At 48.0% G+C, this 72089-nt stretch overlaps 1 long non-coding RNA gene across 1 annotated transcript; it reads right to left on the bottom strand.

Moving 5' to 3' along the window:
* Positions 1-43232: 43232 nt before the first annotated feature.
* On the bottom strand, positions 43233-46781 carry LOC147985496 (uncharacterized). Its single transcript, XR_015616729.1, has 4 exons — positions 46362-46781; positions 46060-46289; positions 44038-44087; positions 43233-43516 (listed from the first exon to the last, which is right to left on the bottom strand). It is a non-coding gene; the product is annotated as an uncharacterized LOC147985496 (long non-coding RNA).
* Positions 46782-72089: the final 25308 nt, after the last annotated feature.

Genomic DNA, 72089 nt, shown 5'->3' with positions numbered 1-72089 from the left:
ATATATCAAGTGGTAGGTATCACAGCATAGCAATAGAGCGAGCAACTAGCAAGCAAAGATAGAAGTGATTTCGAGGGTATGGTCATCTTGCCTGCAAAGTTCTCGGAGTTGACGAAAGCTTGATCCTCGTAAGCGTACACAACGGGTTCCTCGATCATGAACTCGTCTCCCGGCTCTACCCAAGGCAAGAACACAAGCAAAGGAAACCACAATCATCCACGGTGCAATGCGCAAGCAACATGATACAAAACATGACATGATATGCGAGAAGTAATATGCAATGCATATGCGTGCTCCGGAAGGATTGATCAAGGCATCAACTTGGTAAACCAAGTGCGCCGCTGGAAAGATGAGTTGATTTCGGTTGAAATCGATATAAAGATCACTGGAATCAGATGCACGGTTTGGAAATGGCAAGCAAAACAAGAATGGCACAATTCTGCGATTAACAGCACGATGCCATCTAGAATGCAACAAGAAACTAAGCTACTGCACCCCAACATCGCAACAAAGCACATGGAAGTGATCTACTCAAGATGCTTGACAAAACATGAACACTGAGCTATGGCCTAATCACATAATAGAAGGTTCAAACAATCATGGCAAAAGTGCAAAAGATATCAGCATCACAGACTTAGTGAAAATAACAACATATCAGAAATTAACATCAGGAAGCAATGTTTAGAGCAAGATAACAACATGCTACAGGAACATAACATAACAAGAAAAGGCATGGCATGAATCTACTCAAAGCATATAACAAAAGTACCTTACTGACCATAAGCCAAAAAGGATCACAAGATATGATGGTACCCATGTAAACATAGCAAGTTTCGTTAACAGATTCAGACTTACCAGAAAACTGGACATGGCATAATCAGAATTATGAAGGCATGTTTGCGAGCTCGATGCACTCAACACAAGGCATTTCATGAAAAGATAAGCATAGCAATAGCAAGAAGACATGATCAATAAGCTAACCAAGGCAAGAACAAGCTCATAGTATGCATGGATCAACTACAACAACCATGGCAAAATTGATTAACATGTAAACAATCTGCTAGGAACATTTTATAGCAAAAGTAGAGCAAGATTCAGTAATGCTAGGGCACTCCATAAATGAAAATAGGGGCATGGATGGATAGATCACAACCATATGTCCAAATCATCCTTACTGAACATACTCAAAAGAAGCATGGATCTCTTTGTAGCAACATGAACACATGACATAAAAATAACAGCAGAGCAATGACTTGGTGAAATTCTAAGTCTCTGAATTTAGCAATATCACGAGAGCTACTTTGCATGCTCGTGCTAGTCACCACATTGATCACCAAAATACATGCATACACCCGTGTAAATATGGCATGGCATGGACCAAAACACATGCAGAGCTCATGCCCATATGCAGCACACAATAATCACGGCAAAAATGCCAAATGCTCATAAACTGATAAAAATCAGGAACTAAAATTTTATAGCACTCTTGCATCAAAAATTTGGGCATCAATATGGACTCAAACAAGCATGGTGCAATGGAACAAAATGAAGAGCACATCCAGATGAACATTTTCGTATATCATGCGCGTGAAACGGAGCTACGGTCACAGAGTTATGATGCAATGAACAGGGCCAGAAAATGTTACAGGGAAAGGACTTAGACGAAAATTACCCTGTCAGAAACAGATCTAGGGTTGACTTACACGTAGTTCGAGGTTCGTCGGAGAGTCGCCAGACTTGGCTGGAAAGGAGGAAGGAGACCAGAGAGGCAACCATAGGCGTCGGATCCGGCGGGGGAAGGAACTCCGATGGCCGAAGCGGGTGGATCCGGGCGTGGGATCCCCGGATCTGGCGTCAGAGGCGAGGCGGGAGGCCATGGCAGGTGCGGCGGTGAGCTCCTGCGATGAGGATCACGGCCGGCGGCGAGATCTTGCAGGGGCGTCGGGGCTCGGACGCAGCAAGTCGTGGGGCCGGCGAGCGGCGCAGGGCTCCGGTGAGCGGCGGCTGGAAGCATGCGGGCGCGGAGGAGCACGTAGGCAGCGGGGAAGGCGCGCGGCGGCGGCCGACGGCGAGGCGCAAGGCGGCGGCGCAGGGGAGGCCCGGGCGGTGGAGCGCGGGGGCCGATCCGGGCTCTCGCGGGCCTCGGATGGGCCTGCAGGGCCGGCACTGTGGAGGCGCGGTGGAGATGGTGGCGGGGTGACGTGGCGGCACCGGATTGGCTGCAGAGGTGTTAGCGGACATGTCCGGCCATGGGAGAATTTGTCCGACGGCGCGAGGAAGATGGATCTAGGGTTTCATCCGCGAATTTTGAAGGGGGAGGTCTATATATAGGTAGAGGGATCTAGGAGAGTCAAAATGAGGTGCGGTTTTTGGCCATGTGATCGTGATCGAACGACCGAGAGGATGGAGGGGGTTTGGATGGGTTATTGGGCCATTTTAGAGGGGTGTTGGGCTGCAACACACACAAGGCCTTTACGGTTTCCCGGTTAACCATTGGAGTATCAAACGGACTCCAAATGGCACGAAACTTGACAGGCGGTCTACCTGCGGTGTACCAAGGCCGCTTGGCAAATCTCGGTCCATTTCGAGACAGTTTAACACCCGCTCATGAAAAGAGGCAAAAGGGGGCGCCGGAGGACGTAGGAGTGCCAGATTGCAAAATGGACAATGGGGAAGATGCTCGGATGCATGAGACGAACACGTATGCAAAATGCGATGCACATGATGACATGATATGATATGCATGACAAGGACAAAATGCAAACGAAGACAAAACCCAACCACGTAAGAAAAAAATCATATCGCATCTCTGGAAAAGGCAAGAGTCGGAGTTACGAATATGGAAAGTCGTATCGGGGGCGTTACAAAGTCCTTCGTGGGCGACGGCCATGGTGGAATAGACAAGGTTGCTTCTTCGTGGAACCTTCGTGGGTGGAGCCCTCCGTGGACTCGTGCAACCATTACCCTTCGTGGGCTGAAGTCTCCATCAACGTGGATGTACGATAGCACCACCTATTGGAACCATGCCAAAAATCTCCGTGTCTACATTGCGTTTGCTCCCTCCAAACTCCTCCCTTTACCTTCATATGCATTTGTTTTACATTCCGCTGCTATACTCTTAGAATTGCATGTGTAGGTTGATTAGTTGAATTATGTTAAGTTGCTAAAATCTGCCAAGACTTAAAATTGGGAAAAGGCTAGATTTTTATTTGGTCAAGTAGTCTAATCACCCCCCCCCTCTAGACATACTTTCGATCCTACAGTTGTCCTACCACATACCCTATCCATCGCACAAGGTTGCCTCGATAATTAAGATTAAATAATCGGATAAGAGCTTAGGGAGTTTAATGACTACACCTCATGAATCCTCGTGGATTGGATTCGTGTTACCATATTGTACCTTGCTGTGACCGATGTTCTGTATAACACTTCATGTTCTCCTTGCTCATAGCCTTACCGTTGCTCGATCTCCATGATCCTTGGTACCTGCAGGGGTGAAGATCATGGACAAGACAAGATACATCTACGGAACAATTTTATTTCACACATGCGAGATGTTAATTCAAAGCCCTTCCTTTGATCCCCGTAATAAATACAGAGGGTTGCAAGGCTTATGCCTCAATCCATACCTTACCAAACTACTCACACATGGAGATCACATTGCAAGAAGAACCCATCTTGGAGATTGATTGATTGCAAATATGTCTTACAATGGATGCCTTGTGCAATGGACGATTACAAGTATGGATTAGAAGAAGATGAACTATGACGATGGTGGCTATGGAGATGGAAATGGCGGTGGCTAGGGTTTGTAGAGATGGATGAGGATGGTTCTGTTCTGCCTTCATTCGACGCTCCTCTGTTGACATTTCGATGGGTCCCCTTTATAAAAGCTATTCAGGTGGACAATCTGCCTCGAAATCCATGCAATACGAGCGCTCGCGGTCATATGGAATGTCGTCTTTTGTGTTGTTTCTTCTGGCACGCCTCCTGCTAATTGCTTATTACTTCATTCTGATTCCTTTCCATGTTCTTACTTGATTTCTTCCCTTTTTAGCCAATTTCCGATGGAAACACATTAAAGAGAGGATTTGTGGAATTATTTTCATTCATTAGTCACTAGTAGCAATATCAGAGCGAATATCTCTTTTTAAATGAAATATCTGGATTTAAACTAGGGTGAATGAGTGTAAAATATCACTCATCAACTCCCCAAGCTTAAACTTGACCGTCCTCGAGAAACATAGTGAGAAATCTAAATCATAAGGAACTTAGTTGTTTAAACAGAAATAAGGAGAAGGTTTTGGTTCACTTACGATCGGTATGCTTAGATAGCTCTCTGCTTCTTGACCTGAAATTTAGTATAGCTGTAGTGGTGGCATGGTTACTGTGCAAGCATTAGTGAAGCAAAGATAATCGACACAAAGTTCTTGATCTACTAGATAAAACAACTTTGCAACACTCAATTCTATAGCTGTAGACAACACTTGCTTGTCGGGAATGCACCGAAGAGTTTTCTTTTGATAGAGCCATAAGAACATATATTAGGGAGTGAAAGGCATGCAGAAAAACATGATGCTTTGGTGCTCATAAACATGCCCACAATTCTATCATCCTGAAGGCTCTTAAGAACTTCATTTCAATCATTGTTTGTTGAAACTTTGGTTGTCACCTGATGGGATTATGCCAAATAAGTGATCATGCATTTCGTTGTGGCTTAATGTTTGGGAACTATGGACCTTTGATAGTGTCCCTTTCGAGCTCTTTTGATCAGTCCCCTTTATTTAGCACATACACACCCATTAAAGAGAAATCCGAATAATATGTGTTTGTAGTGTTGCGAGTACATACAGTAACAAACTCATAGCCGAAATCGGAGCTATTACTCTTGGTGGATCGTTCATTGGCTAGCAGAGTCCTCTGCATACCATCAAGAAAGGTTACAAAGCCACATTTACACACGTACACATGCATATAGTAGGAGGGCCATGGCACCAGCAAGAAGCTGAAGCACCATGTAAGAGATACAACACAAATTTTTGGCATAATTTGGTTCACCATTCAACTAAGTTCCTCTAGACAATTTAATCCACAAGTGTTATCAAGTCTATTAAAATTAACACTATGGGGTTGAGCATTTGAAACATCATCTTCTCTACAACTTTTCTCAACTCCCAAGTCTTTGAAGACCTTCTCTTGTGCATGGTTATTCTTAATTAATATCATTTCATTTACAAACAGCCCCACGACAAGTCTTGGTTGTCTAAACTAAATAGAAGAAAGGCTACAAATTTATTTTGGCTACTAGAACAAAACCTTTGTCTTAATTATCAAGACTTACTCCTATTTGCACATATCACACATACTACTACTACTACATCTACTCTAAGTATTTCAAGTGCAAAAGATGGGAGTCGTAGGGCATACCTTCACGATTGTGAATTTACACACTTCTCTTCCTTACTCTTGCATTCCTCGTTGTCCATCATAAATCAACTCCTCTGAAGAAAAATGCAAATGAACTCCAAGGGGTAAAAAGGGTAAGAGCAAAGCAAAGCTGTTTCTATTTTTTGATTTTTGGGTTTTTGAAAACTAACTTGCAAATGAAAAATCACAAAGGGAAAACAAACAAAAGAAAATAAAAATAAGGTGTTGGAACAAACCAACACAAGTGTTTTGAAGCTCCACGAGCTTAAGTACAACCTCATTACAATTTTTTAAAATAATACCGCCACATCTAGACATAGAAGTGGTGATGACCTCCCCAAGCTTAGGCTTTTGCAAGCCAAACCGGTGGGATCCTTGTGGCGGTTGGTCAGGAGCCCATTCTTGGCTCAAGTTGGTGAAGTTCATCCTCATGTAGCCGAACGTGCCTCAAAGGGACGTGGCGAGGTTGCCCATGTCATCAATAGAGTCCTGGAGGCCACAGAGGTTTGCATAGGTGGTGTAGGCTTCTTCTTATGGATGCTCTTGGGGCTGCTCCTCTTCTTCGTCAGTGGCGAGTTCTTCATTTACCTGTTCGGGTTCTGGGCCTTCTTGGTCAAAAGCTGCATCTCCTGCCTATCCAACATAATGCAATTGTCCATGTTCTATGAAAAAATGATTAGGCATATGAGTGGGCAACAAGTATGCCACTCCAGGAATTCTGATGCAATGACAACCACGGCTAACTACTAGCATTCCAATGCTAGTAAGAACACCAATACTAACAAGGTTGTTACCGATAATGGGGTGAAGGTGATTGTAGTTGGGACCAAGGGAGTTAGACAAGATGGTGATTGACACGTCTCCAACATATTTATATCACTTTTTGGGACTAACCTATTAACCTAGTGCCAAGTGCCAGTTGCTATTTTTCTTCTTATTTTGTCATTTATAGAAAAGTAATACCAAATGGAACAAAACTTTTTGAGGATTTTTCTTGGACTAGAAGACACTGAGGAACTTTCGGGAGGGGGTCAGAGGGGCCACCAGTTGGTGACAATCCCTGGAGCCGCGCCCTAGGGGGTCGCACCCCCAGGCTTGTGGGCCCCCTGATGCCTCTCCAACCCTAATCTTTGCTCTATAAATACCCAAATATTCCCTGTATACCAGAGGGCACACCAAAAATACTTTTCCGCTTCCACAAGTTTCTGTCCTCGTGAGATCCCATCTGGAGACCTGTTTCGGTACTCCGCCAGAGGGGGATTCAATCACGGAGGGCCTCTACATCAACCTTGCTGCCCTTCCGATGATGTGTGTGTAGTTTACCGTAGAACTACGAGTCCATACCTGATAGCTAGATAGCTTCTTATCTCTCTCTTTGATCTTCAATACAATGTTCTCCTTGATGTTCTTGGAGATCTATTCGATGTAATCTTCTTTTGTGGTGCGTTTGTTGAGATCTCATGAATTGTGGATTTATGATCAAATTATCTATGAATACCGAGTCTTCTCTGAACTCTATTAAGCATGATTAAGATAGCTTTGTATTTCTCTCTGATCTATTGATTTGGTTTGGCCAACTAGACTGATTTTTCTTGCAATGAGAGAGGTGCTTTGTAATGGGTTCAATCTTGCAGTGTCCTCACGCAGTGACAGAAGGGGTAGCGAGGCACATATTTGTATTGTTGCCATTAAGGATAAAAATGTGGGGTTTATTCATACTAATTGGATCTATCCCTCTGCATCATGACATCTTTCTTAAGGCGTTACTCTGTTATTGTTACTTGATAACTAGATGCATGCTGGATAGCGGTCGATGTGTGGAGTAATAGTCATAGATGCAGGTCAGAGTCGGTCTACTTGTCACAGACGTGATTAATACGCCCATTTTGCATCATGTTTTCCTACTGTTATTTATAATTTTTTATGCATAATAACACTTTATGGAGTAATTCCAATGCCTTTTATCTCATAATATGCAAGGTTTACACAAAGAGGGAGAATACCGGCAACTAGAACTCTAGACCCGAAAAAGCTATGTCAGAGATACCTATTCAGCACATCTCCAAATGAGCTGAAATTTTACAGAGAATTATTTTGGAATATATAATAAATATTGGAGAAAAATACTACTAGAGGGGGGCTGCCAGGTGCCCACAAGACACGAGGGTGCGCCAACCCCTCCAGGCGCGCCCTGGCGGGTGGTGGGCAGCCACTGGTACAACGAGGTGCTATACAAACGGTTTTTAACCCCTTTCCACGACGGCATTTGGAACTGTCGCCAAGTGAGTGTGGGAGATAGGGGGTCCTTCCCACACGACCCAGAAGCCGTCGGGGATAGGCCCTCCTGGGACACATGCTGGCACAAAATGAGCTCGTGTGCGATCGGGCGAGGCATCGAAACCCAATCATTTCCGTTCGTATGTACATCCCACACACGGTGAATCCCAGAAAAACATTTCCGTTCGTATGTATATCACACATAGTCAATCCAAGGAATATGTTTCCGTTCTTATGTACATCCCACACAGTCAATCTAGGGAAAACATTTCCGTTCGTATGTATAACACACACAATCAACCCAAGGAATACGTTTCCATTCTTATGTACATCCCACATAGTCAATCCAGGGAAAACGCTTCCGTTCATATTCTGCACTGGCAAGCCGATGGTTAACTATTTGCTTTTATCAACTACATCACACACGATTTGATGAAGAAAACTGTGTGGCATTGGGCTATCCATCACAAGCGCTTTTACTGCTAGAACCGTTTGCAATGTTCCATGACACATTTAGCAGGTTTATTAGTTTACAAATAATAATTCCAGTATTACACAAATTCACATTTCATATAGAACAACTATTTGCCAATTTCATATCAAGCACATAAATATATTATAACATCACAGTACGATAGCTACATGAAAACAACATAGTACAACATATAGCTAGTTCAACTTCATAAGAACAATATATTCATTTCCCTAATCGAGATCATCCAGGCTCGTCTTATCCACCTCTGCCTTCAGTTCAGTAAGAACCTGTTTTGCACTGGCTAACTAGAAAAATGCCTCCTCCTTCGCCAACACCATCTTAGCAAAGTCTAATTTAAAAAAATTGAGCTCATTCTCCACCTTCCTCTTTTTATCCTACATCTTCAAATATTCTTCAGCGTTGACAACACTTTCTCTAAGCCTACCTCTGTTCTCTTCCTCATACATGCTCCAGACCTTTGCTAGGGACATCTTCAAAGACTATGGCCACTCTTGATCAACCCACTCCAAGTAAGAACACTTCTGTTCATCCTATAATATTTAAAAGTAGATCAGCAACAATTGTAGGGAAATGGGTTTATAGTAACATAGAAAATCACCAATGGTTATTTTGAAGAACTAAAGAAACATGTTAATTATGACATATCTTCTGAAAAAGATCAATGTGCAAATGAATTAATTGCTACTGAGACAACAACCAAATTCTGAAACATCAGAAGCTATAATTAACTACAAAAACGCTACAAGTTCTTACTCATGTACAATAAATAACAAATTGAACATTTTATGAGGAAGGTAAATATAATTGCAACAGCATAGCGACATTGTTTGGATGACAACAAATTGATACTAACAGGTGTGTACATGCACAAATTTAGTAACATAGAACTAATAGCACTAAGGTCGTCCACTATGTATGCCAAAACTAGTGTAAAGACAACTGTTGCTACATCTCGCACTGGTGCCCTGCACTGGCAAGCCGATGCAGCGGAAAAAAATCAGGGACCCGGACTCCGGAGCACCTAGTTGCTCCGATGCCCAGTTCCTTCGTGCCATAAAGATTTAGTATTTTACTGCTTGGCTACTCGAATGTGTGGACCAAAGTTGGCTGCACAAACTGCTGAAGCAGTGCCAAATAATTTTCTAATGGCACCGCTGATGAGATGGCAACATTTTTAGATACTAGGTACAAACTGTGACACTGTCTTAGGATGTGTTTGGTTAAAGGTGTGGTATGAATGGGTTGGGACGGTGAAAGTGTCTGAATGACATCTAACAAATGATTTGTAACAACAAAAGAGGGTCTAACCTTCTCTACACATGCCAGAAACTTCCTCCCACTGTCCACAGATTCAAACGCAACTAGCTTCACGCGTGGAGATTGATCGTGACAATGAGAAGATAAATCTTCAGCCACCCTGCTTTATCATTATCCACATATTTCTTCTTTTGCATATCGCACAAATCAACAAAGTTGTTTAGATGGGTAGCGGCATCTTCACTAGCAAGGCCAGAAAATTGATCTTTCATGACAAGATTCAACAAAGCAGCATTAATTTCACAGGATTCAGCATCAGTAATAGGAGCAATCGGAGTGCTAATAAAATCATTGTTGTTGGTATTGGAAAAGTCACATAATTTATAATTATCTTGAGCCATCGTGACAAACAGTCAATCCAAACACACAATCACACAAGAAGAAAGCGAAAAAAAGCGGACGGAAAAGGGCGAATAAAACGGCAAAGAGTTTTCAAAAACATTTTAAAAGTGGGGGAGCGGAAAATGAGAGGCGAATGGAAAGTAATGTAATGCAAGGGAGAAGAGTTTATGATGGGTACTTGGTATGTCTGGACTTGAGCGTAGACCTCCCCGGCAGCGGCGCCAGAAATCCTTGTTGCCACCTCTTGAGCATGCGTTGGTTTTCCCTTGAAGAGGAAAGGGTGATGCAGCAAAGTAGCATAAGTATTTCCCTCAGTTTTTGAGAACCAAGGTATAAAGCCAGTAGGGGATAACATGCAAGTCACCTAGTACCGGCACAAACAATCAAGAACCTTGCAACCAACGCGATAAAGGGGTTGTCAATCCCTTCATGGTCACTCGCAAAAGTGAGATTTGATAAAGATAGTAACATAAATATTTTTGGTATATTTGTTCTATATATTGGAAAGTAAAGACTGCAAAATAGTAAACGAGATGTGATGTAAATAAAAAGAGATGCAATATAATAAGAAAGAGACCCGGGGCCCATAGCTTTCACTAGTGGCTTCTCTCATGATAGCATGTATTACGGTGGGTGAACAAATTACTGCCGAGCAATTGATAGAAGAGCGCATAGTTATGAGAATATCTAGGCAATGATCATGAATATAGGCATCACATCCGTGTTAAGTAGACCAAAACGATTCTGCATCTACTACTATTACTCCACACATCGACCGCTATCCAGCATGCATCTAGAGTATTAAGTTCATAAGAACAGAGTAATGCATTAAGCAAGATGACATGATGTAGAGGGATAAACTCAAGCAATATGATATAAACCCCATCTTTTTATCCTCGATGGCAACAATACAATACGTGCCTTGCTGCCCCTACTGTCACTGGGAAAGGACACCGCAAGATTGAACCCAAATCTAAGCACTTCTCCCATTGCAAGAAAGATCAATCTAGTAGGCGAAACTAAACCGATAATTCAAAGAGACTTGCAAAGATATAAAATCACGCAAATAAGAATTTAGAGAAAAACCAAAAATTATTCATAGATAAACTTGATCATAAATCCACAATTCATCGCATCTCGGCTAACACACCGCAAAAAGTATTACATTGAATAGATCTCCAAGAACATCGAGGAGAACTTTATATTGAGAACCAAAGAGAGAGAAGAAGCCATCTAGCTAATAAATATGGACCCGAAGGTCTGTGGTAAACTACTCAAAAATCATCGGAGAGGCTATGGTGTTGATGTAGATGCCCTCCGTGATCGATTCCCCCTCCGGCAGATAGCCAGAAAAGGCCCTAGATGGGATCTCACGGGTACAGAAGGTTGCGACGGTGGAAAAGTGGTTTCGTGGCTCTCCTGGATGTTTTTAGGGTATAAGAGTATATATAGGCAAAAGAAGTGCGTTGGTGGAGCTCTGTGGGGCCCACGAGGGTGGGGGCACGCCCTCCTGCCTCGTGGCTGGCTCACGGACTTCCAGACTTCCACTCCCAGTCTCCTAGATTGCGTTTGTTCCAAGAAAGATCCTTGCGAAGGTTTCGTTCCGTTTAGATTCCGTTTGGTATTCCTTTTCTGCGAAACACTAAAATAGGCAATAAAAACAGAAACTAGCACTCGGCCTCCGGGTAATAGGTTAGTCCCAAAAATAATATAAAAGAGCATAATAAAGCCCATTAAACATCCAAAATAGATAATATAATAGCATGGGACAATAAAAAATTATAGATACGTTGGATACGTATCATCATTCCACCAAGATGATGTGGTAAAACATTTGGCATGTGTGTCAAAATTTTGTACACACACCCCTCACAAACCGGAGCAACTCACTAGAAGGCTCGTGGTTCTGAGAGGGAACAATGCATGTTTGATGACGAACAGAACGTAGCTTCCTCTTAGGGCCTTCAAATTTTTTCTATGTTTAACATGCACTAATACAACTATCATGTGAAAATTTGGAAAATTTCAGGGGTCATTTGACCTTTTAAAGACATTTAAGTGATTTTCTAGCCATTTAATGACCGTTATTCAAATTTGAACTACATCTACATGCAACGACTTACCATAATGGTTTGAAAAATCATATTTGTGTACTTGTGTGCGAGTTAATTCCATGTGCAATAAATTAGAGGGAATTTTCAAACATATTGTTCTCATGGCATGAACACATGCATGGAGTGCCATGGCATATTAATTCCAAAAAATAAAAATGATCAGAAAACATGAAACCTTGCTTGATGAAATGTCATGCCACCAAGATGATGTGGTAAAAAATTGGCCTGTTTGACGAACGTTTGGACACACCCCCTCACAATCCGGAGGAACTCACTAGAAGGCTCGTGGTTCCAAGAGGGAACAATGCATGTTTGATGACGAACGGGAGATAGCTTCCTCTTACGGCCTTCAATTTTTTTCTACATTTAACGTGCACTAATACAACTATCATGTGAAAATTTGGAAAATTTCAGGGGTCATTTGACCTTTTAAAGACATTTAAGTGATTTTCTAGCCATTTAATGACCGTGATTCAAATTGGAACTACATCTACATGCAATGGCTAACCATAACGGTTTGAAAAATCATATTTGTGTACTTGTCTGCGAGTTAATTCCATGTGGAGAAATTAGAAGAAATTTTCAAACATATTGGTCTCACGTCATGGACACATGCATGGAGTGCCATGGAATTTTAATTTCAAAAAAATAAAAAATGATCAAAAAAACATGAAACCTTGCTTGATGTAATGTCATGCCACCAAGATGATGTGGTTAAAAAATTGGCCTGTTTGACGGAAGTTTGGACACAACCCCCTCACAAACCGGAGCAACTCACTAGAAGGCTCGTGGTTCCAAGAGGGAACAATACATATTTCATGACGAACAGGAGATAAGTTCCTCTTATGGCCTTCAATTTTTTCTACATTTAACATGCACTAATACAACTGTCATGTGAAAATTTGGAAAATTTTAGGGGTCATTTGACCTTATAAAGACATTTAAGTGATTTTCTGGCCATTTAATAATCGTAATTCAAATTTGAACTACATCTACATGCAATGGCTAACCATAACGGTTTGAAAAATCATATTTGTGTACTCGTGTGCTAGTTAATTCCATGTGCAGTAAATTAGAAGGAATTTTCAAACATATTGGTCTCACGGCATGGACACATGCATGGAGTGCCATGGCATTTTAATTCCAAAAAATTAAAAAATGATCAAAAAACATGAAACCTTGCTTGATGTGATGTCATGCCACGAAGATGATGTGGTAAAAAAAATTGGCCTGTTTGACGAAATTTTTTACACACCCCCTCACAAACCGGAGTAACTCACTAGAAGGCTCGTGGTTACGAGAGGGAACAATGCATGTTTGATGACGAACTGGAGATAGCTTCCTCTTATGGCCTTCAATTTTTTCTACATTTAACGTGCACTAATACAATTGTCATGTGAAAATTTGGAAAATTTCAGGGGTCATTTGACCTTTTCAAGACATTTAAGTGATTTTCTAGCCATTTAATGACCGTAATGCAAATTTGAACTACATCTACATGCAACGGCTAACCATAACGGTTTCAAAAATCCTATTTGTGTACTTGTGTGCGAGTTAATTCCATGTGCAGTAAATTAGAATGAATTTTCAAACATACTGGTCTCACGGCATGGGCACATGCATGGAGTGCCATGGCATTTTAATTCCAAAAAAATAAAAAATGATTAGAAAAACATTAAACCTTGCTTGATGTGATGTCATGCCATGAAGATGGTGTGGTAAAAAAATTGGCCTGTTTGACAAAAGTTTGGACACACCCCCTTCACCAACTGGAGCAACTCAGTAGAAGGCTCGTGGTTCCGAGAGTGAACAATGCATGTTCGATGACGAACGGGAGATAACTTCCTATTACGGCCTTCAATTTTTTCTACATTTAACGTGCACTAATACAACTTTCATGTGAAAATTTGGAAAATTTCAGGGGTCATTTGACTTTCTAAAGACATTTAAGTGATTTTCTAGCCATTTAATGACTGTAATTCAAATTCGAAATACATCTACATGCAACGGCTAACCATAACGGTTTGAAAAATCATATTTGTGTACTTGTGTGCGAGTTTATTCCATGTGCAGTAAATTAGAAGGAGTTTTCAAACATATTGGTCTCACGGCACGGACACATGCATGGAGTGCCATGGCATTTTAATTCCAAAAAAATGATCAAAAAAACATGAAACCTTGCTTGATGTAATGTCGTGCCACCAAGCTGACGTGGTAAAAAAATTGGCATGTTTGACGAAAGTTTGGACACACCCCTCTCACAAACCGTAGCAACTCACTAGAAGGCTCATGGTTCCGAGAGGGAACAATGCATGTTTGATGACGAATAGGAGATAGCTTCCTATTATGGCCTTCAAATTTTTTCTATGTTTAACGTGCACTACTACAACTATCATGTGAAAATTTGGAAATTTATAGGGGTCATTTGACCTTTTAAAGACATTTAAGTGATTTTCTAGCCATGTGATGACCGTAATTCAAATTTGAATTACATCTACATGCAACGGCTAACCATAATGGTTTGAAAAATCATATTTTTGCACACTTGTGTGCGAGTTAAAAAATCATTAGACGATGTTAATATCTGGTGTTAAAAAAATAAAATGTAAAGATCTAGCAAGACAACCGGCCCCCACATGATTGGCACTCTATCTCGTGGCTCGAGGTTTGATAGGTGAGTGGTAGGGGATCATTAAAATCAGACACGGTTGTGTATTGGAAATCGTCAGCTATTATGTTCACACACGGATTTTGGTTCGGTAATCATGTGTAATTCAAACTACAGTACTCGTAAATTCTAGGGACCAGCATGTGTACTATTCTCATCGATCTAGATTCCAGCCGCCAAATAAATACTACCTTGCTCATGTCGTCCTTCCTGCATTCTCATCTATATCCTCCCCTCGCTCGTCCTCTCTCTCTCTCTCTCAAATCTCTGCCATGGTGCCGCCGGTCTGCCCACGCGCCGATGAGGAGCCGCCGCCCCCCGAGGACGCTCACTCGAATAGCAGCGACAAGGACACCTACGCGCCGCCGGACGAGGTTGCGCCGGACCGCCCAACTTTGGATTGGTTTTGGAGCTAGTACAATCTTTGTCTGTGGAAGTCACTGCCACCGGCTGAGAAAGCTAGGCAAGTGGCATTCAAGAAGGAGATCATGGAGGAGGAAGCCAGGTACCAAGCGGCCTGTGAAGCCCGTGATGCCGCCTAGAAAAAGGAGGTGGCGGAGCTTTGGGGGCGGGCGCATTGTCGTGCGGAGGAGGTGTACGAAGACGGGTACTTTGCGAGGAAGGTCAAAGGTGCTAGATGCCTCATCGCTGCGTGGAGGTTGGCCGATAAGCTCCAGCGTGCCACCGACGAGGAGCTTCGGTGGGTGCCCAACGAAATGGCAAGATCGTTCGCGCTCGTATGCCAGCAAGAGGCAGATCGGTACGTCAAGCGCTGCGAGGAGAAGGAGGCGGAGTACTACCTCCGCACTGGGAAGACACCGCGCACCAGGGAGCTACTGGCGAGGGGCTGCCGGAATACTATCCCCAGGAGGGATTATTAGTTTTAGTATTGTTCGTTTTCAATTTTATGCATTGTACCTAGTAGTTAAGTATCATCACGTATATGTGATGATATTATATATATATATATATATATATATATATATATTCTGTGATGAACTAATGAACAATTAATATATATATATATTATGAATTCCATTTTCTATCTGTTTTTGTATACTAATTTGAATCTAGCTGTTATCATCCACATATACAGAATGGAAATTGTATACACACATTGAAACAGAACATATAAGAACGGAAAACAAAGTACACACATTGAAATAGAGCAATACTATGATTGCCGTGAATACATAGCTATCCACATTGAAACGACTCAACAAAATAAAACGTGTCCATGAGACCATGACTAGTAGCCCTTGCCTATGGTAGCTCTTGGCTCTGCCTGAACTCGTGCAGGCGTTCGTCCAAGCAGTCGACACGCTCGCGGTACATCTGGAGCGCGATCTCGAGCTCCGAGTTAGATACTTCATCGGAGATCACCAGCTCGAGGATGTGATGGCCATGTTCCTCTACTGCGCCCAGGAGGACACCTAGGCCAAGGAGGCGGTCGAGCTTACTGACCAGCGCGTTGGCATCGAGCGAGCCATGGACAAGGCGAATGGTGCGGCCCATGCGAACGGCGCGGCGGGCGTCCGGTGCAAGTTCTGCACGGCCGACCTCTGGTGCAAGTACGGCACAGAGGGCCTCTACCCACTCCTGGCGAGGAATGGGGGTACTGACGGGACATGTACCCAGCTGTGACGCCCTGTCGACAGTAGGCAAGCGTCGATGGATCCGCTCTTGCTGTGCGGCGTTCCACGCCTCTCGCTCGGCGACACTCCAACGGTCTCGCCGTGCGGCGAGCCGCAGCCTATCGATGCGGACACACCTATCTTGCTCTGCGGCACGCCATCGATCTTGTTGTGTGGTGAGCTGTAGCCTGTCGGCGCTAACATGCCTATCTTGATCCACGACGCTAAAGCTCCATGCGCCAAGGGTCTGCTCAACCCTGGCGATGACGCGCATCACAGTGTCGTCCATCGCGTTGCCAGGGAGCGCCTCGGCCTCGACAGGCCGTGGCGCCTTCTCGTTTTCCTCATCGACGAGGTTGGCCGAGGCGCCTGCTCGTTTTCCTTGTCGACGAGGTTGATGGCAGAGGCGACGCTTTTGTGGGTTCGCATGCTTGGAAAAGGTGGATGTGCTACAGGCTGCGCTTGTTGCCTCCATGCGTCGCGCACCGCCAAGGTTTATGCGCAATATCGCTGGGTGGTGGGAAACCGGTGAGGAAATGGCGAGAAATGGTGGTGTGTTCATAAAATGCCATCAATTAATGGAAACTTAACATAAAAGGAACATCGATCTAGCACAAGAAGTAGATGATAATCAGATGATCGTTTATCCTAGTTAATTATGCATGTAATAGTTTACTTTGGTGTGTGGAAATGTCATGTGTGTATTAGCCACCTATGTAATTGAATGTTTGCCGCATATTACACACATCTTGTTTATGTGAAACGTTTCTGTTCTCTTGGCTCAACACAAACAATTTATCGGAATGAACTGTATGCCCTCCATTGCACACACCTTGATCTGGTTGAACCGTTTCTGTTGCGTTTCCTAATCGAAAATAGTTCATCCGAGTGAACCGTATTCCGTATATCGCACACACCTTGATCTGGATGACCGTTTCTTTTGTGTTGCCTAATCACAAGCAGTTCATCCGAGTGAAACGTATGCTGTATATCGCACACACCTTCATCTGGCTGCCAGTTTCTTTTGTTCCTCCCCATCGCAAATAGTTCATTGAACTGAACCATATGCCCCGCATCGCACACAACTAAAATTGGAACCGTGTTTGATGCATCCTCCATCACAAACGTTTTGCACCTTTTTTGATGGTTTTTTACACCACCGTTTGAGATTATTGCATCACACACAATTTCGTCGAACAGTTTCTGATCATAGTGTCGCGTTAGCAGCATCCCGCAGTAGTGAGCCTAGCCCACCTCTGGAGCCCATCTTCTGGTATATAAGTTCTTTTGACCAAGAAAAAAAGGAGATGACTTTTGGTATGGAGCGCCGCTGTCTCGAAACAAAACTTGGTCAGGAGCACTTTTTCCCTCCGGTGGAGTGATTCCGTCGGAGGAACTCCCCCCCCCCCCCCGAAGGGGGAAATTGAAGCCATCATCATCTCCAAGAACCCTCTCATGTTTGGGAGGCCAATCTTCATCAACATCTTCAACAACACCATCTCATCTCAAACCCTAGTTCATCTCTTGTGTTCAATCTTTGTATCGGAACCTCAGATTGGTACCCGTGGGTGACTAGTAGTGTTGATTACAACTTGTAGTTGATGCTATATGGTTTATTTGGTGGAAGCTTATATGTTCAGATACATTATGCTATTTAATATCCCTCTATTCTTGCGCATGAATATTATTTGTTATTAGTTGCCCTTGTTCTTGAGGCCACGGGAGGAGTCATGTTGCAAGTAATCATGTGAATTTGATATTTGTTCGATATTTTGATGATATGTATGTTGTGATTTCCTTAGTGGTGATATGTGAACGTCAACTACATGACACTTCACCATCTTTGGGCCTAAGGGAATGCATTGTGGAGTAGTTATTAGATGATGGGTTGCTAGAGTGACAGAAGCTTAAACCCTAGTTTATGCGCTATTCCGTAAGGGACTGATTTGGATCCATATGTTTAATGCTATGGTTAGATTGTTATCTTAATTCTTCTTTCGCAATTGCAGATGCTTGCAAGGGGGTTAGTCATAAGTGGGAGGCTTGTTCAAGTAAGAACAACACCCAAGCACCGGTCCACCCACATATCAAATTATCAAAGTAGCAAACGTGAATCAAACCAACATGATGAAAGTGACTAGACGATATTCCCGTGTGCCCTCAAGAACGCTTTCCTTATTATAAGAGACTGTTTTGGCATGTCCTTTGCCACAAAAGGATTGGGCTACCTTGCTGCACTTTTTTTACCGTTACCGTTACTTGCTCGTTACAAACTATCTTGCTATCAAAGTACTTGTTACCGACAATTTCAGTGCTTGCAGAAATTACCTTGCTGAAAATCGCTTGTAATTTCCTTCTGCTCCTTGTTGGGTTCGACACATTACTTATCGAAAGGACTAAGATTGATTCCCCATACTTGTGGGTCATCAAGACTCTTTTTGGCGCTGTTGCCGGGGAGTGAAGCACTCTTGGTAAGTGGAAAGCGGCAAGGAAAAATTTATATTACGTGCTGAAATTTATTGTCACTTGTTACTCTGGAAAACAATCCTTTGAGGCATTTGTTCGGGTTATCTTCACCTTGACTAGAAACACAAAGAGTTTCTCCTCAACCTACTGCACCTACTGAAAATATTAAGTTATGAAACTCCTTCATGTATGACAGAACAACTGCTAGCTAATCCTTATGTAGGAGAAGGAACGAAGCATCCCGATATGCATTTGATACATGTGGATGAACATTTTGGATTATTTAAGCTTGTGGGTTTATCCGGAGATGAAGTTAAGAATAAGGTTTTCCAATTATCTTTGGGGGGAAACCATTGACATGGTATAGGCTATGTGATGATATTGGATCTTTGAACTAGACTCGATTGAAATTGGAGTTTCACCAAAAAAATTATCATATGCATCTAGTTCATCGTGATCGAAATTCTATATATAATTTTTGGCCTCGTAAAGGAGAAAATATCGCTCTAGCTTGGGGGTGGCTTAAGTCAATGTTATATTCATGCCCCACTCATGAGCTCTCAAGAGAAATTATCATTCAGACTTTTTATGCTTGGCTTTCTCGTGATGATCAATCCATGCTCGATACTTCTTGTACTGGTTCTGTTATGAAGAAGACTATTGAATTCAAGTGGGATCTGATACGTCTCAAACTTATCTACTTTTCCAAACACTTTTACCCTTGTTTTGGACTCTAACTTGCATGAATTGAATGGAACTAACCCGGACTGACGCTGTTTTCAGCAAAATTGCCATGGTGTTATTTTTGTGCACAAATAAAGGTTCTCGGAATGACCTGAAAATCAACGGAGAATATTTTTGGAATATATAAAAGATACTGGCGAAAGAATAAAGGTCAGGGGGCCCACACCCTGTCCACGAGGGTGGGGGTGCGCCTACCCCCTGGGCACGCCCCCTGCCTCATGGCCCCCCTGGTGCTCCACCGACCTCAACTCCAACTCTATATATTCACGTTCGGGGAGGAAAAAATCAGAGGGAAGGATTCATCGCGTTTTACGATACGGAGCCGCCACCAAGCCCTAATCTCTCTCGGGAGGGCTGATCTGGAGTCCGTTCGGGGCTCCAGAGAGGGGAATCCATCGCCATCGTCATCATCAACCTTCCTCCATCACCAATTTCATGATGCTCATCGTTGTGCGTGAGTAATTCCATCATAGGCTTGCTAGACATTGATGGATTGGATGAGATTTATCATGTAATCGAGTTAGTTTTGTTAGGGTTTGATCCCTAGTATCCATTATGTTCTAAGATTCATGTTGCTATGACTTTGCTATGCTTAATGCTTGTCACTAGGGCCTGAGTGCCATGATTTCAGATCTGAACCTATTATGTTTTCATGAATATATGTGAGTTCTTGATCCTATCTTGCAAGTCTATAGTCACCTATTATGTGTTATGATCCGTTAACCCCGAAGTGACAATAGTCGGGATACTTACCGGTGATGACCGTAGTTTGAGGAGTTCATGTATTCAGTAAGTGTTAATGCTTTGGTCCGGTACTCTATTAAAAGGAGGCCTTAATATCCCTTAGTTTCCAATAGGACCCCGCTGCCACGGGAGGATAGGACAAAAGATGTCATGCAAGTTCTGTTGGCGTCCTAGGAACGGGGGTCCCCAGACTTGCCTACCTGTGGCCACGGCGTGGCTGGGCTGGCAGGACTGTACGGCCCATCGTCATCGATAAGGCATTCAAGACCCTCGCGAGGGGCCAAGCCTCGCGAGGTGGATGGCGCAAGACCCCCTGAGGAGCGGCCATGCCAGGCAGGCTCACGAGGGGCGGAGAGATCAAGTCAGGGCAAACCTCACGAGGTCCGCGTGATGTGAGCCATGACGATCGAGACCAGGCGAGAGCCAGCGTGCAGTGCCCTTGTTTCCCCTTTGGTGCCTAGGGGGCAAGCGCAGGCGCGGAGTACCGAGGCATCAAGCAAAGGTTTCCATATTGGTACAACGAGACCAAGACCAGAAGGACGGCAGGGCAGAGGTCACCATGGAGCCCAAGACGGCATCATCACCAGAGCCTTTGGCAGGCGAAGACCACCTTTTGTCAGGATAACTTGTACTAGCTGTCCCCTTTTGAATTGGCCGTTGTTGGCTCCCTTCCCGCTCAATATTTGGGAAGAGGACTAGGGCCTATATAAGTAGAACTAGCCACCACAGAGAGGGGGGATAAAAGGAAAAAGGGGAGAGAGGAGAAGACAGAGGAAACGTGAGAGGATCGACCTCATCAAAAGCACACCAAGCACAAGAACACCTCAACCTCAGCAGGCTGGTCTTCCCCTTGTAACTGTTCTTCATTAGCCCAAGAGGCAATCCACCACCACCACACTGGAGTAGGGTATTACACCACAACGGTGGCCCGAACCAGTATAAATCTTGTGTCTTCCTGTGTTGTGAGTTCGTCGAGTTCATCTGCGAGATCTTAGAGAGCTAGGGCGTGGATCGATAGGGAGAAAACCTTAGCGCGCACCCCAGTGTTCGAACCTCAAGGGTTTGCCGGAACCCATGATCCGACATTTGGCGCGCCAGGTTGGGGTGCGCCGTAGCTTCTCTTTTGTCAATCTACGCTCCGTCGACAGCGCGCTCCGCCCACATGGTAGGCGCCCTGCCGCCGACTCCGACGACCAGCGTTGACGACGGGGCCAGGGGCTCCGAGCCCTGGCGCCCGCCCTGCGGCGAGTGCAGTGGCCGCCCAAGTTCAAGCCGGAGATGCCTCCACGCTACGACGACGTGATACGTCCATTTTGCATCATGCTTTTATATCAATATTTATTGCATTATGGGCTGTTATTTCAAATTATGTCACAATACTTATGGATATTCTCTCTTATATTACAAGGTTTACATAAGGAGGGAGAATGTCGGCAGCTGGAATTCTGGGCGGGAAAAGGAGCAAATCTTAGAGACCTATTCTGCACAACTCCAAAAGTCCTGAAACTCCACGGAATACCTTATAATAAATAATGAAAAATCCTTGCCAAAGATGAAGACCAGGGGGCCCACACCCTTTCCACGAGGGTGGGGGGCGCGCCCCCTGGTGGCTCTCCGATGACCATCTTCTGCTATATGAAGTCTTTTGTCGAGAAAAAAATAAGAAGCAACCTTTCGGGACAAAACTCCACCGCCACGAGGCGGAACCTTGGTGGAACCAATCTAGGGCTCCGATAGAGCTGTTCTGCCAGGGAAACTTCCCTCCCGAAGGGGGAAATCATAGCCATCGTCATCACCAACGCTCCTCTCATCGGGAGAGAGCAATCTCCATCAACATCTTCATCAGCACCTTCTCATCTCAAAACCCTAGTTCATCTCTTGTATCCAATTCTTGTCTCCAAGTCCGGGATTGGTGCTAGTAGGTTGCTAGTAGTGTTAATTACTCCCTGTAGTTGATGCTAGTTGGTTTAATTGGTGGAAGATCATATGTTCAGATCCTTTATGCATATTATTACCCCACTGATTATGAACATGAATATGCTTTGTGAGTAGTTACGTTTGTTCCTGAGGACAAGGGAGAAGTCTTGATATTAGTAGTCATGTGAATTTGGTATTCGTTCGATATTTTGATGAGATGTATGTTGTCTAGCCTCTAGTGGTGTTATGTGAACGTCGACTACATAACACTTCACCATTATTTGGGCCTAGAGGAAGGCATTGGGAAGTAATAAGTAGATGATGGGTTGCTAGAGTGACAGAAGCTTAAACCCTAGTTTATGCGTTGCTTCGTAAGGGGCTGATTTGGATCCATATGTTTCATGCTATGGTTAGGTTTACCTTAATACTTTTGTTGTAGTTGCGGATGCTTGCAATAGAGGTTAATCATAAGTGGGATGCTTGTTCAAGTAAGAACAGAACCCAAGCACCGGTCCACCCACATGTCAAATTATCAAAGTACCGAACGCGAATCATATGAACGTGATGAAAACTAGCTTGACGATATTCCCATGTGTCCTCGGGAGCGCTTTTCCCTATATAAGAGTTTGTCCAGGCTTGTCCTTTGCTACAAAAAGGATTGGGCCACCTTGCTGCACTTTATTTACTTTTGTTACTTGTTGCTCGTTACAAATTATCTTATCACAAAACTATTTGTTACCACTTATTTCAGTACTTGCAGAGAATACCTTGCTGAAAACCGCTTATCATTTCCTTCTGCTCCTCGTTGGGTTCGACACTCTTACTTATCGAAATGGCTACGATAGATCCCCTATACTTGTGGGTCGTCACGACGCGGTGGACCCGTCAGCTTTCCTGCTGGCGTACGAGGAGGCCGTCCTCGAAGCCCAGGGAGACGACAAGGTCATGGCCAACTGGCTTCCCATGGCCCTCGCCGGCGAACCGCGCGCCTGGCTACTCAACCTTCGCGGATCCATAGTGCCGTCTTGGGAGGAGCTCCACGACCTCTTCCCTGCGCGCTACGCTGCACCGGCGCACCACGCGGTCATGGCCCTGCTAGGCGGCTCACTGGCGCCGCCTTCAGAGCGCCACATCAAGTCGTTCCTCCGCCAGATCGGTGCTGCTTCCACGCGCTCGGGGGCTCGGCCGGGCTGGGCCGCGCCCGAGGCCGACCTCACCTTCACCTCAGAAGACCACCCCGTCACCACCACCAGTCGGGCATGCTTCCGATGCTCTGCACGCCCACCATTTGCAACATGGCCATCACCAAGACCCTCATCGACGGCGGCGCAGGCCTCAACTTGCTCACCATGGAGGCCTTCAGCCTGCTTCATGTGCCGCTCGAACGACTCGGCCTCAACAAGCCTTTCTCGGGAGTTGGTGGTGGTGCGGCCCGCTCCCTGGGGCAGATCCTCCTTCCTGTCACCTTTGGCACGCGCGACAACTACCGCACCGAGCTGGTCGACTTCGACATCGCCCGTATCGGCCTACCGTACAACGCTATCCTCTGGTACCCAACCTTGGCCCAGTTCATGGCAGCAACTCATCCAGCCTACAATCTAATGAAAATGCCAGGAAGCAAGGGTGTCCTCACCATCAAGGGGGATACTAAGGAGGCCGTGACGGTGCTCAAACTTGCCATCAGGACCGCTTCAGCGGCGCAGCCCGTCGGCACCGGTGCCCCGAGGCCAAGGAGGCCGCACCGACCAAGAAGAAGCAGCTGTTCACCCAAGTCAAGGCAGAGACAAAGCCGGTGCCGGTCGATGAGGATGGCTCCTCAGGAGCCACCTTCACCATAGGTGTCGGCCTTAACCCCAGCCAAGAGTAAGCGTTGGTGAAGTTCTTGCGCGCAAACAAGGACATATTTGCATGGGAGCCCAATCAGTTGGTGGGGCTCCCGAGAGAGGTGATTCAGCACCACCTGAGGGTGTGCCCCAATGTGCGCCCTGTGAAGCAGCGAGCAAGGCGGCAGTCCACAGAGAAAGCGGGCCTTCATCATCCAAGAGACCCGCAAGTTGGAGGCGGCGGGTGCCGTTCGTGAGGTCAGGTACCCCGAATGGCTGGCGGACCTAGTCGTGGTGCCGAAGTAAGGCGGGAAGGAGCGAATGTGTGTCGACTTCACTAATCTCAACAAGGCGTGCCCTCAGGATCCATTCCCTCTCCCACGCATCGACCAGATCGTCGACTTCACCACTGAGTGCGACCTACTGTGCTTCCTGGATGCGTTCTCAAGGTATCACCAAATCAAGATGGCGGTGAAAGATGTAGAGAAGACAGCCTTCCTGACCCCATGTGGGGTGTACTGCTACACCTATATGCCCTTTGGACTGCACAATGCGGGTGCAACCTTTAAGCGGCTGATGCACTATAACACCCTGAGACCGTTGTGCCTGGTGTCCTTCAGTTATTCGCTGTGGTTGTCTTTTCATTGCTTGCGTGTCATGCATTGCATATCATGTCATCATGTGCATTTCATTTGCATACATGTTTCGTCTCATGCATCCGAGCATTTTCCCCTTTGTCCGTTTTGCAATCCGGCGCTCCTATGTCACCCGATGTCCCTTTCTACCTCTTTTCATGTGCGGGTGTTAAATACTTCCGGATTGGACCGAGACTTGTCATGCGGCCTTGGTTTACTACCGGTAGACCGCCTGTCAAGTTTCGTGCCATTTGGACTTCATTTGATACTCCAACGGTTAACCGAGGGACCGAAAAGGCCTCGTATGTGTTGCAGCCCAACACCTCTCCAAAGTGGCCCAAATCCCAGCTAAACCCCCTCCATCATCTCGGTCGTTCGATCACGATCGTGTGGCCGCAAACCGCACCTCATTTGGACTCTCCTAGCTCCCTCTACCTATATATATGTGACCCCCTCCGAAATTCACGCACATGAAACCCTAAAAACTCCTCCCCGCGCCGCCGGACACTCCTCCCCACGCTGGCCGGACATGTCCACCCCGCCGCCACATCACCCTGACGAATCAGGGGCCGCCACATCAGCCGTTCCACCGCTCCGGGCCAACAGCAGCGCGACACGTCGCCACGGTCCTTCCCCACTTCGCCGCGCCACCCGCCAGGCCCGTCGGGCCCAGCCGCGGCCCTCCCGCCCCGTTCGGCCATCCCGCGCGCCGCCCGCCTCCGCCGACAAAGCTCCGACGCCGCCTGCTCTCTGCTCGCCGGTGTTCACGCCTGCCTCGCCACCGGCTTTCCCCGCTGCCGTGCGCCCTCGCCGCCGCGGGCCACCATCGCCGGCGCCGCCTTGCGCCGTCCCGACGCCGCCTTCCCTCGCCATCGCCTCCCTTCCTCCAGCCCCGTCCAGATCCGGCATGGAGCTCACCGGATCCGCCCTCCTCGCCGGGCCCGACTGCGTCACCGGCAAGAACCGCCGGAGCAGAGCTCCCTCAGGCCGCCGCCGCCCTCCAGATGGATCAGGACAAACCCGATCCGCTCCCTCCGTTGACCGCGCCCGCGTGGGCCGGCCCAATCGTCCTCGCCGCGGCCCAGCTCCGTCCCCGCCGACCCACTCCCTCCGGCCCGGTGTATTTTTTTCGCGAGGTTATATTTCTCTAAGTCCCCAGATTCCAGTTTCATGTGCCTCTTTTCATCATGTCATAACTCCGCCATCGTAGCTCCGTTTTGGGCGTGTAGCATACCGAAATGTTCGTCTCGACGAGTACATCATTTCATCTCATTGCATCATTTTAATTTGAGCTCATGTTGATGCCTGAAATGCTGTTGGAAGAGGGCTATGTGATGAATTTGTCAGATCTGTTTCAGCAAATGGCATTTTGTCATTTTTGCCATGATTAATGTGTGCATGTTATGATCCTGAGCTCTACATGTGTTTTATTATATGCCATGCCATCTTTACAGTGGTGCTTTCCATGTATTTTTGTGACCTTTGGGGTGACTAGCACAAGCTTGCAAAGTAGCGTAATCGGTAATGCTGATTTCAGGGACTTAGAATTTCTCTAAGTCCTTGTCCTGATTTTGTCGTTATGCAATATGTTCATGTTGTTTTCTAGTGATCCGTGCCTCTTTTGAGGATGATAAGTAAGGATGTTTTGTTAAAATTGTGGTGCTCTATCCATCCTTGTCTTTGTTTGAATTTATGGAGCAACCTAGCTTGAGTCAATCGAGCTCTACTTTTGCTATATCGTGAATCCTGGCAGATTGTTGACATGTTTACCGATTTTGCTGAGGATGTTGCTATTGATCCGTGCATGCTATGTTGTTGTTCTTTCCATGTATAGCTTCTATGCCATGTATTCTTGATGTGTGTATGCTTAGTTTGTCATGCCTTGCTCTGTAGTGAGTGCATCGAGCTCGTAAACATGCCTACTCGTTAACTGATTTGCATGCTCCAGTTTTTCACTAAGTCTGAGATCTGTTTATGTTTTTGCCATATTCACATGCTTGCAATTGTATTTTCTGATCCCTTTTGGCTCAAGGTCACTAAGGGACTTTTGTTAAGTGCTTTGAGTAGCTTCATGACAGGCATTGCTTTGCCACGTTAAGTTCCTGTGGCATGTAGTTTTCGTGCTCTAAAGTGTGCTTCCTGATGTTAAATTCCAGACTTGTGTTAATTTCACAAAGTCTGAAACCTGTTATCATTTGCACTTTTGCCATGCTTGTTTGAACCTGTTAATGAGTGAATTAGCCGTAGCTCAGTGTTCATATTTTGTCAAGCATCTTGAGTGGATCCCGGCCATGTATTTGGTTGTCATGTTTGAGTGTTGTAGCATATCTATTTTGATGCATTTAGATGGTCACTTGCTGATTATCGCAGACCGGTGCCATATTTGTTTTGCTTGCCATTTCCAAACCGTGCATCCGATTCCGGTGATCTTTATATCGATTTCAACCGAAATCACCTCAACTTTCCAGTGGAACTCTTGGATTTCCAAGTTGAGGCCAGTTCAATCATTCCTTTCCAAATCATGTGTTGGTTGGTTGTTTACTATGTTGTGTGCTTCTTTCTGGTGTTGCTTCTTCGGGTTGGTTCCGGTAACGTCGCGTTTGTGAGGACCCATTCGATTACGTCCATTTGTCTTCTTCATGGACTCGTTTCTTCTTCCTTGCGGGATTTCAGGCAAGATGATCATACCCTCGAAATCACTTCTATCTTTGCTTGCTAGTTGCTCGCTCTTTTGCTATGCCTATGCCGTGATACCTACCACTTGCTTATCATGCCTCCCTTATTGTTGAACCAAGCCTCTAACCCACCTTGTCCTAGCAAACCGTTGTTTGGCTATGTTACCGCTTTGCTCAGCCCCTCTTATAGTGTTGTTAGTTGCAGGTGAAGATTGAAGTTTGTTCCTTGTTGGAACATGGAGATGTTGTTCCTTGTTGGGATATCCCAATATCTCTTATCTAATTAATGCATCTATATACTTGGTAAAGGGTGGAAGGCTCGGCCTTATGCCTGGTGTTTTGTTCCACTCTTGCTGCCCTAGTTTCCGTCATATCGGTGTTATGTTCCCGGATTTTGCGTTCCTTACGCGGTTGGGTTATAAAGGGAACCCCTTGACAGTTCACCTTGAATAAAACTCCTCCAGCAATGCCCAACATTGGTTTTACCATTCGCCACCTAGCCTTTTCTTTTCCCTTGGGAGTCACGCTCCAAAGGGTCAACATTATTTTACCCCCCAGGGCTAGTGCTCCTCTGAGTTTTGGTCCAAACTAGAGCCCTGTGCAGCGCCCCCTCGGGGAAACTCGAGGTTTGGTTTTAGTTGTATGGAGAGCTCATCTGAGTGTGCCCTGAGAACGAGATATATGCAGCTCCTATCAGGATTTGTCGGCACATTTGGGCGGTGTTGCTGGACTTGTTTTACCATTGTCGAAATGTCTTGTAACCTGGATGCCGAGCCTGATCGGATTGTCTTGGGAGAAGGAATATCCTTCATTGACCGTGAGATCTTGTGATGGGCTAAGTTGGGACACCCCTGCAGGGATTTGAACTTTCGAAAGCCGTGCCCGCGGTTATGGGCAGATGGGAATTTGTTAATGTCCGGTTGTAGAAAACCTGAAGTTGACCTTAACTAAATACATCAACCGCGTGTGTAACCATGATGGTCTCTTCTCGGCGGAGTCCGAGAAGTGAACACGGTGTTGGAGTAATGCTTGACGTAGGTTGTTCTAGGATCACTTCTTGATCATACTTTTATCGGTCGTGCTTTGCCTTCTCTTCTCGCTCTCATTTGCGTATGTTAGCCACCATATATGCTAGTCGCTTGCTGCATCTCCACATCATACCTTTTACCCTTCCTATAAGCTTAAATAGTCTTGATCGCGAGGGTGTGAGATTGCTGAGTCCCTGTGGCTCACAGTTACTTCCAAAACCAGTTTGAAGGTGCCGATGTAACCGTGCAGATGACGCTACCAAGTTCAAGGAGGAGCTCGATGAAGATCTTGTCCTTTGTGTTGTTCCGTTTCCAGTTGATCAGTAGTGGAGCCCAGTTGGGGTCGACCGGGGATCTGTGTAGCTTTTGGGGTAGTCTTCTTTTATTTTGGTTCCGTAGTCGGACCTTGATTGTATCTGTTTGATGTAATGATTTATTCATGAATTGTGTGAAGTGGCGATTGTAAGCCAACTATGTATCTCTTTCCCTTATGTACTACATGTGTTGTGTGAAGATTACCTCACTTGCGACATTGCTTTCAATGCGGTTATGCCTCTAAGTCATGCTTCGACATGTAGGAGATATAGCCGCATCGAAGGCGTTACAAGTTGGTAATCAGAGCCTTCCCCGACCTTAGGAGCCCCCTGCTTGATCGAATCGCTGGCGTTATTGAGTCTAGAAACGTTTTGAGTCATTTAGGATTATATATACCAGAGAGTTAGGAATTCTTTTACTCCTCATTCCCTTCGTCGCTCTGGTGAGGCATCCTGGCATAGAGTTTTGACTCTTCTCTTCTCAAATTTCACTGAAAAAAATTTAGAATCACGCGGGTATCTTGGAATCGTTCCGATGGTTTTGTGATGAGAACATTGTTCTTGGTGCCTCCTATCATTTAGGGGTTGTGGCAGTGTCCCGGGGAGTTGAGCTCCGAGGTGTTATCGTCACAATTTTATCCTTGCAGTTCTGGAATACCTGAGTTTAGTTTCGCCGACATTGAAAATCTCTTTTATGCAGTTGTTGGTGAGATAATCTTGACGTCACCCAGTACTGGGGCGGGAGTTCGGGAGTATTGCCATAACTTGTATAACGGATGCTTTTCGAAGGTTGAGGTAGACGATTTCCGAAGGTTTCTTGGTTATGTGTTGAAGGATGGATACAGTTGGATGTAGGATTTGCTAGATTTGGGTGAGATATTATGCTTCCCCTGTATCCCCAACACCTGGTTGCATAACCGGAAAATTTCGGGAGTTTATAAGTGAGAATTCAATTAGCTCTTAGGATATCTTTCCGTTAGATGTATGATATGAAATTGGGGTTTGACGTCTAGTGGTCCGCCTATCCACGATTGGTTTTACAGTGGTCTCGTTGTGTCTTAAAGAGTCCTTGGCTATGCCGACTCGGGGATGCTTCGTATGTCATGTGCACTGCCTTGTACATGATGGTGCTGTACGATCGAGCCCGTGTAGGCCCCACCACAAAAACTTCGAACGAAATCTCTATCATATGTTTGTTCCGGCTTATTCCGCAAGCCAATCCTTTGTTTTGTTTTTGAGTTGTTGTATTCGAGTTGCTTCAATGTCAAGTGTTGATTCCATACCTTCCCCTTATGGTGTTCTCATACTCCGATGTGAATAACAATCCTTCTTGATCATCGAGATTGTCTTGCCAATCCTTTTCAATCGGCGTGTTTCTCTTCAAGTGGATCCGATCATTTCAACATCCGCAAGATCTAGTTTCAGTTCTTCTCAACGGTGTTTGCTTCATCTGTCTTCAAGTTGCCTTTGTTTTCCCACCCACCCACCCTTTTTCTTCAAGGACGCAGATTTCTCAATCAAGTATCATTTTATTGATGGAAGTCTCTTCACTCTTTTCCTTCAATGTTCTTATCTGGTAATTCGCAAGAAGATGCTAACGAAGCTTCTAGTTCATCATTCTTCGTTCTTTTTTCTTCTCTGGTGGATTCAATTCAAGCTTTGGTATTGAGCATTGTCTTTTCTTTTGCCCAATGCTTTTCTTATGCCGGTGCACCTCATAATCATCCAATCTTCGCTATTCATTTGTTCCGGAGTGCTCAAGAAATCTCAGAAGATTCGTGTTTCCACTCTGCTTTCGTAATCCTTTCAAGCTCTTTCGAGATTGTTATCTCATTCTAGCCATTTAATTCAACCGGTGCAACCTCTCTTTTAAATCATTTCAACGGTGTTTCTTTTGAGTGGGCCCTAACCCACAGGTCTTTTCCTAGGATCTTACCCGACTCTTCTTATTTTCCCGGAGCTATCCTCAAATTCTTTCAAAGTTTGACGTAAGAATGAATTGTCATCAGGCAAATGTTTTTCTCCAAGATCTTCCAAATTCTTTTCATCATTGGCTCAACCTTTCCATTCTTCATTCTGGAGCGTCTAAATAATTCATGGTGGTGTTTCTCGTCGTCATTCTCGGATTTTGAAGACCGAAGAAGATTTTTCTCTCAATCTTGCTCCATTCTCTTCAAGCTTCATGATGCTAGCTTGCCGCCATTCTCTCATAATTGTTTTGATTGTGAGAATTCCTTTCACCTATCTGGAGTCCATCAATTCAGGTTTATTCATTCTCAGCTTTGAGTTATCATTCTCCAATCTTACCGGTGTTTCGTTCAAGTGATCTCTAATCGGCTCGTGATCTCTTCGTTCCCATGTATCTAAATCCTCTCAAGCATCTTTGTTCATTTTATAATTTGTCCCAGTGTTTTCTTTATCTTCTCTTCGTTCACTCTTAATTCTTACGGTGGTTCGTTCAAGATTTCTCTTACCTTGTTATCATATCAATTCATTCGTTGTTCCAAATCCCACCGGCGGTTCCATCAAGACCTTCCCAAGTTTGCGCTATATCTATCTTAATTTTTTTCTACGAGAATAAGTAGTATGCCAAATCTGTTGTTTGTCATCAATTTAAATTGGTGAAGGATACGCATAACGTAATCCTTATTCTTATTCATCCAAGTGATTAATTCCCTATTCCGGAGGCTCATCAAATTCTCGATTTCATGTGTCTGATCTTTCTTTCCCGGAGTTCCAAGCTCTCGCAATTACGTAATCATGGAGATCTATCTAAATCCTTACAAGGTTCCACCTTGTGTTTTTCAACTACCCTTTCTTTCCGTTTGATCATTCTTTTGTTTAACGGAGTTCTTCATGGAGGTTCTACATGATGGTTCATCAAAGATTTAATTCCTTCTCGAAGTGTTCATCGAGATTTTTTTAGAGGAGCTCAAGCATTCTTCATCTTGCAATTCGGGGTGCAATGCTTTCTACCATATTATTTGAGGTGGTTGTAAGTGCATCTAGTGCCACCCCTAGTTGGTTTTGGAGTATTGACGACAAACCTAGTTGAGGGACTAATGTGTTTGTGAGAATTGCAGGATAACACAGGTAGAAGTCCCTCATTGATTCGGTTTTCCTACCAGAGATGACCCCTAAAAATGTATGAAGACATTGAAGTCAAAGGTGGTATATGAAGATATTCACATTGAAGACTATGACAAGAGAAGACACCACATGAAGCCTATGGAGCTCGAAGACTTAGATCTTTCATAGTTCTTTTTCTTTTGTGTTGAGTCATAGGAACCACCGTACTGTTAAGTGGGGTCCAAGAGAACCAGTCAGACTGACTGAAGTGATGTCTAACCAAAAACCTATGTCTTCGAGTGAAGACTATGAGAGCGGATCTTGTCCAGAGTCAGACAAGTCAGCTTTGCTTGTATCCCAAGTAAAGTTGCCGTGTGAGTTTGAAATCTGACCGTTGGAACACGTGTCAGTTCCTTAGTGACCCAGGGTCATTTCGGACAAATCAGGTCGGGTTGCCAAGTGGCTATAAATAGCCCACCCCCCACAACCATAAATGGTTGGCTGCTCAGATTGAGAATACGGCTTTTGTCGTTTGAGAGCAACCCACCTCGAAGCTTTTGAGAGAGAATTCCTTGCGAGGATAAAGCCCTAACCACCCAGAGCCAGAGAGAATTGGGCATCACTTAAGTCTTCTTGTCTGTGTGATCTGAAGACTTATTACACTTGAGGACTGTGCATCCTCCAGCCGGTTAGGCGTCGCGTTCTGAGCATCCAAGAGACATTGTGGATTGCCGGTGAACGAAGTCTGTGAAGGTTTGGGAGTCTACCTTGAAGACTTACCAGAGTGATTGGGCGAGGTCTGTGTGACCTTAGCTCAAGGGGATTACAGTGAGGACTGGGTGTCCTGAGCTGCGTGTTCAGGACTGGGTGTTCGGGACTGTGTGTCCTAAGGTTTAAATACCTAGCCGCCCCAACCAGACATACAGTTGTCATAGCAACTGGAACTGGTCCAACAAATCATTGTCTGCAACGAGTCACTGGTTTCATCTTCCCTTCCCTTTACTTACTGTTGCTCCTTGTGAAGTCATTGTATGTTTGCACTATCTTTTGTCTTCACTGAGTGACTGCATGTTTTGTATGGCTTCATAATATCTTCCTACCTGATCGTTACTACATTGCTGCTATTAAGTCATTGTGCTTTCACTTCATTGAATACTTGACTATGGCTTGCCTAGTGTAGTCTACCTTCCGCTGCATGGTAATAGGTTTATTTCTATCGTTTGTCTTCATAACTTCCACGTTTTGAAGACTTTCATAAAAATCACCTATTCACCCCCCTCTAATCGATATAACGCACTTTCAGTGGTATTATGTCATTCTTGATAATTGGTTTCATGTTTCATGATTCACATGTTGTTAGGAATGAGGTATTTTAAATCCATCAATCTCTTCTTTGGAGTTATCTTGGGTTATATTTCACCTAAAACTTTCCCTAAGGATTGTTGCTAATTATGGTGCTTATAAAGGACCCAAGTTCTTCTTTCATCCTCCCGGTGAGATAGCATCTCGTCTCTTTTCAGTCATCATCTCGAATTGTGAAGATTGTGTTCTTTTCTTGGTTTATCCATTTAACCGGAGTGTTGTGTCCCTTTTGCTCAAGCTCTCTCATTTTATCAAGTCTTGCATCCCTTCTCAACCGGAGTGCTGTTCGAATTTGTTCTTCCTCGTTCCTCTTTCTTAACAGAGTGCTTTCAACTTTGTTCTTCTCCATTGCTTTCTTTCTTTCATTTTGCTCAACCTTTTCAAGGTTCTTTGGTTTCACTTGTTTGTCAAAGAAGCAACTTGGTTTTACCTCTTCTCTTTCTCTTCCGTTTTTTCTTCCGGTGCCATTCTAGATCTTGGGATGAGATCCTCTCGTAGTGTTGGAGTGTTGTAACGCCTCGAGACCGTTGTGCCAGGTGTCCTTCAGTTATTCGCTATGGTTGTCTTGTCATTGCTTGCGTGTCATGCATTGCATATCATGTCATCATGTGCATTTCATTTGCATACATGTTTCGTCTCATGCATCCGAGCATTTTCCCCGTTGTTCGTTTTGCAATCCGACGCTCCTATGTCACCCGGTGTCCCTTTTTACCTCTTTTCATGTGCGGGTGTTAAACATTTCCGGATTGGACCGAGAATTGTCATGCGGCCTTGGTTTACTACCAGTAGACCGCCTGTCAAGTTTCGTGCCATTTGGACTTCGTTTGATACTCCAACGGTTAACCGAGGGACCGAAAAGGCCTCGTGTGTGTTGCAGCCCAACACCTCTCCAAAGTGGCCCAAAGCCCAGCTAAACCCGCTCCATCATCTCGGCCATTCGATCACGATCGTGTGGCTGCAAACCGCACCTCATTTGGACTCTCCTAGCTCCCTCTACCTATATATATGTGATCCCCTCCGAAATTCGCGCAGATGAAACCCAAAAAACTCCTCCCCGCGCCGCCGGACACTCCTCCCCACGCTGGCTGGACATGTCCACCCCACCGCCACATCACCCCGACGAATCAGGGGCTGCCACATCAGCCGCGCCACCGCTCCGGGCCAACAGCAGCGCGACACGTCGCCACGGTCCTTCCCCACTTCGCCGCGCCACCCGCCAGGCCCATCGGGCCCAGCCGCGGCCCTCCCGGCCCGGTCATCCGTCCCGCGCGCCGCCCGCCTCCGCCGACGAAGCTCCGCCGCCGCCCGCTCTCTACTGCCGGCGTTCACGCTAGCCACGCCACCGGCTTTCCCGGCCGCAGTGCGCCCTCGCCGCCGCGGGCCACCATCGCCGGCGCCGCCTTGCGCCGTCCCGACGCCGCCTTCCCTCGCCGTCGCCTCCCTTCCTCTGGCCCTGTCCAGATCCGTCATGGAGCTCGCCGGATCCGCCCTCCTTGCCGGGCCTGACTGCGTCACCGGCGGCAACCGCTAGAGCCGAGCTCCCTCAGGCCGCCGCCGCCCTCCAGATGGATCGGGAGAGACCCGATCCGCTCCCTCCGTTGACCGCGCCCGCGTGGGCCGGCCCAATCGTCCTCGCCGCGGCCCAGCTCCGTCCCCGCCGGCCCACTCCCTCCGGCCCGGTGTATTTTTTTCACGAGGTTATATTTCTCTAAGTTCCCAGATTCCAGTTTCATGTGCCTCTTTTCATCATGTCATAACTCTGCCATCGTAACTCCGTTTTGGGCGTGTAGCATACCGAAATGTTCGTCTCGACGAGTACATCATTTCATATCATTGCATCATTTTCGTTTGAGCTCATATTGATGCCCGAAATGCTGTTGGAAGAGGGCTATGTGATGAATTTGTCAGATCTGTTTCAGCAAATGGCATTTTTTTCATTTTTGCCATGATTAACGTGTGCATGCTATGATCCTGAGCTCTACATGTGTTTTGTTATATGCCATTCCATATTTACAGTGGTGCTTGCCATGTATTTTTTTGTCCTTTGTGGTGACTAGCACAAGCTTGCAAAGTAGCGTAATCGGTAATGCTGATTTCAGGGACTTAGAATTTCTCTAAGTCCTTGTCCTGATTTTGTCGTTATGCCATATGTTCATGTTGTTGCCTAGTGATCCGTGCCTCTTTTGAGGATGATCAGTAAGGATGTTTTGTTAACATTGTGGTGCTCTATCCATCCATGTCTTTGTTTGCATTTATGGAGCAACCTAGCTTGAGTCCATCGAGCTCTACTTTTGCTATATCGTGAATCCTGGCAGATTGTTGACATGTTTAGCGATTTTGCCGAGGATGTTGCTATTGATCCGTGCATGCTATGTTGTTGTTCTTGAAATGTCTAGCTTCTATGCCATGTATCCTTGATGAGTGTAGGCTTAGTTTGTCATGCCATGCTCTGTAGTTAGTGCATCGAGCTCGTAAACATGCCTACTCGTTAACTGATTTGCATGCTCCAGTTTTTCACTAAGTCTGAGATCTGTTTATGTTTTTTCCATGTTCACATGCTTGCAATTGTATTTTCTGATCTCTTTTGGCTCAAGGTCACTAAGGGACTTTTGTTAAGTGCTTTGAGTAGCTTCATGCCATGCCTTGCTTTGCCATGTTAAGTTCCTGTAGCATGTAGTTTTCATGCTCTAAAGTGTGCTTCCTGATGTTAAATTCCAGACTTGTGTTAATTTCACTAAGTCTGAAACCTGTTATCATTTGCACTTTTGCCATGCTTGTTTGAACATGTTAATGGGTGAATTAGCCATAGCTCAGTGTTCATATTGTGTCAAGAATCTTGAGTGGATCCCTTCCATGTATTTGGTTGTCATGTTTGAGTGCTGTAGCATATTTATTTTGATGCATTTAGATGGTCACTTGCTGATTATCGCAGACCGGTGCCATATTTATTTTGCTTGCCATTTCCAAACCGTGCATCCGATTCCAGTGATCTTTATATCGATTTCAACAGAAATCACCTCACCTTTCTAGTGGAACTCTTGGATTTCCAAGTTGAGGCCAGGTTCAATCATTCCTTTCCAAATCATGCATATGCATCACATACCGCATCCCGCATATCATACCATGTTCGTGTGTTGGTTGTTTACTATGTTGTGTGCTTCTTTCCGGTGTTGCTTCTTCGGGTTGGTTCCGGTAACATCGCGTTTGTGAGGACCCTTTCGATTACGTCCATTTGTCTTCTTCATGGACTCGTTTCTTCTTCCTTGCGGGATTTCAGGCAAGATGATCATACCCTCGAAATCACTTCTATCTTTGCTTGCTAGTTGCTCGCTCTTTTGCTATGCCTATGTCGTGATACCTACCACTTGCTTATCATGCCTCCCTTATTGTTGAACCAAGCCTCTAAACCACCTTGTCCTAGCAAACCGTTGTTTGGCTATGTTACCGCTTTGCTCAGCCCCTCTTATAGCGTTGTTAGTTGCAGGTGAAGATTGAAGTTTGTTCCTTGTTGGTACATGGAGATGTTGTTCCTTATTGGAATATATTTACTTGTTGGGATATCACAATATCTCTTATCTAATTAATGCATCTATATACTTGGTAAAGGGTGGAAGGCTCGGCCTTATGCTTGGTGTTTTGTTCCACTCTTGCCGCCCTAGTTTCCGTCATATCGGTGTTTTGTTCCCGGATTTTGCGTTCCTTACGCGGTTGGGTTATAATGGGAACCCCTTGACAGTTCGCCTTGAATAAAACTCCTCCAGCAATGCCCAACATTGGTTTTACCATTCTCCACCTAGCCTTTTCTTTTCCCTTGGGAGTCGCGCTCCTGAGGGTCATCATTATTTTACCCCCCCAGGCCAGTGGTCCTCTGAGTGTTGGTCCAAACTAGAGCCCTGTGCAGCGTCCCCTCGGGGAAACTCGAGGTTTGGTTTTAGTTGTATGGAGAGCTCATCTGAGTGTGCCCTGAGAACAAGATATGTGAAGCTCCTATCGGGATTTGTCGGCAAATTCGGGCGGTGTTGCTGGACTTGTTTTACCATTGTCAAAATGTCTTGTAACCTGGATGCCGAGCCTGATCGGATTGTCTTGGGAGAAGGAATATCCTTCGTTGACCGAGAGAGCTTGTGATGGGCTAAGTTGGGACACCCCTGCAGGGATTTGGACTTTTGAAAGCCGTGCCCGCGGTTATGGGCAGATGGGAATTTGTTAATGTCCGGTTGTAGAAAACCTAAAGTTGACCTTAATTAAAATACATCAACCGCATGTGTAACCGTGATGGTCTCTTCTCGGCGGAGTCCGGGAAGTGAACACGGTGTTGGAGTAATGCTTGACGTAGCTTGTTCTAGGATCACTTCTTGATCATACTTTTATCGGCCGTGCTTTGCCTTCTCTTCTCGCTCTCATTTGCGTATGTTAGCCACCATATATGCTAGTCGCTTGCTGCAGCTCCACATCATACCTTTTATCCTTCCTATAAGCTTAAATAGTCTTGATCGCGAGGGTGTGAGATTGCTGAGTCCCTGTGGCTCACAGTTACTTCCAAAACCAGTTTGCAGGTGCCGATGTAACCGTGCAGATGATGCTAGCAAGTTCAAGGAGGAGCTCGATGAAGATCTTGTCCTTTGTGTTGTTCCGTTTCCAGTTGATCAGTAGTGGAGCCCAGTTGGGGCTGATCGGGGATCTGTGTAGCTTTTGGGGTAGTCTTCTTTTATTTTGGTTCCGTAGTCGGACCTTGATTGTATCTGTTTGATGTAATGCTTTATTCATGAATTGTGTGAAGTGGCGATTGTAAGCCAACTATGTATCTCTTTCCCTTATGTACTACATGGGTTGTGTGAAGATTACCTCACTTGCGACATTGCTTTCAATGCGGTTATGCCTCTAAGTCGTGCTTCGACACGTAGGAGATATAGCCGCATCGAGGGCGTTAGATGCACATCGCTTTAGGGCGGCAGCTCAGGAGGAACACGGAGGCCTACGTCGATGACATTGCGGTGAAATCTCGGGAGGCGAGGACCTTTATCCAAGACCTGGTGGATACCTTCGAGAGCCTGCCCTAGGTGAACTTGCAGCTTAACCCGGAGAAGTGTGTGTTCGGTGTTCCTTCCGGCAAGCTGCTGGGATTCCTCGTGTCGCACAGAGGGATCGAGGCAAAGCCGGAGAAGATCAAGGCCATTGAAGGAAATGCAGAAGCTGGCTGGTTAGGTGACTACATTGCGGCGCTTCATCTCCAAGCTGGGAGAGCGCGCCTTACCCTTTTTCAAGCTGATGAAGAAGAAGGGCCCGGTCGGCCTCCGCATCATCTCCAAGCTGGGAGAGCGCGCCTTACCCCTTTTCAAGCTGATGAAGAAGAAGGGCCCGTTCGAGTGGACTCCGGAGGCCGACCGGGCCTTCCAAGACCTCAAGAGATACCTGACCAGCCCATCGGGATTGGTGGCGCCACGGCCTCTCGACCCCCTAGTACTCTATCTTGCCGCCACCCCATACTCCGCCAGCGCTACGCTAGTGGCGGTTCAGGAGGAGCACCAGGCCAAGAGTGCGCCACGCCAAGCTATGTCGCCAACTGAGATGATGCAAGATTAGGAAGGCACAGCAAGAGGCATAGCGGCAGCAACAGAAGACCAAGCTCGGCAAGATGACACCGTAGAGATCCCCGCAAGCGACCAGGCGCCAGAGGTCCCACCACCTCAGGAGGCACCCCAGCTTGCGCAAGATGCGAGCCTCACCAACACGACGGTCCTCGTCGAGCACCCGGTGTACTTCGTCAGCGCAGTGCTACGGGACGCAAGGGCACGTTATCCCATGCCTCAGAAGCTCCTGCTCGCGCTCCTGGTGGCCTCGCGCAAGTTACGACACTATTTCCAGGGCCACCCCATCAAGGTCGTCTCGGCCTACCCGTTGGAGAGGGTACTCAGGAGCCCCAACTCTTTTGGAAGGTTCGCCGAGTGGAACATCGAGCTGCAGGCATTCCAGTTGGAGTTCAGCCCACCAGGGTCATCAAGGGAGCTGCACTCGCTAACTTTGTGGCAGAATGGACGGATGCCCTGGCGCTGGAAGCAGGCAAGGACCGGTCCACCTCGCCAGGAAGTGAGGCGCCAGACGGATGGGTCATGTATTTCGATGGTGCCTTCGCGCACCAGGGCGCGAGGGCTGGAGCAGTGCTCATCTCACCCGCGCATGACAAGCTCTATTATGCTGTGCAGCTCTGCTTTCAGCAGGGCAAGAAGGTCTCCAACAACATTGCGAATATGAAGGCCTCATAGCTGGCCTGAAGGCCGCGGCAGCTCTAGGGGTGAAGCGCCTCACTGTCAGGGGCGACTCATAGCTCCTCGTCAACTTCTCCAACAAAGTGTACGAGCCAAAGGACGAGCACATGGAGGCGTACCTCGCGGAAGTACGTAAGATGGAAAAGTAGTTGCTAGGCATGGAGGTGCAGCATGTGCCCCGTGGCACCAACAGGGAAGCCGACGACATCGCCAGGAGGGCATCCAAGCGGCAGCCCCAAGAGCCTGGTGTCTTCGAGGAGCGTCTCTTCAAGCCGTCAGCGACGCCACCACTTTCAAGCCTGACACGACCTTGGGAGGAGTTCCCAGAACCGCCAGCCACGGGAGCCCCAGCTTGTGGCCCAACCTCAGGGGCTCGCTTGCTCTTGGCGCTCGAGCCTCAAGAGGGATGTTGGACCAAGGAATTCAAGGAATATCTAATGCAAGGGGCGCTACCAGAGAAGGAGGAGGATGCAGAGCGCGTAGCCTGGCAAGCCACGGCGTACTACATCCAGGACGGTGAGTTGTACAGGAAGCGACCAAATGATGTTTCGTTGTGTTGCATTTCCAGGAACCAAGGGAAGGAGTTGCTGATTGACATACACGGCGGGGACTGCGAACACCACTCGTCGTCACGGACCCTCGTCGGCAAGGTATTCCACAGTGTATTCTACTGGCCCATGGTGCTCAACAACACAACTGAGCTGGTGAAGTCCTGCGAAGCTTGCCAGTTCCACGCCAAGCAGATCCATCAGCCCGCTCAGGGCCTCCAGACTATACCTCTCACGTGGCCGTTTGCGGTCTGGGGGTTAGATATCTTGGTCCCATTCCCTCGAGCGCCAGGGGGCTACCGCTACCTGTACTTCGCCATTGACAAGTTCACCAAGTGGGCGGAAGTGGAAGTTATCCGCACCATCCCAGACGGTTCCGCGGTTAAATTCATCAAGGGCCTCGTGAGCCGTTTCGGGGTCCCCAACCGCATCATCACCGACAATGGCTCGCAGTTCACCAGTAACCTCTTCAAAACATACTGTGCTAACCTTGGAACGCAGATCTGCTACGCTTCGGTGGCGCACCCCAGGAGCAATGGCCAGGATGAATGCGCCAACACGGAGGTCCTGAGAGGCCTCAAGACTAGGACCTTCAAGAAGAAGATCGAGGCCTGTGGCAGGGGCTGGCACGACGAGCTCTAGTCCGTGCTGTGCTCCATCTGCACCACCGCCATGAAGCCGACGGGCGACACCCCATTCTTCCTTGTCTATGGAGCCGAAGCGGTCCTCCCTCACGAGGTCAAGCATCGCTCTGCACGGGTCCTGGCGTTTGATGAAACGCATCAGGACGCCAGGTGGGGGATGGACCTCGTACCAGGGGAGGAACGACGCCGCGAAGCTGCACTGAGGGCGGCAAGGTACCAGCAGGCGCTGCGGCGGTACCACTGCCGCAACATCCGCTCCAGGACGCTTGAGGTAGGCGACCTCATCCTGAGGCGGGTGCTCTTCAGGGAGGGGTTGCACAAGCTCTCACCCATGTGGGAGGGCCCATTTAGGGTCGTCCATATTTCCAGGCCTGGCGCCGCGCGCCTGGAGACGCAGGACCGGGTGCCCGTCCTGAACGCCTGGAACATCCAGCACCTCCGGAAGTTCTACCCATGAAGCAAGGCCCAGTGCGTGTGAAGAAGGCACGGTGCCTGTGAAGAAAGGCCCAGTGCCTGTGAAGAAGGCCCGGTGCCTGTGAAGAAAGGCCCAGTGCCTGTGAAGAAAGGCCCAGTGCCTATGAAGAAGGACCGGTGCCTATGAGGAATCACCGCCCGTGACACTCACGTAATAATGAGTGAGGCTGTACATGCCCCGGAGTCTCCAGAGAGCCGCCCTCGGGCCTCGGGGGCTCCCTGCCATGCCTAGTGGAAGCACTTAGCTCCGCGCTGGTGAAAAGATGTCGAAGACTAGGCTAGGTGACAGACGCGGCTTTTCATTTGCTTTCCGTAGTTGGCTCGCCTTCTCTTAATCGAAGTTTGCTTCTGGTGTCCCTTGCTGATTTGGTTTTGTCGCCTTTTGCCGCCTTTTCTGAGTCTAGTTCGCTTGAGCTCTCTCTCTCTCTCTCGCATACCTCGCGAAGGGGCTAGGCCAGTGCCTTTGTGAGGGTTTCTTCTTCCTACGTTGGTCCTTCTCTTTGCCTTCGGTCTGCCTTCTCACGAGGCACCCTCGTTCGAGCCCACCACCGGCACATCTCTCCTAATCCGTGCCCCTCGGGTACCGCGATATGAAGCACTGGGTCAAGGCTCGGGTGAACGATAAGTATCCTAGCGAGCTTCCTAACAAGTTTTTTTGCAGTTCCTGAGCAACCACTAAACCAAGACGGGCACGAGGAGACAAGTGCCTCGTGAAGAAGAGGCTGCCCCGAACGCGCCAGGCTAAGATATGTCCACACAAAATAGGGACACAACATAGAAATAACAAGCATAGCGTAATGACTGAGGAATCACAGTTCGATACACGCCCCTCCGGGCCCATACTGGTTTCATTTTGATGCAAGAAAGAAAGGGGGAACAAAACAAAAGCAGCGTTACAAAGGACCACGGGGGCAGGCCTCCAGCGACATCCCAAGCTCAGCCGGACCCCTCCTCGCGCTTCACGGAGGCGCGACGACTAGACGACCCGCTACCACCTTCAAAGCGGGCGCGGCGGCTGGTCGTAGCCGCCACTACTGGAGATTTCGCCAAGAGAAGAGCCGCCGTAGCTGGACGAGGTGCGGCCGGTGGGCTCACCCTCGTTGCGGCCATCGCCGAGGCCGAGCACCTCCTTGCCGTCGTTCGTCTCGGGGCAGCACCCGGCGCAACGACCATCTTCCCCCAACGCCCTCAGGTAGAGGGTCGCATCACCGTCATACCTGAAGTGGAGACTGCACGGCTTGCCCAGGCCACGCGCGCGGGCGAACGTCTGCCAACCGCGAGCCAGAGCTATGTTGCCCGCGGCTCAGACTTCAACCACGACCCAGGAGGCCCTGCTGCAGAAACCGTCCTCCTGCAGCCAGAGCCCGCCTGAACTAGAGGCCGGCAGCTCATTGGCAAAGAAGCGCGGAAGCTGGAGCCAGTTGCCAGTCGGATCCACCGACCAGACAACGAACTCCGGTAGCACCTCTGCTGAGCGAAAGCGTGGCCGGGTAGGTCGTGTGACCACGGCACGTCTCCCCTCATCGACGAGGCTACCACGACTGGATCCACCCCCGCCATGCGCAGCACCGCCACCCCGGGAGCAGGGGGCCACGGCGGGAGCCGTGGTGTGCTTACGGGGGCGGCCACGTCCCCGTTTAGGCGCTAGGGACCCGGGCCCTTCACGAAGGGCCTTTCCTTTCTCCGCGGGGGAGAACCTCTTCGACAGCGCCATTAGAGTCAGTGGTGGAGCAGAGGAAGAAGAAGCGAGCGGGATGGGAAGAGATGGGCGACGGGGGCTCTGCCCCCTCCCCATTTATAGCAGGAGAAGGCCAACCAACACCCCCACGATCACAGGTAATGATGGCATTCCTTGCATGTGGCAGGGACTTGTCAAGTCGGGCAGTTGCCGAGGCAGCATGAGGAAGCAAAGATGCCCACATCCAATCAACCACCATGCGTTAACCGAGGCCGCAGGCTTTCACTACTAGGAAAAAGGCTACTAGCAGCGCGGGTACCCGCACTACTAGTATCATGCTACAGCTAATAGTTAGTAGTAGCGTGAGGTAAACCCATGCTACTACTAACATTTTACTAGTAGCTCAGATGTCACCCGTGCTACTACTAACGAAATAGCAGTAGCGCGTCTCAAGTACCACACGCTACTAGTATCCTGAATAGTAGTAGCGCTCCATTTCACCCCCACACTACTACTAACTAATTAGGAATTAAAAAAATAAAATCCATCACTTCCATTTTATGCATACAATTCTAACAACTAAAACAAGCCCAGATTTGTAATAAACCAGCAGCATTACACATCATTCCAAATCGAAGATTTATAGTAAACCAGGAGCATTAGAGCATATCCATACATCTACACTTATTGCCGTCACTTATTCCCAACTAGTGCAAACACAGTTAAAAGCAAACAAAAATGCATAAAACACCAAACAGTGGTATTCTATGCCTCCAAATGATTTGCTCCCTCTCCATCCTTGCAATCATCTTCTTCTCCCTTATGTGCTTCTCCCATTTATGAACCCAAGATTTCTGTAAAGAGCAAAGAACAAATAAAATTAAATTTCAGCAGACATATATTTCCTTGCATGTTGTGATGTACAGTAGCTACGGGAATAAATATACGAAAACAAAAAAGTGAGTGATTTCTATTAACAAGAGATCGCCTATGTAATAGCTACAAACTAATGAAATTAATGTCTAGATAACATATATTGCCAACCAAGCCTAGATGAACTATATATTGCCAGGTAATAGGACATATCTAATTTTCACATTAATTGCCTTTAGTTTTCTTCAAAACTAAATATACTTAAACTTAGATCATTTCATATAGATGTTCAAAGGATAATACGGCTAAAAGAATCCAATTTCATAACAACCACCAGGCAGTAAAATTGCCCTATGGAGAATAAGTAGGAAAACATCGTGATCCCTTAAGGAGAACTTCCCATATCGTTCGTCTTCAACAACTAATTCTATGTGTTTCATTGGTAGTCAAATATTGTATTATATTTTTATTCTATCTGTATATACCAGGATAGCAGGGTTACCTTTGCTTCCTTAACAGGAATGTGCAAGGAAAGAAGTGAAGATGCTGCGTCTGCATTCAGTAAATGAGATAAAAGTTGAGACTCTTGATAGCCAATATCCATTCTTACTTGTAATATTACAGATACAGAACTGAAAAATGATCTTCATATTAAGCAGATACCACTTTCTAAGGTGCAAACATCTAAGGAAACTTAGTTGGTGCTAATCGTGGAAGCGATCAACAACTGTTTATCTTCCTACATCAATTTGGACAGTTAACAGTAAGCAAAGATAGCATTATAATCCCAGCCAACTACGTATATAACTAGAAAAAAATGATGAAAACAAGAAGATTGTCCAACCAATTGACTACAATTATTGAGGAGCTACATGGAGAGTGCTAGTATTAAAATCGGGCTTGCAATCTAGGCTCGATCGAAACTGAAACTGAAATCGGCCTTGCAATCTAGGCTCCTCCACCTTTCACAGCGGTGGAGCAAACTGAAACTGAAATCGGCTTTGCAATCTACTACAAACCCTCTACAAAATTCATATTGAAACTTTTTTTTAAAACAACCTCTACAAGGCCGTAAACTGGCATACGAAAAGAATGCGCTCGGGATACTAACTTTTGGGACAGCAAACTAAAACGATGGCTGCTCTCAAACCATACATCCAAACGACGCAAATAAATACTCTACGGAAAGCTTGGAACTTGCTTTACAAATTTCATATAGAGGCAACTCGAAATTCTGAGAATAACTAACTCATTTTTCACCTAGAAGCTGGCTGTCCAGATTTGACAGTGCAGTTTTTAACTGAACCAGATTCATCCCAACTGGACAGTGGTCTAAGACATCCTTGCCAGCCCCACCCATCTGGGGTTGGTGATGAGAACAACACTTTCAGATGATAGCAAGCAAGCATAAAGAAATGAAAAATTATTTTGGAGGCTAGAACAAAGCACTAGAAAGCAGGCAAGGCAACGATGGGCCTGAGATCAAGGAGTAAGAAGCTTCATTTGTTCGTGGCACCAAAGCTAGCAGCCCCGCAACAACAGGTCTGAACAAAGGCAAAAGCAAACAAAGTTGTGCCTGCGTGCATGCATGCAGCAGGGAACAAACAAGGCCTGCTAAATGAAAACGAGAACCAGCTCATAATTATTATTTTTCTATCATGTGTGTAAGTAATTCAACAGTTTCACCAATAATTGCTCTGCCATCCTGTTTTATCTCATCCAGGCATGATTATGCATAGGCGTGAAGTGTTATTTGGGGATTGATTGATCCCGTCCTGGATGGTAGACACATTATTGCACAGAAGATCAAGACATGGGCACATACAGATTGATTTTTGAGTTAAATGTATATAGCCCCTTGAACTCTCACATTTAGACCACATCACCCCCTGGACTTGATTTTGGCCTACTTAATCCCCTGAACCTGCTTAAACCGGGCAAAGCACCCCCTGGCGCCTAGTTTGGTGGTTTGGGAGGGTGGTTTTGGGGACATGGGAGTTGATGTGAAACATCATGTTAAAACCTGTGTCTTTGGACATGAAAAAATGGTTGTAGCTTTGTCTTTTGGACAGGTGAAGATGATGTCAAACATCTAGTGGCTGTAGCTGTCTTTTGGACATGTTAAACTTCAGTTTATGTTTTAGAATATGTCAAAATCAGTCTGACTAACTAGAAAGACTCTAGTGCATATTATATAATCTTTTGTATATGATGGATGTTGATCTGAAAGCCAAGTTCATTGCTTCATGTTGTTGTGGCGTATGGCAGAATTTTGTTTTTGCTGTCAAACTGAAAACACACATACGGACTGATTTCAGACAGGCAAACACTTGCATTTTTCAGATAATATTCAGACAAATTGTCACTGATAAAAAAGGTACTCCCGATACAAAATACTTTTTTTTCTCATGCTTCTCACTGGCCTGACATAGCCCTACTGACAAACATAGCAAATGCAATGGAAATAAACTACAAAATCTTGCTCTACCAACCAGAAAAAAGAGAGCACTGCAGAAAATCTTACCGTCCTTAGCGTGCATTTGTTATATTTTCTCCCAGGAAATCCATCGAGGGGTATTCTGCAATTGAGCAGCGGGTCGTACACATACGGCGACTCTCTGTACAGGATCGGAGGACCAAGGTTTGCGGCGGGGCCACGAAGACGCCAACGACCGGGACAAACCTGTGCTGCGTGCTGCCATGGATTCGTGCTCGGGGAAGAAGAAAGGGGGGAAAATCCTTCGCGCACTAGTTCTGGAGAGAAGCCCAAATCAGATGCGATTAGAGAGAGAGGGGGGGGGGGGGGGGGGGAGGGGGGGGTGATACCTTGACTGAGCTGCTCGTCATGGGTCAGAGATGTCGGCGGCGGCGGGGTCGGGGCTCGATGGCATGCATGGCGGCGTCCCGGGAGAGAGCGCGGGGAGGAAGCCCCCTCACTCCTCGTCAACCTTGGCGTGGATGTGGAGAAGGAGCCGAACGTCGCGTCCTGGATCGACGGCGGCGCGGATCCAGATGCCCCGCCGTGGGCATGACCGGTCCCGATCTGACGGCCCGCCTGCTCAATCTAGTCTAGGGGCATATAGATGGATAGAAGGTAGGGGAAGGTGGAGAGGATGAGGGCGAAGGGCGCCGGCCGGTGGGATCGCCGGGCGGATGAGTGCGGCGGCGGCTGTGGATGAGAGGAGAGAGAGAGAGAGAGAGAGTTTGGTGGGGTGGGGGTCGATCGGGGTCGGTGTGCTGGTGTGGTGTGGGGTGGGGTGGACACCCTAGTAGTAGCGTGGGGTATCTCACCTCGCTATAGCTATTCACTTAGCAGTAGTGCAGGTAGCAGGAGAGTGCTGCTGCTAAATCTAGGGTGGTGGATATTGGCTGTCGATTTTAGTGGCAGCGTTGTTTTATTGGGCTGCGCTACTGCTAACTGTGTAGCAGTAGCACTTGTTTTGTTCCCGCGCTACTGATAACTTGCAGTAGCGCCTCTTTTTGTATCGCGGTACTGCTAAAATTTTATGTATAAGGTTTTCCCTAGTAGTGTTTGGGGGCCCGCGGCGCTCCACGCTTGACCCTTTGGCTTCGCCTCGAATCCAAGCCCGAGCGCGCCTTAGGTCCGGGATCTATGCTACCTCTTGAGCACTGCGTTGGTTTTCCCTTGAAGAGGAAAGAGTGATGCAGCAAAGTAGCATAAGTATTTCCCTTAGTTTTTTGAGAACCAAGGTATCAATCCAGTAGGAGGCTACGCGCGAGTCCCTCGCACCTACACAAAACAAATAAATCCTCGCAACCAACACAATAAGGGGTTGTCAATCCCTACACGATCACTTACGAGAGTGAGATCTGATAGATATGATAAGATAAGATTTTTTGGTATTTTTATGATAAAGATGCAAAGTAAAATAAAAGCAAAGTAGAAAGCAAAGGAAATAACTAAGTGTTGGAAGATTAATATGATGAAGATAGACCCGGGGGCCATAGGTTTCACTAGTGGCTTCTCTCAAGAGCATAAGTATTTTACGGTGGGTGAACAAATTACTGTTGAGCAATTGACAGAATTGAGCATAGTTATGAAAATATCTAGGTATGATCATGTATATAGGCATCACGTCCGAGACAAGTAGACCGACTCCTGCCTGCATCTACTACTATTACTCCACACATCGACCGCTATCCAGCATGTATCTAGAGTATTAAGTTCATAAGAACAGAATAACGCCTTAAGAAAGATGACATGATGTAGAGAGATAAATTCATGCAATATGATAAAAACCCCATCTTGTTATCCTCGATGGCAACAATACAATACGCGCCTTGCTGCTCCTACTGTCACTGGGAAAGGACACCGCAAGATTGAACCCAAAGCTAAGCACTTCTCCCATTGCAAGAAAGATCAATCTAGTATGCCAAACCAAACTGATAATTCAAATAGACTTGCAAAGATAACCAACCATACATAAAAGAATTCAAAGAAGATTCAAATATTGTTCATAGATAAACTTGATCATAAACCACAATTCATCGGTCTCAACAAACACACCGCAAAATAAGATTACATCGAATAGATCTCCACAACGGAGGGGGAGAATTTTGTATTGAGATCCAAAAAGAGAGAAGAAGCCATCTAGCTAATAACTATGGACCCGAAGGTCTGAGTTAAACTACTCACACTTCATTGGAGAGGCTATGGTGTTTTGACGTAGAAGCCCTCCGTGATCGATGCCCCCTCCGGCGGAGCTCCGGAACAGACCCCAAGATGGGATCTCGTGGATACAGAAAGTTACGTCGGTGGAATTAGGGTTTTGTCTCCGTATCTGATCGTTTTGGGGTACATAGGTATATATATATAGGAGGAAGGAGTACGTCGGTGGAGCAACAGGGGGCCCATGAGGGTGGAGGGCGCGCCTAGGAGGGGTAGGTGTGCCCCCTACCTCGTGACTTCCCTGTTGGTTGCTTGACGTAGGGTCCAGGTCTCCTGGATCTTGTTCGTTCCAAAAATCACGTTCCCGAAGGTTTCATTCCGTTTGGACTCCATTTGATATTCTTTTTCTATGAAACTCTGAAATAGGCAAAAAAACAACAATTCTGGGCTGGGCCTCCGGTTAATAGGTTAGTCCCAAAAATAATATAACGTGAATAATAAAGCCCAATAATGTCCAAAACAGAAGAGAATATAGCACAGAGCAATCAAAAATTATAGATACGTTGGAGAGGTATCAAGTATCCCCAAGCTTAATTCTTACTCGTCCTCGAGTAGGTAAATGATAAAAACAGAATTTTTGATATGGAATTCTACTAGGCATAATTTCAATGTAATTCTTCTTAATTGTGGTATGAATATTCAGATCCGAAAGATTCAAGACAAAAGTTTAATATTGACATAAAAAAATAATACTTCAAGCATAATAACTAAGCAATTATGTCTTCTCAAAATAACATGGCCAATGAAAGTTATCCCTACAAAATCATATAGTCTAACTATGTTGTATCTTTACCACACAAAGTATTTAAATCATGCACAACCCCGATGATAGACAAGAAATTGTTTCATACTTTTGACATTCTCAAACTTTTTCAATCATCAGGCAATACATGAGCGTGAGCCATGGACATAGCACTATATGTGGAATAGAATGATGGTTGTGGAGAAGACAAAAAGGGAGAAGATAGACTCACATCAACTAGGCATATCAACGGGCTATGGAGATGCCCATCAATAGATATCAATGTGAGTGAGTAGGGATTGCCATGCAACGGATGCACTAGAGCTATAAGTGTATGAAAGCTCAACAAAAGAAACTAGTGGGTGTGCATCCAACTTACTTTCTCACGAAGACCTAGGGCATCTTGAGGAAGCCCATTATTGGAATATGCAAGCCAAGTTCTATAATGAAAAATTCCCACCAGTATATGAAAGTGATATCATAGGAGACTCTCTATCATGAAGATCATGGTGCTACTTTGAAGCACAATTGTGGTAAAATGATAGTAGCATTGTTCCTTCTCTCTTTTTTCTCATTTTTTTATTTTTTATTTGGGCCTTTTATCTTTTTTATGGCCTCTTTTTTACTTGGGCTTCTTTGGCCTCTTTTTTTTTCGTCCAGAGTCTCATCCCGACTTGTGGGGGAATCATAGTCTCCATCATCCTTTCCTCACTTGGGACAATGCTCTAAAAATGATGATCATCACACTTTTATTTACTTACAACTCAACAATTACAACTCAATACTTAGAACTAAATATGACTCTATGTGAATGCCTCCGGCGGTGTACCGGGATATGCAATGAATCAAGAGTGACATGTATGAAGAATTATGAACGATGGCTTTGCCACAAGTACGATGTCAACTACATGATCATGCGAAGCAATATGACAATGATGGAGCGTGTCATAATAATCAGAACGGTGGTAAGTTGCATGGCAATATATCTCCGAATGGCTATCGAAATGCCATGATAGGTAGGTATGGTGGCTGTTTTGAGCAAGGTATATGGTGGGTGTATGATACCGGCGAAAAGTGCGCGGTATTAGAGAGGCTAGCAATGGTGGAAGGAAGAAAAGTGCGTATAATCCATGGACTCAACATTAGTCATAAAGAACTCATATACTTATTGCAAAAATCTACAAGTTATCAAAGCAAAGTATTACGCGCATGCTCCTAGGGGGATAGATTGGTAGGAAAAGACCATCGCTCGTCCCCGACCGCCACTCATAAGGAAGACAATCAATAAATAAATTATGCTCCGACTTCATCACATAACGGTTCACCATACGTGCATGATACGAGAATCACAAACTTTAACACAAGTATCTCTCAAAGTCACAACTACTCAACTAGAATGACTCTAATATCACCATCTTTATATCTCAAAACAATCATCAAGCATCAAACATCTCTTAGTATTCAACACACTCATAAGAAAGTTTTTACTAATCTTGTATACCTAGCATATTAGGATTATTTAAGCAAATTACCATGCTATTTAAGACTCTCAAAATAATCTAAGTTAAGCATGAGAGATCAATAGTTTCTATAAAAGAAATCCACCACCGTGCTCTAAAAGATATAAGTGAAGTACTAGAGCAAAACTATATAACTCAAAAGATATAAGTGAAGCACATAGAGTATTCTAAAAATTTCCGAATCATGTGTGTCTCTCTAAAAAGGTGTGTACAGAAAATATGATTGTGGTAAACTGAAAAATAAAGACTCTAATCATACAAGACGCTCCAAGCAAGACACATATCATGTGATGAATAAAAATATAGCTCCAAGTAAAGTTACCGATAGAAGTAGACTAAAGAGGGGATGCCTTCCGGGGCATCCCCAAGCTTTGGCTTTTTGGTATCCTTAAATTATCTTTGGGGTGCCATGGGCATCCCCAATCTTAGGCTCTTGCCACTCCTTGTTCCATAATCCATCAATTCTTTACCCAAAACTTGAAAACTTCACAACACAAAACTTAAAGTAGAAAATCTCGTGAGCTCCGTTAGCAAAAGAAAGCAAAACATCACTTCAAGGTACTGTAATGAACTCATTATTTATTTATATTGGTTTTAAACCTACTGTATTCCAACTTCTCTATGGTTTATACACTATTTTACTAGCCATAAATTCATCAAAATAAGCAAACAACACACGAAAAACAGAATCTGTCAAAAACAGAACAGTCTGTAGTAATCTGTAGCTGGCGCAAGATCTGGAACCCCAAAAATTCTAAAATAAATTTCTGGACGTGAGGAATTTTTCTATTAATCATCTTCAAAAAGAATGAACTAAATATCACTTTCCAAATAAAAATGGCAGCAGTTATCGTGAGCGCTAAAGTTTCTGTTTTTTACAGCAAGATTAACAAGACTTTCCCAAGTCTTCCCAATGGTTCTACTTGGCACAAACACTAACTAAACACAAAAACACAACCAAAAAAGAGGCTAGATAAATTATTTATTACTAAACAGGAGCAAAAAGCAAGGAATAAAAATAAAATTGGGTTGCCTCCCAACAAGCGCTATCGTTTAACGCCCCTAGCTAGGCATAAAAAGCTAGGATAGATCTAGGTGTTGCCATAATAGTAAGATAGATCATTAAAACTGATTTCATAATCTCTACGTTCGGCAGAAAGTTTTCTTTGAGACAATTAAAAGTAATCAAAAGGGATAAATTTAATGGGACAAAAGTCCCCAAGATCAACTTTGGGAGGTATAGGTTCCACCTTTGGCCCTTCATATTGCCCAACCAATTCATCATTATAAGCATTCTTTTGACAGAACTTTGTGAGCCTATACTCAAGAGAATATCCTAGTTCATTATTTCGAATGGCCAAATCATCATTAAGTTCAGAAATTCAATCAACTAAAACATTGGTAGGAACCCTTTTTCTAAGATTTTCATTGAAAGCAACATAGTCTAGAGATTGAAAGCGCATTATTTCTTCTTGATCAAAAAGGATAGCCTCTATGGGAGGACGGCAAGCGTCCACCCTATAATGCGCAAAGATTTCATTGGCCTCTTTTATTATGCATCTAAACTCATGAGCCAAAAAGATAGTAGCGGCACGCTTAACAGAAGAATGCTCAATATTAGAAAATTCTAGGAAAATCCTTTGTATGCAAGGGTGCATGTGCATGAATTGTCTTTCAAGTTCAACTACAAGCATGGCAATAGCGTCCGCAAGACTACTAGTTCTATGAAGGATAGAACTACCCATAGAAGGTAAAGCACTGGCACAAGTAAAGAAATCTTGGATAACTCCTTTTCCAATAATATTACCACTACCAATACGGAATTTTTTTGTATGTAAGATAGGGGGTTCTTCAGCAGGAGCATCAGAATTTTTCATGATATTATTATTGTCCATATCGACAATAATTTCCCCAATTTCAGACATAACAGCGGAAAGTGCAAAAGGCAAAAAGAGGCAAATAGAGAAAGAGAGGGAGGATATAGAGAGAGGGCGAATAAAACGGAAAGGGTGAATTGGGGGAGAGGAAAACGAGAGGTAAATGGCAAATAATGTATTGCGGGAGATAAGGTTTTGTGATGGGTGCTTGGTATGTTGAATTTTGTGTAGACCTCCCCGGCACCGGCGCCAGAAATCCTTCTTGCTACCTCTTGAGCACTGCATTGGTTTTCCCTTGAAGAGGAAAGGGTGATGCAGCAAAGTAGCGTAAGTATTTCCCTCAGTTTTTGAGAACCAAGGTATCAATCCAGTAGGAGGCTACGCGCGAGTCCCTCGCACCTACACAAAACAAATAAATCCTCGCAACCAACGCGATAAGGGGCTGTCAATCCCTACACGGTCACTTACGAGAGTGAGAAGTCATAGATATGATAAGATAATATTTTTGGTATATTTATGATAAAGATGCAAAGTAAAATAAAATCAAAGTAAAAAGCAAAGGAAATAACTAAGTGTTGGAAGATTAATATGATGAAGATAGACCCGGGGCCATAGGTTTCACTAGTGGCTTCTCTCAAGAGCATAAGTATTTTACGGTGGGTGAATGATACGTCTTCGTCGGATCTACTTTTCCAAACACTTTTGCCCTTGTTTTGGACTCTAACTTGTATGATTTGAATGGAACTAACCCGGACTGACACTGTCGGAGGAAATAGCCATGGGTAGCCTAGCCGGCTTCCCCTGGCCCTTCTGAAAAAATTACGAGCCCGTCCGGCTCTCAAGAATCCAAGACATGGGGCCGCCTTCCCCTTGCTGGCTGTCACCCAGGCCGGCTTTTCGAAGGCGGCCCGCTTTAGCCCTCATGAAGAAAGCCATGTGAGGGCCGACTTCGAGAAGCCGGCCGCGAGGAGGCCGACTCCAAGAAGCCGGCTCCCATAGAACGGTCGAGACCGTACCCTCAAAGTTTGCATCCACCTAGCGGCGATGAGACGGGGCGTGGCTACAGTAAAGCCTGCCACCCCCGAATCCCGGAGCACGCCTGGCATAGTGCGCCGTACGGGTGGCCATGACCCGTCCGGCGCGGCACTGTTGCCATGTTGACCCTGATGTCATCCACGACGGGCTGCCAGCGCAGCCCACGGGCGGTGGGCCCCTTCGGGTAGAGAGACACCCGAAGGCGGCCAGCCCCACCCCAGTCGGCCCAAGACAGAGCCGGCTCCCCGCAGCCGGCTTGCCACCTCCCTCGAAGGAGACGCCCCCTTAAGGAGACAAGACGCGGTGAGGCTACAGCGATCGCCCGCCGAGCGGCGGCACTATAGCCACGCCTACCACGACGAAGCCCACATCACCAAGATGGAGCAACAGTAACCAGCCGCCGACCAGGTCCTGGACAGCGGGGCCTGCCTGTCGACCAAGGGGCCGGCAGCCGGCGGGACCCACTAGTCGGCGGGCCCCAGCAGCCGGCGCAGAAGCCGGCGAGCGCAGTCACAGACGGCTGGGCCCCGCGCCCAGTTGGATTACCATTGTACCCCCGGGGGGTAGGCCTATATAAACCCCCCTGGGCACCCATGCAAAGGGTTAGACACTCAGCAAGGGTTCGACCCCCAGCTAGTTTTAGACACCATACAAGGAGAAGAAGCAAGCCAGCCGTGCCCTTCTTCCTCCTCCCACCGAACAGCTCAAGGAGCATTGTGTAGCTACTAGTCCATCTAGTGATCATGCGGAGACCCCGCAGAGCAGCAGTAGGGGTGTTATCTCCACGGAGAGCCCCGAAGCTGGGTAAGATTCACCGGCGTGCATGTCTTCGCCTCATCCCGTTTCCAGGCACCGGCGATGTCTTACTGGCTCCCACAATGATAAGCCACCCGTTGGCATATGTCGCACCTACCACCCGACATTTGGCGCCCACCGTGGGGCCCGGTGCACCTTCGTCCGGAGACCTGTTCTGGACAGGAACCCTCTTCCTCCCCAGCGAGCGTAGCCAGCCCGGCACACCCGATGGCACTAGCCTCGACGCGCTGCAAGGCGTCACCAGCATCTGCGCGGCGAGCAGCCTCGCCAATCTCCTCGACGAAACCCTCATCTCCGACGAGCTCGCCTCCGATGCGGGCACCGACCACCTCGCCAACCTCCTCGGCCAGCTCCATGTCTCCAGCGAGCCCGCTGTGGATCTGGAGTCGGTTGGCTCCACCGATCCGATGCCTGTCGACTCCGACACGGCCTCCTTCGGCACCTTCCCCACCAATGTCGCGATCTACAACGACCCGCTTCCCCGAGCCGATGGCTGCGACGCTGTCACCACCGAGGTGATGGTCATCGGCCACGGCAGCGCTGCTGACAAGAGCGCCCACGACGCCCCGCACGCGGCGGCCCACGACTTGTCCATCCCCCTCCCGGCCGATGTCGACGACGAAGCACTGGAAGCGCGCCGCCTCGCCCTCCTCGTAGAGGGCCGGAGGCTGGCTTCCGTGAGACGCCTCACTGAGGCCTACCAGCGCGAAGCTGACCGCGCTGTTGGAAATATGCCCAAGAGGCAATAATAAAAGTATTATTATTATATTTCTTTGTTCATGATAATTGTCTTTATTCATGCTATAACTGTATTATCCGGAAATCGTAATACACGTGTGAATACATAGACCATAATATGTCCCTAGTAAGCCTCTAGTTGACTAGCTCGTTGATCAACAGATAGTCCTGGTTTCCTGGCTATGGACATTGTATGTCATTGATAACGGGATCACATCATTAGGAGAATGATGTGATGGACAAGACCTAATCCTAAGCATAGCACAAGATCGTGTAGTTCGTTTGCTAGAGCTTTTCCAATGTCAAGTATCTTTTCCTTTGACCATGAGATCGTGTAACTCCCGGATACCGTAAGAGTGCTTTGGGTGTATCAAATGTCACAACGTAACTGGGTGACTATAAAGGTGCACTACAGGTATTTCCGAAAGTGTCTGTTGGGTTGACACGGATCGAGACTGGGATTTGTCACTCCATATAATGGAGAGGTATAACTGGGCCCACTCGGTAATGCATCATCATTATGAGCTCAAGGTGACCAAGTGGATGATCACGGGATCATGCATTACGGTACGAGTAAAGTGACTTGCCGGTAATGAGACTGAACAAGGTATTGGGATACCGACGATCGAGTCTCGGGCAAATAACATACCGATTGACAAAGGGAATTGTATACGGGGTTGTTTAATCCTCGACATCGTGGTTCATCCGATGAGATCATCATGGAGCATGTGGGAGCCAACATGGGTATCCAGATCCCGCTGTTGGTTATTGACCGGAGAGTCGTCCCGGTCATGTCTGCACGTCTCCCGAACCCGTAGGGTCTACACACTTAAGGTTCGGTGACGCTAGGGTTGTGAAGATATGTGTATGCAGTAACCCGAATGTTGTTCGGAGTCCCGGATGAGATCCCGGACGTCACGAGGAGTTCCGGAATGGTCCGGAGGTAAAGAATTATATATAGGAAGTGCTGTTTCGGCCATCGGGACAAGTTTCTGGGTTATCGGTATTGTATCGGGACCACCGGAGGGGTCCCGGGGGCCCACCGGGTGGGGCCACCTGTCCCGGGGGGCCACATGGGCTTTAGGGGGTGTGCCTTGGCCTAGATGGGCCAAGGGCACCAGCCCCAAAAGCCCATGCGCCTAGGGTTCCACTTAAGGGAAGAGTCCCAATGGTGGAAGGCACCTCTAGGTGCCTTGGGGGGGACGGAAACCTCCCCTTGGCTGCCGCACCTAGGAGATTGGATCTCCTAGGCTGGCGCACCCCCCCCCCCTTGGCCCTCCTATATATAGTTGAGGAGAGGGAGGACTTCATACCTCAGCCTTTGGTGCTTCCCTCTCCCCTGTTACATCTCTCCCTCGTAGTACACGGCGAAGCCCTGCTACTGTGACGCCCTGCATCCACCACCACGCCGTCGTGCTGCTGCATCTTCATCAACCTCTCCTCCCCCCTTGCTGGATCAAGAAAGGAGGAGACGTCATCCGCTCCGTACGTGTGTTGAACGCGGAGGTACCGTCCGTTCGGTGCTAGGATCTCTGGTGATTTGAATCACGTCGTGTTCGACTACATCAATCCCGTTCTTCGAACGCTTCCGCTCGTGATCTACAAAGGTATGTAGATGCATATAATCACTCGTTGCTAGATGAACTCCTAGATGGATCTTGGTGAAACGAGTAGGAAAAATTTTGTTTTCTGCAACGTTCCCCTACAGTGGCATCATGAGCTAGGTCTATGCGTAGTTCTCTTGCGCGAGTAGAACACAATTTGTTGTGGGCGTAGATGTTGTCAACTTTCTTGCCGCTACTAGTCTTATCTTGCTTCAACGGTATTGTGGGATGAAGCGGCCCGGACCAACCTTACACGTATGCTTACGTGAGACCGGTTCCACCGACTAACATGCACAAGTTGCATAAGGTGGCTGGCGGGTGTCTGTCTCTCCTACTTTAGTTGGAGCAGATTCGATGAACAGGGTCCTTATGAAGGGTAAATAGAAGTTGACAAATCACGTTGTGGCTTTCACGTAGGTAAGAAAATGTTCTTGTTAGAACCCTACTTCAGCCACGTAAAATCTGCAACAACAATTAGAGGACGTCTAACTTGTTTTTGCAGCAAGTGCTTTGTGATATGATATGGCCAAAGTTGTGATGAATGATGAATGATCTATATGTGATGTATGAGATGTTCATACTATAGTACAAGGAATCACAACTTACATGTAGATGAGTATGACGGTGACAGGATGATCATGAAGCCCCAAGATGGAGATCAAAGGAGCTATGTGATATTGGCCATATCATGTCACTATTATTATTTGATTGCATGCGATGTTTATCATGTTTTGCATCTTGTTTACTTAGAACGACGGTAGTAAATAAGATGATCCCTTACAACAATTTCAAGAAGTGTTCTCCCCTAACTGTGCACCGTTGCTACAGTTCGTCGTTTCGAAGCACCACGTGTTAATCGGGTGTGATAGATCCTTACGTTCACATACAACGGGTGTAAGACAGTTTTACACATGCAAAAACACTTAGGGTTAACTTGACGAGCCTAGCATGTACAGACATGGCCTCGGAACACAGAGACCGAAAGGTCGAACACGAGTCGTATGGAAGATACGATCAACATGAAGATGTTCACCGGTGATGACTAGTCCGTCTCACGTGTTAATCGGACACGGCCTAGTCGACTCGGATCGTGTAACACTTAGATGACTAGAGGGATGTCTAATCTGAGTGGGAGTTCATTAATAATTTGATTATATGAACTTAATTATCATGAACTTAGTCTAAAATCTTTACAATATGTCTTGTAGATCAAATGGTCAACGTCGTATTCAATTTCAACGCGTTCCTAGAGAAAACTAAGCTGAGAGACAATGGCAGCAACTATACGGACTGGGTCCGGAACCTGAGGATCATCCTCATAGCTGCCAAGAAAGATTATGTCCTACAAGCACCGCTAGGTGATCCACCCGTCCCACAGAACCAAGACGCTATGAACGCTTGGCAGACACGTACTGATGACTAATCCCTCGTTCAGTGCGGCATGCTTTACAGCTTAGAGACGGGGCTCCAAAAGCGTTTTGAGAGACATGGAGCATATGAGATGTTCGAAGAGCTAAAAATGGTTTTTCAAGCTCATGCCTGGATTGAGAGATATGAAGTCTCCGATAAGTTCTTCAGCTGGAAGATGGAGGAAAATAGTTCTGTCAGTGAGCACATACTCACTATGTCTGGGTTACATAACCGCTTGACTCAGCTGGGAGTTAATCTCCCGGATGACGTGGTCATTGACAGAATCCTCCAGTCGCTTCCACCAAGCTACAAGAGCTTTGTGATGAACTTCAATATGCAGGGGATGGTAAAGACCATTCCTGAAGTATTTGCTATGCTGAAATCAGCAGAGGTAGAAGTCAAGAAGGAACATCAAGTGTTGATGATGAATAAAACCACTAAGTTCAAGAAGGGCAAGGGTAAAAAGAACTTCAAGAAGGACGGCAAGGAAGTTGCTGCGCCCGGCAAGCAAGCTGTCGGGAAGAAGTCAAAAAATGGACCCAAGCCTGAGACAGAGTGTTTTTATTGCAAAGGGAAGGGTCACTGGAAGCGGAACTGCCCCAAATACTTAGCGGACAAGAAGGCCGGCAACACCAAAGGTATATTTGATATACATGTAATTGATGTGTACCTTACCAGTGCTCGTAGTAACTCCTGGGTATTTGATACCGGTGCCGTTGCTCATATTTGTAACTCACAGCAGGAGCTGCGGAATAAACGGAGACTGGCGAAGGACGAGGTGACGATGCGCGTCGGGAATGGTTCCAAGGTCGATGTGATCGCTGTCAGCACGCTACCTCTACATTTACCTACGGGATTAGTTATAAACCTCAATAATTGTTATTTAGTGCCATGTTTGAGCATGAACATTGTATCAGGATCTCGTTTAATACGATATGGCTACTCATTTAAATCCGAGAATAATGGTTGTTCTATTTATATGAGAGATATGTTTTATGGTCATGCTCCGATAGTCAATGGTTTATTCTTAATGAATCTCGAGCGTATTACTACACATATTCATAGTGTGAGTACCAAAAGATGTAAGGTTGATAATGATAGTCCCACATACTTGTGGCACTGCCGCCTTGGTCACATAGGTGTCAAACGCATGAAGAAGCTCCATGCAGATGGACTTTTAGAGTCTCTTGATTATGAATCATTTGACACGTGCGAACCATGCCTCATGGGAAAAATGACCAAGACTCCGTTCTCAGGAACAATGGAGCGAGCAACCAACTTATTGGAAATCATACATACTGATGTGTGCGGTCCAATGAGTGTTGAGGCTCGCGGTGGCTATCGTTATGTTCTCACCCTCACTGATGACTTGAGTAGATATGGGTATGTCTACTTAATGAAACACAAGTCTGAAACCTTTGAAAAGTTCAAGGAATTTTAGAGTGAGGTTGAGAATCAACGTGACAGGAAAATCAAGTTTCTACGATTAGATCGTGGAGGAGAATACTTGAGTCACGAATTTGGCACACACTTAAGAAAATGTGGAATAGTTTCACAACTCACGCCGCCTGGAACACCTCAGCGTAATGGTGTGTCCGAACGTCGTAATCGCACTCTATTAGATATGGTACGATCTATGATGTCTCTTACCGATTTACCGCTATCTTTTTGGGGCTATGCTTTAGAGACTGCCGCATTCACTTTAAATAGGGCTCCGTCGAAATCCGTTGAGACAACACCGTATGAATTATGGTTTGGGAAGAAACCTAAGCTGTCGTTTCTAAAAGTTTGGGGATGCGATGCTTATGTCAGGAAACTTCAACCTGAAAAGCTCGAACCCAAGTCGGAAAAATGCGTCTTCATAGGATACCCTAAAGAAACTGCTGGGTATACCTTCTACCTCAGATCCGAAGGCAAGATCTTTATTGCCAGGAATGGATTCTTTCTAGAGAAAGAGTTTCTCTCGAAAGAAGTAAGTGGGAGGAAAGTAGAACTTGATGAAGTATTGCCTCTTGAACCGGTAAATGGCGCAACTCAAGAAAATGTTCCTGAGGTGCCTGCACCGACTAGAGAGGAAGTTATTCATGATGATCAAGATACTTCTGATCAAGCTCCTACTGAAATTCAAAGGTCCACAAGAACACGTTCCGCACCAGAGTGGTACGGCAACCCTGTCCTGGAAATCATGTTGTTAGACAACGGTGAACCTTCGAACTATGAAGAAGCGATGGCAGGACCGGATTCCGACAAATGGCTAGAAGCCATGAAATCCGAGATAGGATCCATGTATGAAAACGAAGTATGGACTTTGACTGACTTGCCCGTTGAACGGCGAGCCATAGAAAATAAATGGATCTTTAAGAAGAAGACAGACGCGGATGGTAATGTGACCATCTATAAAGCTTGGCTTGTCGCTAAGGGTTATCGACAAGTTCAAGGGGTTGACTACGATGAGACTTTCTCACCGGTAGCGAAGCTAAAGTCCGTCCGAATCATGTTAGCAATTGCCGCATTCTACGATTATGAAATATGGCAAATGGACGTCAAAACGGCATTCCTTAATGGTTTCCTTAAGGAAGAATTGTATATGATGCAGCCGGAAGGTTTTGTCGATCCTAAGAATGCTGACAAGGTGTGCAAGCTCCAACGCTCGATTTATGGGCTGGTGCAAGCATCTCGGAGTTGGAACATTCGCTTTGATGAGATGATCAAAGCGTTTGGGTTTACACAGACTTATGGAGAAGCCTGCGTTTACAAGAAAGTGAGTGGGAGCTCTGTAGCATTCCTCATACTATATGTAGATGACATACTTTTGATGGGAAATGATATAGAACTCTTGGACAGCATCAAGGCCTACTTGAATAAGAGTTTTTCAATGAAGGACCTTGGAGAAGCTGCTTATATATTAGGCATCAAGATCTATAGGGATAGATCGAGACTCCTCATAGGTCTTTCACAAAAGCACGTACCTTGATAAGATTTTGAAGAAGTTCAAAATGGATCAGTCCAAGAAAGGGTTCTTGCCTGTTTTGCAAGGTATGAAATTGAGCTCGGCTCAATGCCCGACCACGGCAGAAGATATAGAAGAGATGAGTGTCATCCCCTATGCCTCAGCCATAGGTTCTATTATGTATGCCATGCTGTGTACCAGACCTGATGTAAACCTTGCCGTAAGTTTGGTAGGAAGGTACCAAAGTAATCCCGGCAAGGAACACTGGACAGCGGTCAAGAATATCCTGAAGTACCTGAAAAGGACTAAGGAAATGTTTCTCGTTTATGGAGGTGACGAAGAGCTTGTCGTAAAGGGTTACATCGACGCTAGCTTCGACACAGATCTGGATGACTCTAAGTCACAAACCGGATACGTGTATATGTTGAATGGTGGAGCAGTGAGCTGGTGCAGCTGCAAGCAGAGCGTCGTGGCGGGATCTACATGTGAAGAGGAATACATGGCAGCCTCGGAGGCAGCACATGAAGCAATATGGGTGAAGGAGTTCATCACCGACCTAGGAGTCATACCCAATGCGTCGGGGCCAATCAAACTCTTTTGTGACAACACTGGGGCTATTGCACTTGCCAAGGAGCCCGGGTTTCACAAGAAGACAAGGCACATCAAGCGTCGCTTCAACTCCATTCGTGAAAATGTTCAAGATGGAGACATAGAGATTTGTAAAGTACATACGGACCTGAATATAGCAGATCCGTTGACTAAACCTCTCCCTAGGGCAAAACATGATCAACACCAGAATTCCATGGGTGTTCGATTCATCACAATGTAACTAGATTATTGACTCTAGTGCAAGTGGGAGACTGTTGGAAATATGCCCTAGAGGCAATAATAAAAGTATTATTATTATATTTCTTTGTTCATGATAATTGTCTTTATTCATGCTATAACTGTATTATCCGGAAATCGTAATACACGTGTGAATACATACACCATAATATGTCCCTAGTAAGCCTCTAGTTGACTAGCTCGTTGATCAACAGATAGTCATGGTTTCCTGGCTATGGACATTGGATGTCATTGATAACGGGATCACATCATTAGGAGAATGATGTGATGGACAAGACCTAATCCTAAGCATAGCACAAGATCGTGTAGTTCGTTTGCTAGAGCTTTTCCAATGTCAAGTATCTTTTCCTTTGACCATGAGATCGTGTAACTCCCGGATACCGTAAGAGTGCTTAGGGTGTATCAAACGTCACAACGTAACTGGGTGACTATAAAGGTGCACTACAGGTATTTCCGAAAGTGTCTGTTGGGTTGACACGGATCGAGACTAGGATTTGTCACTCCATATAACGGAGAGGTATCACTGGGCCCACTCGGTAATGCATCATCATTATGAGCTCAAGGTGACCAAGTGGTTGATCACGGGATCATGCATTACGGTACGAGTAAAGTGACTTGCCGGTAACGAGACTGAACAAGGTATTGGGATACCGACGATCGAGTCTCGGGCAAGTAACATACCGATTGACAAAGGGAATTGTATACGGGGTTGTTTAATCCTCGACATCGTGGTTCATCCGATGAGATCATCGTGGAGCATGTGGGAGCCAACATGGGTATCCAGATCCCGCTGTTGGTTATTGACCGGAGAGTCGTCCCGGTCATGTCTGCATGTCTCCCGAACCCGTAGGGTCTACACACTTAAGGTTCGGTGACGCTAGGGTTGTGAAGATATGTGTATGCAGTAACCCGAATGTTGTTCGGAGTCCCGGATGAGATCCCGGACGTCACGAGGAGTTCCGGAATGGTCCCGAGGTAAAGAATTATATATAGGAAGTGCTGTTTCGGCCATCGGGACAAGTTTTGGGGTTATCGGTATTGTATCGGGGCCACCAGAGGGGTCCCGGGGGCCCACCGGGTGGGGCCACCTGTCCCGGGGGGCCACATGGGCTGTAGGGGGTGCGCCTTGGCCTAGATGGGCCAAGGGCACCAGCCCCAAAAGCCCATGCGCCTAGGGTTCCACTTAAGGGAAGAGTCCCAATGGTGGAAGGCACCTCTAGGTGCCTTGGGGGGGAGGGAAACCTCCCCTTGGCTGCCGCACCTAGGAGATTGGATCTCCTAGGCTGGCGCACCCCCCCCCTTGGCCCTCCTATATATAGTTGAGGAGAGGGAGGACTTCATACCTCAGCCTTTGGTGCTTCCCTCTCCCCTGTTACATCTCTCCCTCGTAGTACACGGCGAAGCCCTGCTACTGTGACGCCCTGCATCCACCACCACGCTGTCGTGCTGCTGGATCTTCATCAACCTCTCCTCCCCCCTTGCTGGATCAAGAAAGGAGGAGACGTCATCCGCTCCGTACGTGTGTTGAACGCGGAGGTACCGTCCGTTCGGTGCTAGGATCTCCGGTGATTTGAATCACGTCGTGTTCGACTACATCAATCCCGTTCTTCGAACGCTTCCGCTCGCGATCTACAAAGGTATGTAGATGCATCTAATCACTCGTTGCTAGATGAACTCCTAGATGGATCTTGGTGAAACGAGTAGGAAAAAATTTGTTTTCTGCAACGTTCCCCTACACGCGCCGCCTTCGGCACGCCGGCCCCGGGCGGGCCAAGCCGGGCCGGCATTGTCAAGCAATGCGGCGCCGTCATCGCCGACACGTTAGGAGTCGACCGCCTAGTCTACGCCACTCCACTCAAGAACATGCGCGCCGCCCAGGCGGCCGTAGACGAGCTAGATGGACTGGGGGCCGAAGAACTCCCTCACATGACCCGACGCATCCAGCAGCTGATCGATGCAGCCGCGTAGCGGCACGAAGCCGACGCCCGCGCGGGAAGTCCTCCCCCGCGTCGAGATCACGGCGCGACGTCCCGAACACCGACTACAAGCAACGCCCGCGCGCGGCGCGAGAAAGAGTCGGCAGCCAGCCGTAGCCGGACCCGAATCTCCATCGAGCGAGACGCGGACGGCCATCCCCGAGCCATGGAATGGCGGGGCAACCCGCCTCCGCCTCGACCCTGTGGAGAGAGATATCCCACCCCGCCGCCAGTGGCGCACCCGACCCTCAGTGGCCGACTAGGTCGCCACGAAGGAGTCGGCGAGAACGACGCCCGCCATCGGATCGACCGCCTGGCGCGATCCCTGGCGCTGGAACAAGAAGACGATGTCGGTCCGCCTTGCTTCGGCCCCCGCATCCGCGACGAGCCTTTCCCCAAAGGGTTCTCGCTCCCAAGAGACACACCCAAGTACAACGGCTCCGTGAAGCCGGAAGATTGGCTGATCGACTACTCCACAGCGGTTAGCATAGCCAACGGCAACCGGCGCGTTGCCGTGAAGTTCGTGCCCCTCATGCTGCAAGGCACGGCGCGGACCTGGCTCAACAGCCTCAAACCACGCAGCATCAACAGCTGGCTAGACTTCACAGAAGCCTTCATCCGTAACTTCACCAACACCTACAAGCGGGCTCCCAAGCCCAGACAGCTCTCCTTGTGCGTACAAGGCCCCGCCGAGTCCACTCGCGACTACCTAACGCGTTGGGCCGAGCTCCGCAATTCTTGCGAGGGGGTTCACGAGGTGCAAGCCATCGAATACTTCACCGCCGGATGCCGAGAAGGCACCCTCCTCAAGCACAAGCTTCTCTGCGACGAGCCGACTACCCTCGACAAGCTTCTAGACATAGCGGACAAATACGCCACCGCTGACTCCTCAATGGAGACCGAGCTCCGGGTAGACGCGTCCGGAAAAGTACTCAACCCGGCGCCCAAGATGCGGGCTGGGGATTCCGGCCGACACCCACACCCGAACGACCACAAGCGCAAGGGCCCCGTGCCGCCTCCTGCCAGTCGGCAGGTGGCCATAGTTGAAGACGTGCCGCCCAAAGGACGGCCCGCGCCCAGAAACCCAAGGGCGGCCGGCCGGCTTGGCAGCCGGCCTTCTCCTACGAGCAAACTCTCGACGCCCCGTGCAAGTTCCACAGCGGCGCGAAGCCGTCCAACCACACAACCCGGAAGTGCCATTGGCTCACCCAAATCTCCAAAGGCAAGGGGCTCGCGCTGCCTCCGCCTGCCGGCCCGCCGCCTCTGGCCGCTCGGCCCGCAGTCCGAGCCGTGCACGATGAATTCCCCGACGAGCAAGCAACCTACATCGTCTTTACCAGGAGGTCAGCGTGGTTGCTGCCAGCCCCGCCGGACACATGCATTGGTCAGAAAAACCCATCAGCTGGAGCCGGGCCGACCATCCAGAGGTGATGCCGTCTCCCGGCTCTTATGCGTTGGTCCTGGAAGCCACCCTCGTGACGGACAGACGCGCTGCCCGCTTCTCCCGCGTGCTGATAGACGGCGGGAGCAGCATCAACATCCTGTACCGTGACACCCTGGAGAAGCTAAATGTCAAGACGAAGCAGCTCATGCCTACTCGGATAGTGTTCCATGGCATCGTACCCGGCCTGTCCTGCGCCCCCATTGGCAAGATCAAGATTGATGTACTTTTTGGGGACAAGGAGCATTTCCGCCGGGAAGCGATCTGGTTTGAAGTGGTGGACCTGGAGAGCCCTTACCAAGCATTGCTTGGCCGACCTGCCTTGGCCAAATTCATGGCGGTTCCCCACTATGCATACCTCAAGATGAAGATACCAAGCACCAAAGGTGTCATCACCGTAGCCGGCGATTACAAGAAATCCTCTGAGTGCGTAGCAGCCAGCAGCCGGCTGGCCGAGTCCCTTGTGATTGCTGAAGAAAAGAAGATGTTGGACCGAGTCGTGGCCATAGCTGGCAAGCAGTCGGCCGTGTCCCCCGATCCCAAGGAGCATGATGCTCAAGGATCTTTCCAGCCGGCCAAGGAGACGAAGAAGATACCCCTTGACCCCGAGCACCCAGAGAGGTTTGCCGTCATCGGGGCAAGCCTGAACAGCAAATAGGAAGGCGAGCTCGTCGATTTCCTCCGTGAGAATCGGGACATCTTTGCATGGTCCCCCAAGGACATGCCTGGTGTTCCGAAGGAATTAGCCGAGCACAAACTACACGTCCGAGAAGACACAAAACCAGTCAAGCAGCCCCTCCGCCGACTATCAGAGGAAAAGAGAAGGATTGTAGGGGAGGAGATAGCCCGGCTTCTGGCAGCCGGCTTCATTATGGAAGTCTTCTTTCCAGAGTGGCTTGCCAACCCGGTCCTCGTGTTAAAGAAGAACAACAAGTGGCACATGTGTATAGACTACACCAGTCTCAACAAGGCCTGCCCTAAAGATCCCTTTGCCCTGCCGAGGATTGACCAAGTGATAGACTCCACAGCCGGATGCGAGCTGTTGAGTTTCTTGGATGCTTACTCAGGATATCACCAGATAAAGCTAGATCCGGACGACCGCCTGAAGACCGCCTTCATCACGCCATTTGGAGCCTTCTGCTACCTGACTATGACATTCGGCGTAAGAAATGCCGGTGCCACTTTTCAGTGTTGCATGCAGAAGTGCCTCCTCAAGCAACTCGGTAGAAATGCTCACGTCTACATGGACGACATTGTGGTGAAGACGGAGAAGCGCGGCACCTTGCTGGAAGACCTCAAAGAAACGTTTGAGAACCTACGCCGATTCCAAATCAAGCTCAACCCCGAGAAATGCGTGTTCGGAGTGCCAGCCGGCCAGCTCCTAGGCTTCCTGTTCTCCGAACGCGGCATCGAATGCAACCCGGTGAAGATCAAGGCCATCGAGAGAATGGCGATCCCCACCAAGCTTCGAGACATCCAAAAGTTCACCGGATGCTTGGCCTCCTTGAACCGCTTCATCAGCCGGCTCGGAGAGAAAGCTCTCCCCCTCTACCGCCTCATGAAGAAGAGCACTCACTTCGAGTGGAACGACCAGGACGACCAAGCTTTTCACGAGCTGAAAAAGATGCTGGCCACGCCGCCTGTCCTGGCGGCGCCGACTGAGAAAGAGCCCATGCTCCTTTACATTGCCGCAACTAGCCGGGTGGTCAGCACCGTCATCGTAGTCCAAAGCCCAGAAGAAGGCCGAGCCCAGCCGGTCCAGAGGCCGGTGTATTATTTGAGCGAGGTGCTGTCCGCTTCAAAGCAGAACTACCCGCACTACCAGAAGATGTGTTACGGCGTGTACTTCACCGCCAAGAAGCTGACGCCCTACTTTCAAGAGCATCCCGTCACGGTCGTATGCACCGCCCCGCTGGCCGAGATCATAGGCAGCCGGGACGCATCCGGCCGGGTGGCGAAATGGGCCATCGAGCTGGCCCCTTACACGATCTTCTACCAGCCCCACACCGCCATCAAGTCCCAAGCACTGGCCGACTTCCTCGTCGACTGGGCCGAGACCCAGTACCTACCGCCGGCTCCCGACTCCACCCATTGGCGCATGCACTTTGACGGGTCCAAGATGCGCACTGGCTTGGGAGCCGGCGTCATCCTTACCTCTCCCAAAGGCGACAAGCTCAGATACACGCTGCAAATTCACTTTGCCGCCTCCAACAACGTGGCCGAGTATGAGGCGCTCATACACGGGCTCCGGCTTGCCAAAGAACTCGGCATTCGCCGGATCCTATGTTATGGCGACTCGGACTTGGTGGTCCAGCAATCATCCGGCGACTGGGATGCCAAGGACGCAAATATGGCAAGCTACCGCTTCCTGGTCCAACAACTCAGCGGATACTTTGAAGGATGCGAGTTCCTCCACGTACCGCGAGCCGACAACGAGCCAGCCGATGCCCTGGCCCGAATAGGCTCCACTCGGCAAGCAATACCAACCGGCGTCGCTCTACAACGCCTCCTCAAGCCGTCCATCAAGCCGTCTCGAGAGTCTGATTCCATCTTCGTGCCGCCTGACCCCGATGCTGCCGGGTCCGGCTCGAAGAACCAAGCAGGCGACCCCGGGACCTCAGTAGTCGGCCCGGGGACTTCGGCACCCGGCTCGGGGACTGCCACACCCGGCTCGGGGACTGCAGTAGCCGGCTCGGGGACTGCACCAGCACAACAGCCGGCGGCCGACTCTAGCATTTCACCACCCAGCCCGCCCACCCTGGTGGCAGTAGCCACATTGGCAACAGGAGAAGTCGCGGCTCCGTCATGGGCCCAGTCCATCCTCAACTTCCTAGTAAACCAAGATCTGCCGGCTGACAAAACAGAGGCAAGACAAGTCCAACGTCGAGCTGGATCCTACACAATCGTCAACAGAGAACTCGTCAAGCGCAGTGTCACTGGAGTCCTCCAACGGTGCGTCGAGCAAGAGAAGGGCATTGCAATCCTCAGTGACATTCACCAAGGAGAATGCGGCCACCATGCGGCTTCAAGATCGCTCGTCGCCAAAGCTTTCCGCCATGGTTTCTTCTGGCCGACTGCTTTGGATGACGCCAAAGAATTAGTTAAATATTGCAAAGGGTGCCAACTCTTCAGCTCCAAGCAACACATGCCGGCTTCGGCACTCAAGACCATTCCCCTCACTTGGCCCTTCGCCGTTTGGGGACTGGACATGGTGGGCCCATTCAAGACGGCGCGCGGCAGCATGACGCATTTGCTCGTCGCCGTGGACAAATTCACCAAGTGGATTGAGGCAAAGCCGATCAAGAAGCTGAATGGGCCGACTGCTGTGACATTCATCGCAGATATAACAACTCGGTACGGCGTGCCACACAGCATCATCACCGACAATGGCACGAATTTTGCCAAAGGAGCCTTGGCGCGTTTCTGTGTAGCCCAAGGTATCCGGCTGGACTTAGCGTCCGTCGCCCACCCGCAGTCAAACGGCCAGGTCGAGCGAGCCAACGGCCTCATCCTCTCCGGCATCAAACCCCGACTGGTCATACCACTGGAGCGTTCAGCCGGCTGTTGGCTCAATGAGCTGCCGGCTGTCCTTTGGAGTCTGCGCACTACACCAAACAAGTCAACCGGCTTCACCCCTTTCTTCCTTGTGTATGGTGCCGAGGCGGTCATCCCAACTGACATCGAGTTCGACTCGCCTCGAGTAACCATGTACACAGAGGCGGAGGCCAAGGAAGCACGAGAAGACGGCGTCGACCTGCTGGAAGAAGGCCGGCTGTTAGCCCTCAGTCGGTCTGCCATCTACCAGCAGGGTTTGCGTCGCTACCACAGTCGGAAGGTCAGGCCAAGATCTTTCCAAGAGGGCGATCTTGTTCTCCGGCTGATCCAGCGAACAGCCGGCCAGCCCAAACTCTCGGCCCCCTGGGAAGGCCCCTTCATCGTCAGCAGAGCCTTAGGCAACGACTCCTAATACCTGATCGACGCGTAGAAGCTGAAGGCACGAAAGAGAGACGACTCCGGCAAGGAGTCGGAACGACCATGGAACGCCAACCTCCTTTGAAGATTTTACAGTTGAAATGCAGTATGTATCACGCTAACTTTTGTACTAAGTACGAGACAATACGCCCCCCGAGGAGAGCTCGGGGACTGCCATCTTTTATCTATGAATGAAAAGTATCATGCTTATGACCATGTCATTTCATTTACTTGTTCCGTCCGGCACCGGGTTCGACAAGTCGGCCCGAGGACTGGCCGACTGGAGTTATATTAGAAGTCCTACCCACGGTCAGACAAGTAGTGTGCCGACACCCAGGCTTAGCTCTTGCCAAAGTCGCAGTTCGAAGAGCCGGCTGTCCGGCTGGCAAGTGTCAAAAGCAGGAAAGGATGCCCACACGAAAAATGGCCAGGGACCAACGGACTAATATAACGAAAGCCGGTTCGTCGCCTACCACGGACCGACTACCAGAGTAGCCGGCCGGCCGGTTTCCATTCACTTCACTTCAATCCAAGAAAGCTCGAATACTTGCCTCCCCAAAGAGGGAAGGCAGAAAAGGAAAAAGCCTAAGGATAAAAAGCATACGCGAATGGAAACCAAACATGCACATAATAATATTTACAAAAAAGACCTCCAAGAGGCCAGCATTCAACATAGTTTGGATACACCCCAGTGGGTGGAACTGCGAAGCTTAATAAAGATTGTTCAAAAGGCAACAAGCAGGAAAAATAAGGATGGCAGGTCAAGCTGGCGGAGCGACCGACGAGCCGGGCTGGTTGGCGGAGACGGTTGTGCCGGCTGAAGGAGCGGCCGGCTGGCGAACCTCGGCTTGATCACCACCTCCCGCAGAGGGCGCGCTTCCACACGCCTCGTTGCTGGAGGCACGGTCGGCCTGAGGTCGGCCGATTGTTCCACCAGCCGGCTCGTCGTCTTCACCGTCCTCTTCTTCGTCATCCTCGCCCTCGTTGCTGGAGGCGATCTCCTCCGCCGAGTCCTCGCCCACTGCCGGGTTCGGCCCGAACCACTCCTCCGGCTGGGCAATGCCGTCATCATTGATTTTAGGGGCAAAAACGCTGATGTCGGTGCACTCGACGATCGTCGAAGCACGCTGGGCGATAGCCGGCCGCACCTCCTCCAGCTCCGCATCGGCCTCCAGCCGCCAAGTGCGCAGCTGGTCCAGGTTCAGCCCTGGGTACCAAGCCCGAACGAACTCCAACGCCCGCCCGGCTCCGAGACGGGCCGCCAACGCCTTCCAAGCCTCAAAGCGACCGACTGCAACCTCCAGCCAGTTGGCAGTCCGGCTTGGGGTGCGGGGGATCGTCTCACCGGGCCAGAGGGCGGCCAACACCTGCGCCCCGGCACGTTGGAGACGGCGAAGCATCCGATGAGCCGGCTGCAGCCGCGCCTGGACAGCCAAGAGCTGCTCCTCAAGCGTCCGGTTCGCGTCCGGCGCAATGTTGGCCCCCGCCTGACGGCGCGCCTCGCGATGGGCCTCGATGGTTTGGGCGGCGAAGTGGAGTAGCCGGGAAAGTAGTCTGCACAAGAAAATAGGCAGCAGCACAAGTCAAGCCAAAAACTAGATGGCAAGGGGCAGGAGAGGAGCGAGGAAGGCGACTTACCGTCGATCAAGTCCTCGATGCGGCCGAAGCCTTCATCCAGCGCTCGCCGGGTCTCAGCCCAGCTCGCCGCCTCGGTCTCAAACTCTGCCTTCAGGGCGGCCTCGCTGTCCTGCGCTTTCTGCAGGGCCGCCTTGTGGCTCTCCTCTTGGTCAGCCAGCTTCTTGGCCAGGTGGTCATGCTCTTGGACCAAGGCGGCGTACTCAGCATCCTTGGTACGAAGGGCGGCCTGTGCTTCGCCGAGCTCCCTCCTCAAGTCGGCGTTGGCCCCTGGAAGCACGAAAGACAAGAGAAGAAAAACCAATAAGGAGAAAGTCGTCAAGGAAGATCCGACCCGACTGCTCAGCAGTCGGCCCGAATCTTGGGGACTACACCCAGTGGGTGCGCTGACGCGCCCCCACAGGAGATAGACAAGATCAAGCACTTACTTCGGCTGTCGGCCAGGTCATTGGTCTTCCGACCCAACTCCTGAGCCTGGGAGTTGAAGGCGGCGGCACGGGAGTTATGATATTCCTGGAAGTTCAGACAGGAAGAAAAAATAAGATAGTCGTCAAGAAAGATCCGACCCGACTGCTCAGTAGTCGGCCCGAATCTCGGGGACTACACCTAGTGGGTGCGCTGACGCGCCCCCATGGAAGAAACCAAGAGATCAAAGCGGCCAAGAATGAAGGACTCACCCGGATGGCAGCCCGCGTCGACAGGAACTCCTGGGTGAACTGCTGCAGCAGGGCGGCCTGAGCTTGAAGCCGGTTCCAGACCCCTTGAGCCGCCACATTCAGCTCGCCAGTTCCCCCGCTGGGAGTCCACTCGGACGTGGCGGTGCTGGACGCCTCCGGATCCTCCGCCGACTGGCCGGCGCTCGCAACTCGGTGCGTCTCCGGCGGAACGGCGCCTCCCCCTGCGCGCCGACGTGTCACCGGCTGCACCTCGAAGCCGGCTCCGTCCTCCGGCTCACCCCCGGCCGGCTCCTCTGGCGCCGCTGACGATTGGCCGCCTTGGCCCGCTCCGGTTGGCGCTGCCGGCGGCGCTCTCCCCGCGAAGACCATGAGGTCCTCCCTCCTCTCCATCAGCGGCGGGTCTTGGACGATTTCCTCCGCCAGAGGCAATGGGGTGTCAGGGGCCACGGCTCGGAGGGGAATGGCGAGCAGCGGAGGCTGGTTGCGTGAACCCTCCGCCTCCGTTTCCGCGGTCGCTGCCTCCGCCTGGGCCTTGGCTGCCGCGTCGGCCTGCTCCCTCGCCGCCTGGGCGGCTGCTTTCTCCGCCGCCTCACGCTCCTCCCGTGCCTCACGGGCGTTCCGCTCC

This window comes from Triticum urartu, chromosome 2A (genome assembly GCF_056163025.1).
Source record: "Triticum urartu cultivar PI428250 chromosome 2A, HENAU_Tu73, whole genome shotgun sequence".
Classification (NCBI taxonomy): domain Eukaryota; kingdom Viridiplantae; phylum Streptophyta; class Magnoliopsida; order Poales; family Poaceae; genus Triticum; species Triticum urartu.
This window is presented reverse-complemented; position numbering and strand designations above follow the sequence as displayed.